This window comes from Trachurus japonicus, chromosome 3, assembly GCF_045865225.1.
Source record: "Trachurus japonicus isolate A0001 chromosome 3, Traja_1.0".
Classification (NCBI taxonomy): Eukaryota; Metazoa; Chordata; class Actinopteri; order Carangiformes; family Carangidae; genus Trachurus; species Trachurus japonicus.
Window position 1 is genome coordinate 16,013,111 of NC_140909.1, and position 72,089 is coordinate 16,085,199.

The 72,089-nt window shown below is 41.5% G+C and overlaps 1 protein-coding gene across 1 annotated transcript; it reads left to right on the forward strand.

The window, feature by feature from the left end:
* Nucleotides 1-7,344: 7,344 nt before the first annotated feature.
* On the forward strand, nucleotides 7,345-43,580 carry spata17 (spermatogenesis associated 17). The gene is made up of 10 exons (XM_085773110.1): nucleotides 7,345-7,452; nucleotides 7,900-7,989; nucleotides 9,875-9,956; nucleotides 11,432-11,482; nucleotides 14,134-14,237; nucleotides 20,685-20,808; nucleotides 24,843-25,082; nucleotides 28,523-28,644; nucleotides 29,221-29,319; nucleotides 43,450-43,580. Exons 1-9 carry the CDS (start codon nucleotides 7,385-7,387, stop codon nucleotides 29,282-29,284), a joined length of 945 nt encoding a protein of 314 aa, XP_085629236.1. The 5' UTR covers nucleotides 7,345-7,384; the 3' UTR covers nucleotides 29,285-29,319; nucleotides 43,450-43,580.
* The last annotated feature ends 28,509 nt before the right edge of the window (nucleotides 43,581-72,089 follow it).

Below are 72,089 nucleotides of genomic sequence, written 5' to 3' on the forward strand. Positions count from 1 at the left end.
TTCATTTGCACTACAGCCACACATTATACAACTGAAAGTGAACGTGTAACTGAATGAGCATGCACAGATACATCCAAACATCACAGACTTAAGGTCAATGTAATGTGCAGTATACTCTCACATACACAATCACATCCCCACTTACACAAGAAACCATAAATGTAATCAGGGGCTTCTGTAGCCCATGAATCATGCACAGAGGCCCGTAGGGGGCAAAGGTCAAGGTCTTTATGAGCAGCTGAAAGCCCCCTGCTCTGAGAGTTGTAATGTACTTTTTGCCCCCTCTTTTTCTTTCTCACTCAAGTCAGACAAGAGCCAAGCAATTACATGATAATTCAGGAAGAAAGAAGCTCTATCTATCCATAGCAATGGTGGTTATTGTGGCAGTGGGGTGTGGTTTTGGTATCAGTCTGGTTTGGGAGGCAAAAGTGGTTGGCATGTAGCTCCACTCACAGCTGCTGTTAGTTGGTAATTAGTGCTCATGTCTATTTATCTGTCTAGCGGAGAGACTGGAAGTCTGTTTTCCTTGGACCACACTCATTGCCAATTCACCTTCTGCACTCAAAAACAAGCAACTTGGAAGTGAACTCAAAGTAGTGGCCAGTGTTAATGCTGTGTGTTAAATGATCTAATTGCGGTGCATGTGCAACTCCCTGTACTTCTATCTGACATAACACAGCCAATCCTGCTTTACTACACCGGACTGGCAGCCATAGGATCAGACCTCAATGGGGCAAGCAAGAGTGCCTCACTTTGCTATTGTACAGAAAAGCCTCATTCTGAAGAGTGAATAAGCTGCATGGTCCTTTCTGTGGCACATGAAGGCAGTTTGAGTAAGGTCCAAAAGGTGTTTTCTGCAGCCGTGGATGATGTCATCATTGTGCATGACAACTGGGAGTAGGATCTGCAGATGGTGGCTGTAGTCCTGGGGTCCCCAAGGCAAGACTCGTGGCCAACCCCTAAAAAGTGTGTAATTGGGCAGGGGGAGATTCAGAGTCTGGGGAACCTGCTGGCCCAAAGGCAGGTGCGCCCCAAGCTAAGATAAGTCCATCGCCATTACCGCCTGCCTGAGGCCCAGACTTAAAAATGATGTGAGGTGGCTCACATGGCTGGGTGGGTTCTGGCTGTTGGTCCTTTATTCTGAACTTTCCGGTGCTGACCAGTCCCCTGACTGATCTTGCTTGGAAGGGAGATCCAGTCTAGTAAACAGAGCAGAGCCAGGAGGCATTTTAGAAGGTTAAAGTGTCCCACTGGTGAACCATTGTTAACTCTTGTCTCTTGTTTGTCTCTGGACATATAACAGACAGACAGATGGGAACCTTTCTGTCCCACTTACCACTAGGGAACAACAACAAAGGCGCCACCATTTGCAGGGTTAATAGTTTTAATGGCAGTAATGTTGGTATTCTTCTGGCACCATAGGCAGAAGTTGGGGATACCATGGACTGGTGAATATACAGTAGCTCTTGTCTTGCCAATTTAGGCTGTGACTCTCTCTCCAATGACCACTAAATATCCTCCTCAAACTTAGTTCAAAACAAATGATCAATACAAAGGGTTTCAAAAGGATGCTGAAGTTCACAGAACTAGTCATTTCCCATTCATCTTTATTTCTGTGGAAATCCTTAATCAATCATGCATTAAATCTATTACATTAAAAATATATGATAAAAGCAGACATGAAGACAATTTGACCTGCTTTTAAACTTCGACAAAAGTTCCCCAACACAGCATCTGTCCAGCATTAACGTGTTAAAGCTGGACATGGTAGAAATCCTCTGCTTCTCCCCATCCTGCATAATATGCATTAATTCTACAGGAGAAAAAAAAAAACATCTCCACAGGGGCTGAGCACAAGTTAAGAAGCATGAAAAAAGGAACTTTGACAATACCGACATATGTAGCTACAGATGTTCCCACAAGAAGATGTTCAATTAATCATTAAGTAACTCCACATGTCACTGCCTCAACTAAACAAGGTCCAGCGTATCTGAGCCATACAGTATACGTTCCTGTCTGTGTGCATGTATATGAGTGTGTGTGTGTGCCTGTTTGTGTGTCAGGGCTGATTGCTCTTGACTTCATTAATCTCTGCAGTGTGGTTATGATTAGCTCTCTGAGGTATGCCAGAGGACATCTGACACGCATGCGCGCACTCACACACTCACTGTCAGTTCTGGCCACCTCTCCAGCCTATCTCTCTCACAGGCCAATTAGCTGGGAGCAAAGAGGAATAGACTAGCTATTGCGGTGATAGGACATTCAAAATACACATGCAGGCATACTAAAGGTTTATTATACTTCATGGAGAAGCCAGACTGTGTGTGAAGGTATGAATGTAGTCAGACACACATATTCACACTGATATGCTCAGTTCGCAATTGCAGCCAATGGATGTTTTGGAGATGCACAGTCATGCTCCAGGAATGGCAGAATAAAAAGTTGCAGAGGGTTGATTTCAGTATTTTGTATTTTTCAATAGAGAGCTGAGTGACCCTAAAGTTTCTAACTGTAAATTCTCAGGTGTGTAGAGATTAAACTGGAGACCAACAGAAGTGATCTGTGTGAAGCCCTTGTGTTCCACTGCAACTTTAATATGCACTTTTTTAGTCTTTATACTTCCTCCTTTGCTCCGGTCATAATTACTGCAGGCGCTAGAGGTTGCTTAAAAATAAAACAAAGCTATGGGTCATAATAAGCTGCTTGCACAGACAACCTATGGGGTCATTTTCCACAGGAGGATAGTCCCGAGAGAAAGAAAAGAGACAGAGGTTGATGTCAAAGAAAACGAGACACTACAAAATGTTAAAAAGCCTGGCTGCACAAAGATAAAGCTAGTAAGCAATGCAAACCAGACAGAGCACACAAAAGTCAGGCAGGAATCAGAGCAAGAGATGAGAATATTAGTGGATGGGTTTGAGTAGATGAAAAGAACAAGTGAAGTGTAAGTCGTGAAGTGCTACAGAGATGGAGAAGACGGAGAAGCCTCAGATGCATGCCTACTCCCCGCCATGATCAGAGTATGCACTGGATGATTTATTTTCCCTCTACAATATTGAGTCCATGGAGAAAAAAATCTACATTCCATTAAACTACTGAGGGTTTTATTTTGAAAGGAGAATGTGATTGTGGGTGTGGATGTGTGGCGGTATGGAGGAATGGCCATCTTGTAGCAATCATGCAACTTAAAAATGTCTCTGCTTATCATTTATTCTCTTCCTCTCTTCCTTGTTCTCTGCTCTGATGCCTTTCTTCCTTTCTATAAAAAAAGTGCAATTATATAATCAAAGAGAACATTGCTTCAAAATAAGAGAGAACAAACTTTTTTCAGCCACATTCATAAAGGCTTACTACTGTGTCTGGACTGTGCCAGCCCAGAAGTGCAGGTTCTCCGCCATCTGAAATTCACTCTGTATTATTTAGGCCTGATTTTGCATATTGAGGGGACACTGTGCAAAAACCAGGAAAATATATAATAAGTGTGAATACCTGCAGTGGATAAGGGTCACACATTTTTTTTTCTTTTTTTTTTCAAATCCAATTTAGCGTTTGTGATTCTTGCCTTGACTCTACACAGAAAACATACCGCCACATGAATGTGTGTACAAAATGACAAATTGTTTAAAAGAAGAATGAGAGGAGTAGTGATGGAACAATGATGCCACATGTGTACTGTAGCTCGTCTGTGTGTGTGTCTGTATGTGTGCGTGTGTGTGTGAGAGAGAGAGAATGTGTGTATGTGTGTGAGTGTGGTGATGAATCTCTCATTGTGACAGTGGGGCCGGCAGCAGTGAATGTCCTTCTGGGTGGGACATACACACACACACACACTGAGACACGCATACACAGATGGAAACGACCACACTAATGGATCACCCCTGTCTGCGCGCAATCCGCCACAAATAATGATGAACCACCCCTGCATTAAACTATTTTACACAATGCTCAATTCATTACTTCTCTCTCTCTCTCTCTCCCTCTCTCTCTCTCTCTCTCTCTCTCTCTCTCTCTCTCTCTGTGGGTATAGGTGAGCTAATAAAGGTATGATATTTCTCCTCTACCGGCACAATCATAGTTTTTATCCATTAGTAGGATATTAGGATGGGGAATGAGGAAAGGAGGGAGGGGATGGGATGGAGAGGGGAAAAAGAGATGGCTTCAAATTGGTTTAAAAGCATTGCCACTGTAAAAAGTAACAGCAGCCCCAGGTGGAAAATTATGAAGGGGCAATTTGCATAGTTTTGGTTTAGAACACCAGGGCTTCCCTCAGGCCTTTCTGAGCTCTAGGTGAGCTTCTGGATTTGGTTCTCTCCACTAACATTTCAGTGTGGTGGAGTTAGCACTATGTATGTGGTGTTAATTATCTTAAAAGGCCAAAAAAAGGAGAAAAAATGGAAACAAGGCTTAAGGTCAAGACATTTGTCAAGTTTGATCTTATAAAAATGATTCAAAAGACTCAGCAGAGGCAAAAAAATATCAATTATTACTTAATGGGATGGAAGAATAAACAGCTATAATATTGTCACATTGACACTGAGAGAGACAGTGAATAGAAAAAGACTGTAAAAGAAGTGCACACAGCCCATAAAGTGTTTGGATATTAATTGATTTGAGACAAATTCTTTAGAAACCATTGACTGAACTTGTGTAACAAAAAAAAAGATAAATAAATTAAAATAAACTAGATGTAAAATAAATGTAAAGGAAATGGGGCCAAACTAAAAACATTATCTAAAATGAACATAATTGACAGCAGAAGATTAATGATGAAATTTTCTCTGTGAATCAATTAATCACAATTGTTTTCATTTGAACACAATTTCCCTATTTAATTTGAAACTGTATTGTTGCTAATTAATCAATAGCTAATCAAAACAAAATAACTCATGTATTTGGCTTATTAGAAATATGTCTATCATTTTCTTTGTTTATCACAAAATCAAAATGTGTTGTGTTCAAAATGTTTCAGGCTAAAAAAGTATGACAGTTGGTGAGACTCGTTTTTCTTTTTTTGTCTGACTCATTTTCCAGCGTCACTTTGCTCAGTGTGGGAGAGAGGAGAAGAAAGAGTCATTATGGATTTCAATTAAGTGATCCCTGGGCAAAGAGGGATGCATCAGAGTGGGGGAATTAATGTGCTGCGGACAGATGTTTAATAATAATGGCCGAACTGGCCCTGCCGAGAAACACACATCCCATCCACCGCACCCTACTGTGGCAGTAGGAACACACAAGCACCAACAGACACACACAGATAGGCCCACATACACAGACACTAACATATAATCACTCATACACTGACACACACAATAATGATTCATACACACACACACACCGTGCGGAGCAGTGTAGCTATGACAGTCTCACACACGCACTCACACATTTACTTATAGACCCTGGTATCACCAGTGGCGTGTGCATGTGTCTTTATGACCAGTGCTGGCCACAGCGCATATGGCCCTCATTTACGAACAATGGGCATGGAGAATGACTCGCTGGATGAGCTTCCTGACTGTGAGAGGTGACTGGAGGCATGTTAAACGACATGCCCCGTATGGAGAGATGGAGTGAGAGATAGAGACAGAGAAAAAGAGAGAGAGGGAGTGGGTTTACATCAGTAATGCTGGATAAGGAATTGCTGCCTCATTGAGCAACAAAAATGTTTTGATTGAGAGGAGATAGAGGATGGAGAGAAGAAAAAAACAGAAGCAGAAAAGTGAAAAGAGAGAAAAGGAAAAAGTAGGAAGAGAGAGAGATGAAAAGGGGAAGAAATCTGAACAGATGAGAAGGGAGGAACTGACTTGATGGAGGAGTGTATTACAAGTGTAGAGGGACGTGGAGATGGTCTAGCTGGGTCTAGAAGTGGGTCATTAGACAGAGTGTAAACAGCATGTCTTTTTATGAAGTGCTCTCACTCTCCTTTCTGTGTTGTTCTCTCTCAGACACACACCTGGTGACACCTAATCAGTGTTGTAGCAGGACGAATGGCTTCCAGCCGTCCTTACAGTCTTGTCAAAAACAACACTTCCTTAAAAATCTCTCCGTCTCTCTCTCTCTCACACGCTCACATACAGTCTTGTCACAACAACATTTCTCCGGTAATTACCAGGATGGCCTCTCTCCTGCCGCCCCTCGATGGATGGGTTGAGCCACCATGGGTTCACCCCTCCAGCCATAACTCTACCTAGGACGTCTGCCTACCGCTCCTCACCACCGTGGTGGCCCTCAGACAGCAAATTGGCCTCAGAGAAAGACAGAGGGACAGAATAAGATTCTCAACAAGCATATTGGCGTACAGAGAAGCAGGCATGCCTGCACATAGACATGAAAGAGCATAGAGACAGATACACACACGGGAAACATTCATTCACTTTCGCTATTTGTCGTTTTCCTGTCTCTAAGGAATAATCTATAATACAGACAGTCTTTCCCTCTGACCATTGGCTAGACAGATATCTTTCCTTGAACAGATATAAAAGTGCACACACAAACACACACTCACCCCTGCTGAGGTGATCATTTTGACAGGTGAATATACTGTAGCTGAAGAGGAGTGGAGGACTGAAGATGATGGGAAATATAGGGAAGGGAGAAATAAACTGATAACTGTAAGATGAAAGGTGATAACGTCAGGAAAAGGGGGGAATAGCTTATATGGAAGGATGAAGGAAGGAAGGAAGAAGGGAGGCAGCTGGCAGATCAATACACAGATCCTGAATCTGCAACATGTAAAGAGTCTGTTTTTTTTCTTTCTTTCCTCCAATCCTTACACTAGGCCTATATTATTCACATGGTATTTAGCCTACTATGCATGAAATAGACAAAATTTCAAAATTGAAGCAAGACCATCCAAACTTATCAGGGCACCTTCCTTTTGTCAAAAAAAGAAAAGAAAAAGTGGTATTGAATCCCACATTGCCCATGATGGCTGTTTCAGTGTATCAGTCCTGTGTACTGGTGTGTGATCTATGAATGTGTGAGTGAATGGATGATGGCAAACAATTTTAAAGCACTTTGAGTGCTTTGAGATTGGAAAAATGCTATAAGTGCAAAAATAACAATAGTACTCAGCAAAAAAAAATTTAGAACCTGCGCTGCACAACTTTTATGCTTGACACAATCACTGGGATTGCCAATTTGTTATTTTTTTAACGGATTCTTGCTCTTTTTAATCACTTTAGAAATAGGACACAGAAAATGAAGTCCGAGGTGAAAAATAGGTAGCCTACCTTCTTTGGCCCCTTGATTTTGTCGTCACGTGTCAACACAGGTTAGACACTTTTGAGCTGCCCTAGAGAAAGTTCATTTTTACTAGATGACTGTGAACGCATCTCTAGGAAGACCGCGTCGCCAAGACAACAAGTAAACGCACGCCAGAGTAGACATGGCGGAGCTGCTTAAAATAAAAAGTGACGCTGAAAACTTGCAAAGGGAGTACTTCCTCAGAAACAGGTGCGTATTTTTTGATAACATCAGTTATAAATGACAACTGTGGATGTTGTTCAGCAGTTTCACAGGCCATTACTTACCTGAAATTTCAGCTATGCCTGTAACCACCTGCTAACTAGCATGTCATGTTTGTTGTCAGGGTAAGCTAGCTGCTATTACTTTTATCTAACTGTTGTACTTTTAAGTGTACTGTACATTACAAACACGGTTGTATGCATCGGCAGCGGTGCCACGAGGAAGGTAAATCATATGGTCGTGAGAGGTAATGAAACTCTAAAGCACCTGTAGAGCAAATATACACATGGGACCCACATCAAAGTCAGTCGGTGAGCTTTGCAAGTACCGACTTTAGCACGTAATATAACGTTACACACACACACACACACACACACACACACACGATGCCCTACAATAATGTACATTGTTATTTTTGTGTCTTGTGTGCTTTAGCCAAGCTGAGGAGAACAGACCTAAGGAAAACCAAGCTGCCATCCGGGTCCAGAGCTGGTTCAGAGCCTGCAAGGTGCGGGCTTACCTCAGGTATAACATGTATGGGCGCTGGGCGTGTCTTGGTCTAATGAGACGTTTGGTACATACTCCTTTGCGTGCCACAGGCAAAATACAATACAAGCCTTAATATTTTATATACTAATTTGAGGCTTGCTTTTTCCTGTGGGGGTTGAAAAACATCCAGACAGGACTCAAAGAGTTAAAGGGATAGTTCACCCTAGAATGATATTTCGCTCATTATCTACTCACCCTCATGTTGACTAAGGGCTGGAAGAAGTTTCAGAGTCCACCGTCCCTTCTCTGAGTTACAGGGGGTCTTGGCGTAACAGTGCATGTCCATATAACGGTTGCAAAGGGACACCAGAGCTCTTCGTAAAAAAACACACACAAAAAAACATCCAAATACCTCCATGCTGCTCGTATGTAATGTCCGTCTTGTGCTGAAGCCCCAAATTGCGTAATTGTCCCGAAAAAAATTAAATAAGTCTATATTTTAAGCTTGTTTGTAGCGGAAGCTTCTCGAAGCTCCTCTTCCTGGTCCGTCCAAATCTCGCGTGATTTGCGCCGGCGTCAGTGCGGTTACTGCGAATCACGCGAGATTTGGACGGACCAGGAAGAGGAGCTTCGAGAAGCTTCCGCTACAAACAAGCTTAAAATATAGACTTATTTAATTTTTTTCGGGACAATTACGCAATTTGGGGCTTCAGCACAAGACGGACATTACATACGAGCATCATGGAGGTATTTGGATGTTTTTTTGTGTGTGTTTTTTTACGAAGAGCTCTGGTGTCCCTTTGCAACCGTTATATGGACATGCACTGCTACGACAAGACCCCCTGTAACTCAGAGAAGGGACGGTGGACTCTGAGAATTCTTCCAGCCCTTAGTCAACATGAGGGTGAGTAGATAATGAGCGAAATATCATTCTAGGGTGAACTATCCCTTTAATTTCAAGGGAAACCCTGGTACTAGCTCACTTCCATAATTATCCCACTTCTAGAGCTTTGCAAATGGCCTGGAGGAATAAATGTCGCTTGCACTCTGTGCTCCTTTCACACGCGCAGAAATGAATGTCTCTATCTCTGTGCCTGATCCTATGCTGTGACCCCAGCACCATTCTGCAGGGTCAGCAGACAAACTTCCAGACAGTAGGTTAATTCAGATTACTTTAGTTAATTGATCAATGCGTTAAGTGGATAATTAGCAACAATTTTAGCTGCCTAAGTGAAACTCCGGGGTTGTGCTATACCCACTATAAGCATTGATTTTCTGGGCATATAAATGGCCTTTTGGAAATTGATGGCCTCATTGGAGGCAGAGAATCGCAGTGGACTTGCATTTAGAGTATGTTTGAAGATGAATACAAATGTGTGCAGCTGACTTAAAGGAGGTGAAAGGCTCATTGGACATGATCGAATGCCTGGAGGAGCAGAAATGTTCCGTGTGTGTGTGTGTGGGTGTGTGTGTCTTTGTGAAAGCATGTGTTTGTAAGCATAATGTTTCCCTGACCTTTTTAATTGAAGTCCTTTACAACCTTTCATTTGTATTCAGAAAATGGCTCTTTATTGTTTTTCAACAAGAGTTTGCAGTTTATTACAGCTGTAGCAATCTTATGGTTATATGGTGATTTAATTAATTACAGTGCATTATATACAGGAATGCAATTCAACCATCTCTTTTTTTTTCTATGCAGGTGCCTTGTATTTCTATAATGAATTAATTATGTTTTCTTTTTTTTAATAAGTATCCTTTTTTTTATAGTTCATGCCTAAGTAAACAAGTGATCAAATAAAGAAATACAGAATTTAATTTACATTTTAAATAAATACATATTCTCTATTTTTTTTTTTTTTTACCTCATTTTAACTACGGGAAAATATGCATTTATCCTCTCCCCAATATGACTTTATTACAGCCATCTGCACAAGAAGGCAATCATTATACAGAAGATATGGCGGGGCTTCACAGCAAGGGCACGTTTCAGAAAAATGGTGAAGGTAAGCAAGCGCCTGGAAAGGCTATAGATATATTGATTATGTTATGATAGCATGCATTAGAATTCAATTGCTATATCCCTAAGTCCCTGCGTCTGACCTTAAGAAATATAATTCACTCATTACACATTGGGAAATTAGCACTTAGGAAATATGATGCAATGTGATAAGGAATTCCATCTATATCGCGAACTCCTGGGATGCATATAGAAAGACTGTGGCGAAGAAAGAAAGAGAAGGAAGGAGTAGAAGTGTGTATGGTGAGTGTGTGTGTATGTGTGTGCTTCAGTAAAACAAGGCCCCATTTTCAGCATATTGCCTCCAACTGCTTCTTAATTGAACAGATTGTTGATACCGGATCCAATACCCAGCGCTCTCACATATAATTTTCCCCTGGATTGAGTTTTGTAAACGTATCACAACAAGCTATTTATCATGCCTGTAAATTGACTGTTTGTTAAAGCATAACTGCCAGCCGCCGTTTGGGAGGCGTTCAAGAAATGGAAAGAGGGGGGTGTATGGGTTGGGGGGGGGGTGAGGGGTGGTGAAATAAACGATGAAGGATGTGTCACAACACACATATGGGCTAAAAAGAGGCTGTTTGGTCTCATTTGGAAACAGACGAGCACTAATTTGAATCACTCAAAATTGCCACAGCGCACTATTTTGAATTAGCCCTGAAAGATTCTGTTCTTCCTCTCTCTCTCTCTCTCTCTCTCTCTCTTTCTCTCTCTCTCTCTGTCTGTCTTTTCCTCTCTCACTCTTGTGGACCTTATCATGTGTAATGTGACGTGCACAAAGCCTCATCTCAAAACATCAAGCTGAATTTACAGCCTCCTTTCAAGTCTTTGTCTTCCTTCCCTTCCACTCTTCCCTCTCTTCCCTGTCGTTATTAATAAAGACATGTTGAGATATGAATCCCTTTTATGGTCGACTCTCCAGTTTGCTCCTGAAATGTGCCCCCAGTGGTCGGCCGACACGTTTGGTGTGCGACGGCCTGTCGAGAGCGCTGCTGAATATTCTCTGGCCTTTTGTTAGTCTCTTTTGGCAGCGCTGTCATTGATTATGAAATCCAGAGGAGAGCGTTTGGCCGTCATACATCTCCATTAGCTCACTGCTTGACTACCATAGATTTTCTTGGCCCTTGTCTGCGTTGGTGTATTAAGAGAGTACTGTTCTCCCCTTGATACAAAGTCCCGTTAACCACTCTCTCTCTCCCTCTCTCTATCTCCCTCCCTCCCTCCCTCTCCTTTCTCTCCCTCTCTTTCTCTCCATACCCCTGACTTTTTCTTGTTTCTCTTGTCTGTCTTGCTTTCCCTCCCTCCTGCCCCTTCCCCTCCCCTCTACAGTGGACCTATCTGTGCTGCCTCTGTGCAATGTATTATGTATAAAGAGCTCTTTATCTTTGACGCCTGCTGTGGACAGATCAGAGGGCCGGGAGACAAGGTGTAACGCCATCTTTTCCTTTGTGTTCACAGGCGGCATATTTTATCATGAAGATGAATTTCTACGAGGAGATGGCGGTCAGGGTAAATATCGCCACAGTGTCTTATTTTAGTAAATGGGGAGTCGTGGTGGGGGGACACTGTTTCTGTGTGTGCTGTGAACCCCCACATGGTACACAATAGTAGCCTGTAAGCACTTCATCACACCATTTTACCATAATAACTTCTTTAATCCTATCTTCCTCCTCTTTAATGCTGTGTTTTTGTTTTAATTTGTAACATTATTTAATCCAATTAGAAATCAGATATTATGCACAAATATCTGATTAAATTATACTCGGATATACTTATTTAAATGACTCACTGTAGTTGGTCTATTTATATTGTCAGTATTAACCACTCTAAAAGGGGCCTGCCAGTGAATGCTGTCTTTTTTTTAAATCAAATTGGCTTGTACCTCAGTCTTAGCAGCATTTATTTTATTTTTCTATTCTCTTCAATGCCCTCAATAGTTACTCCTGTTCAACTCATAAATCACAGCACTGTGGCTGTGACTGATGCTTTGGCATTTTTACACAAGGATATTGCGCCGAAACCTTATATTTTTACTATTCCTTATAGTCCACTCTTTTGGCTAACAGTTTCATTCTGCCTCAACTATTAAAAGGTTTTATAGGCCAACAAAAAAATCCACTAGTGTTTATTGAAGAGTGTCTGTCACTGTCCACGTGGTTATAATATTTTCATATTGGTGGAAAAGCCTGGAAATTGAGGGCTTCAAGTTTTACACTTAATAGAAACCCAAACAAATAAAGCTGACCACCCTGTAGTTTCAATAAAGGTCACATTACAAGAGAGACATGGATTCAGGAGGAGTGTTTGACCCTAGCTGTATTAGGTGACAGGGTGAAAGTTTAGAGGTCATATCACCATGTTGAGCAAAGTGGAAGCTTCTGAAGTAAGAAAGCTTTATTACCAATATAAAATAACCACTGTTTCCTATAGGAAGCAATAGGAATTTTAATTGAAAATGAAATGTGTGTGGATAGAGAAGCAAAGTGGCTTAGTGGTTTGCAGTTAAAGAGGATACAGGGTTTGAAATGTGCATTTTACTCTTGTCTGGGTTCTCTTTGGGTGCTCCAGTTTTCTCCCACCTCAAAAGCCATATGTGGGTATTACGAACATTACTGCCACTGCCCTTGACCAAGGCTTTGGCCTCAGAAGTGGTGTTGGTCCCTTGGCGCTGCACTGTGCACTGCCCACAGCTCCTAAAGAGATACCATGGGACAAATACAGAGAAAAACGTCCCCAGGCTGATCAATTAAGTGTAACTTAAAACTTAGAGTTTACAGTTACAGTTAGAAAAAACAATAAAAGGTTATAGTGAAAATATATCTAATAACTGAATGTGGACCAGTATTTTTTTATGATGACACCTGTGGAAAGACTTAATGATTGAATGTGTTTTTTTAGATTGCTCCTTCCCTGCTCAATTTTGGCAGGACTTTGAGCAATCATTTGCAGTCTCAGACTCTAAAAATCTCTCCTGGATAATTGGCCTTTTGGACAGACTGAAGCTTTGTTCATGTGTATGAAAATGAACTAGAGAGAGAGAGAAGGAGAGAGAGGGAAGGAGCAAGATTCTGTGCAAACATGAAGGACATCTGCACTCACAGTCCTTTTTTCTTCTTCTTCTTTTTTTTTTTTTTTTTTTTACCAAAGAAATAGTCAGTGTGTAAATAGAGAGAAAGAGAGACACAAAGGGAGAAACAATCATCTCAGAATCCCCTTGTGACATTTCCTTTGAATCAATTTAGATTCTATTCTTTTTTCTCTTCTCTCCTGTTGTCTTTATCACGCCGTGGTAGCTAACAGAGGATAATGTATTAGGGCCGTAATAGAAACCAGTGTTTACATGCCGCACCCTGGATTTGTATTAGATTCAACAGCATTGATTTCACTAGTCAACAAAGGTCAGCAAGAACTTGGGAGGTGGCAATTACTTTATTTAAAATTATCTATTGACTGGCAGATCAATGCTAATTCTCATTTTGCTCTTTGTTGTTTTTCCCCATCCTCCACTTCTTCTACTCTCTCCTTTTCCCTCTTCTCATTGTGTGATTATTCTTTTACCTGCCATTGTTTTAATCTCCTAATTAGTCTGAAGGACATCCGCCCCCTCGCTTTAAAATGGTCCACTGGTGGATGTGGGTGTGTGTGCTAGCTGCTAGCAGCCTTCACAATCAATGTGGACTTATACAGTTAAATGTATGAAGCTGTGACAGCTGTCTGTTCCACCTTGGACTGTCCCCCCATCACTCCAGGGGGAAAAACTGCATGCATGTTTATGTGTGTTTTAAAAGTTTTTTCCCATAGACATATGTTAATATGTATTGTTTTTCTTGGGTCCTTCAAACTTTAAACTAATGAGAAGAAGCGTTGGTAAGATGGTACTTAGTATGGCAGAAAATGAAAAGAAATACAGCATAACAACGTATTTGTTCCTATGACTTTGTAATATGCTGGTTTTTGTATTAAATACTGTACGTTGGAAGAAAAGACAAACAATAAACTGAAAAAACAAGAATTAAAGACCATAACACCACCATGACTGATTAAATTGGTTTTCAATTCGAATGACTAGTATTTAGTATTATAATTCTTTCATATTTGTTAGTTGTATACACACCACCACCTTTTGAAGCAAACCTCTGTCATGCTTGTATCCTTCACAGATCCAGCGGAGATGGAGAGGATTCTTTGTGAGAAAGTATATCCATAACTTCTACGTACGCAAGAGCTATCTGAAAGGGATTTCCAGAAAGAATGAACTTGTCAGGTAAAATAGCAAAAGAAATGGTTATGAATATGAGAGATAAGACAGTTTGATGTTATTGCAGCTGGATTAAAGCCTGCTTCTCGTGTGCTCTCAGTTTAGTACAGGGGGTTAAGAAAAAAGGAAATTGTTGTACACAGTACTTCACTGTGTCTTCAGTTTTTTTCCACTGCTGTGTGTCTGTGTGTGGGTGCGCATGTGTGCAGACACATGCGTGAAAGGTGTTGGTAAGATCTGTACTTGCGTAGTTGATAGTGTATGAAGAGAACGGAGATAGGAGAAGAGGAAAGGAAGAGTGAAGGAATGAAAGAGACTCAGATATAAAGAGGTGGAGAGGAAAGAAGAGAGAGAGAGAGGGAGAGAGAGAGAGAAGCCCTCTAAAATGCTCGAGGCTAAGAGTGAGAGAAGTGAACGATGTGAAGAAATTAAAAATTAGCCTCTGATTTGAACCGCAGCTCATGCATTAATAAAACATCCTGTGCTCCAGGGCTTACTGCTAGAGATATGCCATCTTTTATTTTTGACAAAAAAAGAAAAAAAAACATCACGTTTAGCTAATAGTCACATTTTTAATGTTGCTAATATATTTTACCAGAAAATATCTTTAGGCCTCAGCTAAAATTAAATGTAAATTTGTTAAAGTGCTCCTTGGATCACTGACTTCCCCCCTCACTTCCCCACCAGCGTTCCATACTCCTTGCCCCTTTTGGAGGTAGGGGGACTAGGCTGTTGAAGTCCATGAAAGAAGTGTTGTCACCTCAGTTTAATAATGCATGAAGACAAACATGCGCAACTTTGTTATACAGACATGAGCACTACTCCAGTGATAAAAGACATAACACCAGGCATTATTGTGCTAATTATTTCTTAAGTAAACTTGACCAAGTGTGGAAACTGAGCATTTCCAGAGGTCATAGTGGAATTGGTAGTCTATGCGTAATTAGGCCAAAAGTAACAGCTCATGAAAACCATTACAAATAAAAATTTTTACAAAATACATACAGTACACGTTAAATGTTGTAGGTCTCGACATCAGCTTACACTTTGCAGTCCATAACAATAACAGTTTGTTTGTTTTTAACAGCTATTGAATATGGCCTTACTATATCTCTCTTTTTCCACTCCTACATAACGTATTTTGAGAACAGGTTTATATAAAGTTAAACTAGATGGACAAAGTGTGATGTGACTGATTTGTGTGTACTGATTTGGTTGTATTGTTTCAACTACGTGACATCCGTCTCTTGAGGCAACCCCTTTCCTCACACACACACACACACACACACACACACACACACAGCCCCTCCTCCACAGTGGTTTCGGGTGTTGAGGTCACTTCACTTCTCCAGTTAATCACATGTTTATTTAGTGCTGCTGGGGTCACGATCAATTAACGCCGTGCCGGCATTTATTTAAAATATCCTTTCTGTGTTAGCCACGGAGCCCTTGGATCACACGCTGCCTGATCACTCACCTTGCAAAGGTCTACTTTTTAATCCACCGGCATGCTCCCTCCCTCTGTAAGTCCGTGTGTCTGTCTGTCCAACCCTCTGTATAAATTATTCAAAGTTGGACTAATGGTCCCCATTTAGCACAGGCTGATCGGCTGCGCATGGTAATGATATAGGAGTAATACATAGACTGCTGAACCTCTCTCCCGCTCCCTCTCTCTTTCTCTGACTCTCTGTCGAAGTCTCTCTTTCTGTCTCGTGACAGATCTCCCCCACACAAAACCATCTGTGTCATTTCATTAGGTACAGCATCAGGCTAATACATGCTACCTATTCTACCCTCTTCACTCTACCCCTCTCCTCCAATCTCTGCCTCTTTTCTATGTCTTTCTTTTTCTCTTTCTCCATCTACTTTGCTCTATATCGTTCTCTCCCTCTCTCTACCATTGGTTAACTGTGCCTCAGTGTCCATCCTCATCCATCCTTCCTCTCCTTCTGCATAGTCTAATGAAGTCAGGACCCCGGCGCAGTCCCCACTCTGCCACAGTTTTCCTTGATACCCCAACAATTTATCACTTTGTCAGGGAGACACTTAAAGTTCCTGGGCTTTAATAAGGGCATGCAGTGGGAAGATGGGGGCAATTAGGAAAGCAGAGCAAGCCCGCTTTGCATATTTACTAAATGTGCTGGTGTCATTGCTGCCGCCACCAACATGGCCTGTTGACTACATGAATTATTCCTCTATCTGCAATAAACAGCTGGGTAATTATTACTGCCATAATCAGATAAATAATTCTCCCTGTGATGTTGCAACAACATTGCAAAATCTTTTAACTTATCCTAAAGAGAACAGAAAAAAAGAAGCTCAGGGAGAATTTACAGTCTTGGTGTTGCGAGGCTGAGCAACACAGTTTTTTTTTTTTTTAATTCTTCTCATGCTATGGTGTCTCTTTTTCACTTTCTACTTTTTTCCTGTCTCCCTTTACTCCAGCTCTCTTCATTTCTCCCTCTCTTGTGTCCCTCTCAAGGACATTCATGAAAGGAGAGCTGCTATGGTGGAGAGAGTACAGGCCTGCCTGAACGCCTGCCCTGCGATCACTCTCTGTTTCTATGCGTCAGTCTTTCTTTAACTGCTCTTTCTTTCTGATCCAGTTTGGGTGGAGACAAGTTCACTCCTTCAGTCTGATTGGATTTGTATATTCCGTGTGTGTACGTGTACGAGTGTGTGTGTGTGTGTGTGTGTGTGTGTGTGTGTGTGTGTGTGTGTGTGTGAAGTATAATCTGGGTGCCGTGCTCTCCATGCCTCTTTAGGAAATTACTTTTGAGAGAGAAACAGTGGAGAAAAGTATAGAACATGTTTGAAATTGAAAGTCCTTTTCACTCAGAGTTTTGAGAATATTGATTGAGGATAATTTCAACAGTGGAATTATTGTTTGTTGCATCCATATCAGTTTAACTACTTTAGTGAACTTGTTAATCAATCAGTCAGTCACTTAAATGGGAATGGTGTGTTATGAGGGTGTTGAAGGCTCAATACATTGAGCTGGTCAATGTCTAAATTGACTAGCTGACTACACCCTCCTTGCCAGCTATTGAATCATTTAATTGGAGCAATTAAGCAGCCAATCAGGTCAAGTCTCCATTAAATATTTAAAACTTGGCCAATTAGCTGCTCTAGTACTGGCCTGGACGACCGCAGGTGTGGCCTACTGTCCTACGATACCTCACTCTCTGATATCCCCTCAGCCCTTGATGCCCCATTGTGAACCAGGGAGTAAATAATTGAGGAAGAAGTGAGAAATGTAGCTGTGCTATATTAGCCATTTAAATAAGTTAACAGTCGTAGGTTAAAATGTCGGTTAAGATTTCAGTTATTTGAAAGTAGTTCAAGTCTAATTAGCTTGTCCAACAGTTCAGCAGCCATCACAAGTAATCTGCAGTCAGAGTTCTTGTACTGCATTATGGCATGCGTACTGTAATAATTAATCCCAAGGAAGTTTATGCAATAATGGAATAAGGCCTGATAATCTTTGTAAAGTGATATGTAAAGTGCATGATGGATGATGATGGAAAACTAAACTAAAGCTAAGTAAACTAATTCCTTACTTGCTGAAAAAGTCCTGTCTTCTATGAAACGTACAGTTCTTATGGCAACCCAAACCTGTGTTTGTGTGTGTGTGTGTGTGTGTGTGCATGTACACTGTATATCATGTCTCGGAGGCCTAAGGATCTTGTTCAGCTAAAACTTTAAAAGGCAAAATTTATGCTATGTTTAAGTTTCAAGGTGTTACTACACCTTGAAAAAAATGTATGCTATGTTTAAGTTTCAAGGTGTTACTACTGTCAGTTATTCCCATTTCAAGTGTTGTCAATGTCCACCAGGATGTGGAGTTCCTCAACAAAAAACATAAAAATAGAAAAACAACTTGAATGTTTAAATGGTTATATATTATGTATAAATTTAGCACCGATCATTGCTGAGAGTCAATAATGAGCTGAAACAGCAGAGAAGTTTAGTATTATCAAGTGTTGCAGTAGCAGGAACAAACATAGCACATTTATATTTTGTCAGGCTGCCCCCAAATACTCGACCAAGCATTAGTCACAAAGTCATTAGTCGACCAAAATTTCATTGGTGAATTGGTCGCAGGATAAAAAAACAAAAACATTTGGAGCTGTGTCTCTATTGGGATTTTATTTGAAGGGCCAGATACAGGAAGTTGTGACACTCACTCGCTGTCAGGTTTTTTTTTTTTTTGTCAAAAGCGACTTTTCCCAACGTTTCTGGTTTGGAGACTCTGACGTTAGCGGGTGCTGCCGTGAGCCCTGGCCCCGTGCCAAAGCACCGGCGGACAGTCTCACAGTAGTGTCAAGGAACAGTCCCATAGTCCTATTAGTCCCCCCATCCTATTATTCGACTAATCGCCCTAAATGACGACTATTGGTCGACCAAGAAAATCTTTGGTCGGGGGCAGCCCTAAAATTTTGTGCTCCAACCTTCCACCAACCTGCAGCCACAACTTAGTCAGATTGCAAAGCAGTATAGTCAGACAGAGTAATGTCTATGTTTTTAGTATATAAATTAGGGTAAATAAAACTTTATAGCCTCATACAGTTAGTGCAGCAAATAAATTGTTTCTTTCTTTCTTTCTTTCTTTCTTTCTTTCTTTCTTTCTTTCTTTCTTTCTTTCTTTCTTTCTTTCTTTCTTTCTTTCTTTCTTTCTTTCTTTCTTTCTTTCTTTCTTTCACTCAAACATGCACACACACACACGCACACGACACAAACACAGAGGGCACGTGCCGTGTACCGAACAGGGCTAATGAGGGTTGTATGTTGTGGCGGCTGGTTGGGTCGACACAGATCGAGGTGCCTTCAGCCGTTACAAATCTGTTTGGCTTTTGTCCACTACACAGCAATTAATAACGCTGGGGATGGGGGCAGGGAAGCAAAGGTCACCCATTCAGCCTGACACACACACACACACACACACACACATGGATACAGACATGTCGACACACATACAAGCAAGTGTGAACACAAAGCACCAGCACTGATACACATACATGCACACTGATATAATCACACCTAAACGCTTGCAGCTCAGACACACAAATGTATGTACACTGGTCCTGACCCCTGAAAGCATTACCCGTCCTTTTGAAGACAGTATTAATGCATGAACCCACACACAAACACAAAATACACACATATTGTAAACACACATATCACCAATTGGTGACTGTCCCATAATAAACTAAAAGTTCATATTTTACATTAATAAGTTGGCAAGGTGGACAAATGGAGGCCACAGAACCTCTATATTCACTCACACACACACACACACACACACACACACACACACACACACACACACACACACACACACACACACACACACACATGCACACGCACACATACAAAGTGCTCTGCATATTTCATTTATTTTGTAATTTAATCTGGTGCTGAGGAAGGAATGAGAATGCAAAGGCAACGAGAGCCGTGTTGTGATTTCTTTTTAAATGTCAGTAGTAGCCACAGAATGTGTTAACCTCACATTACAGACACACTATGAATATTCTGATTTCTCTGTGGAGGTCTGTAATTGAAAACAGAAGTTAGGTAGAGAAAGAAATGGTAAAGAGGAAAGAAAGAAAAAAAAGGAGGGATAGGAAAAGACAAAGGGACTGTTGATGTGCCAGGACTAAAATCGTATTGGTAATGCTCTTGTGGTATTAGATTGGTTTTACTCTTCTCCTTGTGTGTGTGTGTGTGTGTGTGTGTGTGTATTACCATGGCATGTGTGTTTTAGTAATTGTTTCCAATTCCCTTTTTAAGTTATTACCCCCTTGTAACAATAAGGCTGTGTGATTGCGGAATGAAATTGCTGTGTATGGGCTTTTAATGCATCCCATTTAGCCAGCTTCACTTAACAGATGTCACAGACAGACCTGTCCTGGCTGCGGTGATGAAATATATCCATCATCCTCCCACTTATTGCCTCTCGCACTCTCACTTTGCTTTTTTCTCTCCAATGCAGAGCTCCCCTGTCTTTAAGTCTGTCCCAGTGTCTCTCTTATCGTTCAGCAGTTATTTATCCATCTGAAGGACACTTAAGGGATTTGTAAAATTTGTGCCTAAAGACTGTGCTCTTACAGTAATACACGCTAACACATGCGCACACACTTGCAAGTTTAAATTAGTTATGAGGTCAGCTGAATTTCTAGCTAATATGCAGTATGACAGGTTTGTTTGCTCTGACAAAGGTATCATTGAAATATTAGTCTTGTGCATGGTTGTTGAATTAAATCGAAGTATGATTCGTATCCAATCAATAGTACTCATTCAGCAAATCTACATAAATTACATAATGATCAATTGCTCAAACAAATCTGTCTGTTATTTTGAAAAAAGTGTAAAGTTGTAGTTGTAGTTGTCTTAAACACAAACCATGTGCATTAATTTGGAGTTGGAATTTAAAAAAATTTGTTTTCCTTGCAGGAGGGAGTTGGATGAACTTGAGGAACTCCAGAAGAGAGAGAGAGACTGTCTGGAGATGATAAAAGAGCAGACAGCCAAGGTTTACCAAGCTCACCGCTTACACCACCTCCTCAGTACAAAACAGGTTGGTTTGGATCTCAAACATACACACTCACTTATTCATCTCACTTATTTGATGAAGAAATTGCTATAATTAGACCAATATTTGACCAGAGGTGAGTGTGAAATGATGGTTCCTTCTTTCAAAATGGATCAGTCAGAATTTCGCTGCATTATAAATAATTTTACGTAATTGCTCAATTCAAACTAACTTTTAAATTAAAGGAGGTTTAGATCAGCCACTGATCTAACTGATGCAAATGATGATACCATGCTTCTGCCTGAACTGTGACCACACAAGCATAAACATAACAAGCATAAGCATAACACAAGTTAACACACTTTACAATTATCTGGAGTCTCTGTGTCAGTGTAAAATGCATGTTATATATACATAACAGTATACAGGCAGATTCACACCCATACACATGTGCACATGTATGCGCATGCACAGCTAAACATGCAGGGACTCACAGAGGAAAGCAAAAAAAAAAAAATACAGCTAGGGAGTTTCTCCAGAAAGTGACTACAGAGAGAGAAACATCTTCTGTCATTCCTTTTGTTAACATAGGTGGGCTGTGTGCTGGTAAGTTGTGTGTGCACACATGAGTAAGTATGTGTCCTCATGGCTCTTCTGATGTGCTGAGTGGATTATTTTAGTGCTTCCCCTGGCACAGGTGTGTGCACGCGTGTGTGAGTGTGTGTGTGTGTGTGTGTGTGTGGCATTCACGCATCTCTGTGACTCCCCACTGGGATCATAATGAAGACAAAGCACACTGGTCACTGTTGATTCAGCACCACCACTTCTCCTGCTCTCTCTATCCCTCTCTTCCTCTCTCCTTCATGCCTGTGCAACCAGCATCGTCATCATCTGTCTCACAACCTTTCCTCCTGCTGGTATCCCATGTTCACCTAAGATGCTAACATACAGTACACAACTCCCAAACATTTTATTTTGAAAATGATGTAAGCTGGGGTCCGGTGAAGTTTGTATATTGTCACCCTCCAGTTGCATTGAGGTGGTTGTGTAAAGAAAAGTCCATTGTTTTGTTTTTTTTAAATAATTTTATATAGAGTTATCTTGGGTATTTTATGAATAATCAAGAAGGAAAGCAAGCAAGTAGAAAAGTTTTCTGTTCTTCGCTGCCCTCTGTCCATCTCTTTCTCTCTATGTATCTCTCTCTCTTTCTCTGCATATGGCAGGGGACTCTTTCCCTTCGTAGCTCTGACCTTGTCAGCAGTGAATAGATGGCTCTCCCACACAGTTCATCCTTCCTCACTTCTCGGACCCCAGCCCACACACACACATACCGTACACATACACTCACACACACATGCACACACAGCTTACCAAAAGGCCCCAAGTCCCTCTGACAGAGACAGAGAAGGTGTGTTCCCCGGGTCAACATCATTGCTCTTCCCGTAGCTAGGTTGGTACTTTTGGGCTTGTGTGCGAATGGATGTGTGTGTGTGTGTGTGCGCATGTGTGTCTTCAGGAGTGGCAAGATTTACGTGTGTGTAGGCATTTGGGTGGTGTGTATGTCCCCACCGGGTACCCATCCTTCTGTCCCTTCCCTGTTTGAGGTAGATATGTACACTCATACCTATTGCATTTTATAGACTGATAGTGGGCACTAAAGAAATGTCATTGAATACAGAGAAATGGCTGATGCATTGCAATGCATTACTTTAGATGCTGCAGTGTTTTTTATGCTATTGTGGTTATTCTGTCATGTAATTACTTAATTACAGCCAAGTACATACCGTAGGCTACAGTATGTGTAAAAACCTTGGTCGGGACCTTTTCATTTTCTGTGAAGTCCTTTAACATGACTGTGAATGCAAAAGAACAAGTGCAGTACTCTTTTAGCAGCAATTTACTACAGGAGGAACACATCAGCATGTGGAGTTAGTAATGGAGGGACAAGACACAAATATTCAGATCCTAATATTTTTTCCTCTATCTTGTCTTGATTTAATTATTTCAAGGACACGTATAGTTAATTATGATAATGTATAGCATTGTTAAATATTATTATTTGCTGCAGTGATTCAATCTCATATTGGAATATACTTCTATTACCTACTTTCATAATCTGAAAGAAAGGACATTACAAATTCTGCAAGTTGACGTGTAAGACATTACTAGAGAGGCACATTCATCAATAGAAACATCTAAAACTAAAATTGTATTTTAAAAGCATTTGTCAGTTTGTTAAGATTAAAAGTTATTTTGCTATTGCAAGTGTCCACGTGGGTGCCTCTGCTGACTAGAGTCAGGAAAATTGCTCAAATTGGTGGTCTGCCCATTGACTCAGGAGAAATAAGTCTACTGTCTGCCTCTTGACATAGAGACTCATTAATAAAAATAATCAGCTGTTATCCAGTTGTGTCTATAACCCATGGTTAAATAAATCAGACTCAGTGGAGTTGAAATAATTTCTCTCCACTCATTCTGAAACACTTGACATTTACATCATAAGTACTCATGGCCTCATAATGAAACATTTACTAATTAACCAGTCTGTTAATATGTTATTTTTTAAGTGTGAGGTTTGGGTCGATATAGTTGGAGCAATTTCCCACTTATGCCCTTTCTTTCTCCTCTCTCTCCGCTGTTTCAGTCTTTTAGAGTGGCCTAAATAGCAAGCAGTTTTATTAGCATATAGAGTAGATACAGAGTCCTCCAACTCAAAGCTTTGGTCTGGTAATTAACACACAGGCAAAAGGATCACTGTGATTTGAATAATTATTACTGAGGCTGTCTGTGGCAAATCTGTATCCCACTCTAGAACAGGAGAGGCAAAGTTTTGTATGTGTGTACATGTCTGTATTTGTCCCTTTGAACAACGAGATTCAAGTCATGTATGATGCCACATTTAAGACAGATGCAGTTATCTCTGTAGTATTTTTTTTGCTATCAGTCCATCTTTCTGTGTGAAGTGCCCACAATTAACTTCCATAGTCAAATAATTATCCTAGCAAAAGCTTTTTGTTGGCCAAGAGCCACATTAGAAGTAGTGAAGATCCACAACTGTTGTCAGTATGCACACCAAATGTTTGGATTGATATGAATAATAAGAAGGGCAAAACAGGCAAAAGTCTGCTGAAAAAGTATGAAGAAGTTGTTAACAAAAGTGATGTTTTAAATTACCTTAGAATATCTTCTGTTATGGCTTAAAGGGACAACGAGGAGTTTTGGAAAAGCGAAGCGTTTTCACACTACATTTATGAGCCTCCGCGCGCACCGTGAAATTCTTTGACCGGCGCAAGACGGACTCATGTTTTCATTCATCAAGAATTAAAGTCAGAGGTTCAAAGACGATCACATACCGTCGTAGTTCCGACCATAAACGGTGATTCGGCGGCGTTATTCTCATGACTCGCCACGAAACCGAAAGTAAAGAAACGCTGGTCGGCTCGACCAGCATTTCCGCCACCACTAATAATAACAAAATAACGATAGAGACAAAACGATATATTTATCGAAAATGGGCCCATTAACAAGTGTGGGTAGCGTAGATTCATCCACATTAACGTGAGACTTTTTTATAACCAAATAGAAACTCCTCGTTGTCCCTTTAAATGACTAACAGTTGTTATTTTCATTTTAAGTTGTCCCAGGTGGCCATTCTTTGGTTTGAAGACCCCCCTGATAAATAAAATTACTCTTTGGTTTTCCCAAACTTCAAATGGATTTTAAAACATAGTAGTGACAGGGGAGTAAAACACCAAACATCAATGCCACAGAACTACAGTGCCCTTGGTTTGAATCTGAGTGAAATGCTGTAGTCCTCTGCTCATATCTTTTCCCAGATATTTTCAGTTGCAGTAAATTGTTATGTTAAATAAAATGAGCAGTGAATAATAGTAATGTTCCCACAGCCAGTCAGAAATATGTGTATGGATCTAATCATATCATATTGCTCATGCTTATTCTCCGTGTGTTGATCAGTCTCACTTTCTTAATACAGGCTCAACCCCTCTCTCTCTTTCTCTCTTTGTCTCTCACTCACTCTCTCTCTCTTTCCCCATCTCCCCCTCACTTTCGTTCCTCAGTGCCCAGGGGTCTTCAACTCTCCATTCAGGCCAGCCCCCCATGAGACAGAACTGCTGCTGCGGCAGGTCAAGTACCAGGCCCCCACCAGACTGGCCCCCAGAGGCAGAGCTTGTCTCTGGGGCATGCCTGACTCTACCCAGAGTTACCATGGGAGTCTTGGATCCCCCTGGATCAAAACCACTAGAACCTGCTCCTCCTCCAAGCCCATATTGCCCCCCATTGTCGACAAGAAACAGCAGGTGAGATGGTCAAAGCTCTGATCATGTCAGACATAAACAGGTGGAGACAGGTGGAAACGATATATATATACAGTATATATATAAAAAAAACTACAGGAACGCATAATTTAAGGGAGAAGAATAAGATAAGAAAAGACAGTGGAAAAGAGCATGCACAAGAGGTGAAAGAGAATATTAGTACTACAAAGTGTCATAGTAATTATTAGAGCCCCACAACGTCCCCTTATTTCCCCATGGGGGATGGTTCTTGATGAAAGCAGAGATCCTTTAAAACTCCTTTCAAAGAAGAATGACATCATTAAAACATGGCAGACAGCTCTCTCGGGGGATACAGCACAGAGTCGCTTAGTGTCTATATTTCAGCGAGTACAGTTATATGTTGCTATGAAATGCTATCATCAGTGAGTCCCATTGGAGCTGGAAGATGGTACTTTAAATCAATATCACAGTTATTTAAACTTTTACTTCCTTTATTAGTGAACCATTACTCAGCCTCTCTTTTTAAGCCATGCACGTCTTATATTCATCTTTGTATAACTAATATGTTGATTGTGCCAACCTACAGTAGGTCACTATCCATGTTGCATTCACTGTCAATAGACTGGTTTACTAATTAGACCAAATCAGGAAGCCAACATAGGTGTCTGTGTCATCCTGAAGTTTTAGTTTCTGCCCATCCAGACTACAACCCAGTCTGGATTTTAAACTTAAATGGAGCCAGGAGCCTCTCCAAATGTCTCGAAAACTTATTGTGGATGTAGCCTGAGGCCACTGAACTCAACATATTATTTTTTTTAAAAAGGACATCTCATGAACACAGGAGTACTGAGTTGCTGGACACTCTTTTAGAGCACATGTGTCAATTGAGGTATGGGGTTTTGTGCACGGCACGCATGTGTGTGTGTATGTTAATGATTTGATGAGGAGCCATTTCAGCATTTGTGTTATTTACGCTCTGTAGCTCTTTATGGCAAAGTGCTTTCCCTATTATTAGTTTCTAGTAATGTAAAACATAAGTGAGCAGAAATGAGGCGTGGATTTGTCTCATTTTATTAGCTGTACTTCACACACATGCACACAGACAGCTGGCTGTAGTTAGGGTGAGTTCATTAATGGTGTCAGGAAAGTCTCCTTGCTGACGTGGAGAAGAATACATTATTTATCTTTATTTAAACGTGTCTGTTTCTGTGTCTCTGCCTTCCTGTGTTTCTTTGTTTTGTATGTGTGATTAGTGTAGGAAGCCCCCCCCCCCTCTTTCCCTGGTGTGATAACTATCTAGTGGTGATGGATAAGGTTGAGGTGCTGGCTGTGGAAGTGGTCAGGCCAGGCCACCGATCCCATGGCGATAGGAGCAAGGACAGGGTCCCTGTCCTTCCCTCTATCTCTCCCCTCTCATCCTCCCTCCTTTTTTAACACCAAACAACAACTGAAGGTCACCTCAAACAAAGCAACAACATTTAAGTTAATCTGCACAAAGTTTACACGTGATTTTCAGAAAAAGAGAATACACACGTCTACGAGTTACAGAGTGATGCATGTTTAGAAGAGACAGTTTCTCATTCTTCTTCATTAGAAACCCATAAGTTTCAATATTCCTTTGGTATTTGTAACTTGAAAATGTATTTGTGTGCCGGATTATTAGCATTTCACACAACTGCTGGATTGTGAAAACAGCATCCCCGCTTTTGGTCGCAAACAAGGAAGTATTAACATCACTTAGTGTTGAGTTGGAAAATGTTGCCTTTATTTTTTAATAGGTGATAACCATTGAATGTTTTAAAAATCTCCAATGTCTTTTGTGTATTTATTTGACAATTGTGATGATGAAGTCTTAAGGGGACACATGGGGGGAAGTAAGGTTAAACAAGGAATGGTATAAAAACTTATTCCTAAAAGCGACTTTTCTTTGTCTTTGCAACTTTGATGTATCAGTAGACACCAGAAACCTATCACTCCAGGGAAGGAGCCACAATGTCAAGTAGCTGTACAAGGGGAAAAAAATGACAGACAGCTGTTTCAAGCCATTTAACTGCCTTTATTTGAGATTGCCTCCAACAATACTGTATGAGTGGAATTTTCTCATCAGTTCGAAACAGGCTATATATTTGAATCAAAAAAATTCACACACTCAGAGGAATAATTAACAATAATGTTGATTGTCTTTTACCCTTATATTTTTTACTAATGACAAATCATTGGAAAAGACTTAAATCTGCCTTTTCAGTGCTATGATGGTATTGCACAAGACAATACCCACAGAAATGGCACATGGGTAAATAACACACTACTAAACCTCTTGTCTTTGAGGCTCCTGAGATAAGATGATAGATAAGCAGCTGGGAAGTCCCAGTTCACAAACTGCAGGTGAGTTTTCGATGGTTTTCCTAACAAATATGTGATAAGTAGATTAGTAGTCACTGATCAACACATTTACCTATTGTGTGCTGTGTAGCTTAGTCCCACCTCACACCTTGTTCAGTGAACAGTATTATGACAGGCCAGGAAAACAAAATAACATGCCGTTGCTGCTCTCCCATCATCTAGGAGGTGAATCTTAAGATAAAGACGTTTATGCACAAATCTCCCCTTGAAGGCTCAGTGTACCTTTCTAGTATAGGAATCTGAACTTTGTGGTCCGGCCCTCAGAACTGAGATGGCATCACGCACTTATGTTGTGTTGATGACTCTTCTGCTCTCCTTGATCGATCGAGCCTAAATAAACTTCTTCAGTATAAGACGTCCAGGACGCCGGTGCTTCTTCTTCCTGCATCACCTCAGAATTTCTCCCGAACATTTACCAACTTTTGTTTTATTTATTAAGTGTGTGAGACTGATACACTGTACGCCATCTGCAGTGCATGCCAAAAATCATCAGGACAACTGTTGAGTCAGCCAATCTCATGTTTACATTTTTTCTCAGTTTTCTCCATATCTATCTTTGTTCTTGCTCATCTTTCTCTGCATCCCTCCCCTTTATCCTCACATCCCTAGTTCTTTCGGAAATAAATGTTTACTCTATTTTCTCTCTGCCCCCCTCCTTCTCTCATGGTGGCTGTGCCACAGGAGGAGAGATGAAGTGCATTGGCCTCTGGTTTTAGCATTAAGCCAAAACTACCTGTGAGAGGGGCATCGCATACAGTAGCTTACTGGGTAGGTACCCCATATTGAAGCTATAGTCCTTGCTTATAGGCCCTGAGTTTGATTCCACCCACCTGCACTTTGGTGCATGTCATTCGTTCTCTCTCTGTTCACCCATTTGCTGTCTCTACATCTATTCTGTCAATTAAAGGCATAAAAGCCCCCCAAAATACTTTAAAAAACTACCTGTGAGAGAGGGATCAGAAAAAGAAAGATGTGGTCAGTAATAGAAGGATACAGTGATCGTTATCTGATTCTTGTGTCTGTCTGTGTGTGTGTTTCTGTGGTTGTGGTTATTTCAGGGTGTGCGCAGAGAGCCAGGGGAAGTGTGGGAGCAGCGTGTACGTTGTCCTGACCTGACATTGCATCTGCGGACCTCTTACACACACCTGGAGGAGACCCAGAATCAGCTACGACAACACAAGTTTGTAAAACTCAACAATGGACACATACAGTATACACACAAATGTGGATTAAAGAACACCCACACAAAAATTTTGATTATAGAAGCATTCTCATATACACCCACACAGGCATGAACATAAACTGTAAGTGTTTCAAAAAACCATCTCTCTGTTTTTTTTTATAACTTTCTATATAACAAGACGTGCTAATACGTGCCTGTGAACATATACACAAATTTGCACATGTTGTATGAACTCAGTGTGGTCACTAGCAGATTCACGCAACATTAAGTAGCAAATGGTCATGTCCTTATTATGAAAACTAATGGGTGTCACTGTTATTATTCCTCTGTTTGATTGTCTCACAAAATAATTTCACTGATAATAGTGTAAAAGACATTTCAGTCCTTTGTCCCACTAAAATTAAATGACTAAACAGACATTTTTATAAAAGTCTGCCTTTTAACCCAAAGTCATTTTCTGCACTAGAGATTCATGCTCAACCCAATTTGATGTTTTAGTCAGCAACTTGTGCTTGACTTCAAAGTTTGTGACATTCAACTTGTTTTTGACATGTCTTGACATTTACCAACCAGAGGAACAGGGAGTGTCTTCCACCATGAGAGCCACAGCAGCAGTTCCTTTACGCAGCCAGCCTAGGCCCTTCAGATATCCCACACTGGCTCCAAGAGGAGGTAGGTTAAAAACTACAAACATAAACATCATTCTTGCCATAATTCTTATTATTATACATTTATTTGTTATATGTCCTGTACATATACAGTATGTCCCTAAATAAAGTCATCATTAGAGACCACACACCCACTTAGCCAATATACTGTGCAGAGATGCAAAACTGATGAATGCTTCCTTACCTGCCTGGTCTCTGTACACACAATCCATCAAGATGAAAAAACCCTCACTTAAACCATTTTAACGCACTAGTACTATGTGATAATGGGGGTTACACTGATGTAAACCTGCAAATGACCCATTTTATACTTGACTGCTGTTACATGTAGTCAACATTGTTAACCAGAGACAGAGGTGAGGCAAACACATTATGGCTATACACAGTTCTACACAAGACCAAGACTACGCAAGACCATATGTATATGGTTTGTTTTAAGCATAACAGGGCAATTGTGTATCATTTGATATAAAGGGTTTGCGGCCATATTTTTGCTGGAAATTTATTGTGAAAGAAAAAGGGAAGGAACATCTGTTTGGCAGTTTACTGTATAGTTTATTTTACACACTGTTCACATTGTTGATACCCGTTTTCACTGTTTCACTGTTTCAATGTCAGACTTATATTAAACCCAGGTCTGGAGCTTCATCATGAGGTCAGCTCAATCATCACCGTTTAACAAAGGTAGACTGATGGCAGACGTAGGTTTATCCTAGGGTAGCCTGAGTTTCAGTCTGATTCTCCTCTAAAAGAAAAGAGGAAACAGAGAAGCAGTGTAGCCTAACCCTTTCAACTTGAGTTGCACAAATTTGTCAAAAGTGACAGCAATTTAATAAATCGCCGCTCTCCATCACACGCATATGCACACCCACCCACACACATGCACACAATTCCCAGTTATGCCCTCCACTGCCCCCTCTCCATGTATACGTAAATGAGGTATATGCAAGGGTGTGTGTGTGTGTGTGAGTATGTTGGAGAGAGAAATGTGTGTGCGTGGGCCCTGCAGTCTGGTCCAGGCATTAGGTAATTGACTGTGTCTTTGCTCAAGGCCTTTCATGGATCACCGTCCTTTATTAGCTCACTTCCCAGCACACACATACACACATATATGCACACGCACACACACACGAAGTTCCCAGCAGCTCCACCCCAACCTCTTACCCCCCCACCACCAGCACCCAGACCCAATTGCCCGGAAACGAGGAGTGAAACAAGAGAGAGAGAGAGAGGAGCAAGCGAAGGAGGAGAGAGCAGCGACAGGGGAATGAACTAACACGGCCCCAGGAAGTGGAGATAAATAAGTATGGGGAGTGAGTGGGCGGGTGAATGGGGTCTCCTGCAGCTGACAACAGGGGTTGGGGGAGTAGGATCGGTTTTGCTCGATGCATCTATGCTGTATTTGTTAACACAGTTTTTATGGAACGCTTTGTAACGTCTTTGTGTTTGGACATGTTGGGTAAACGACATTTTTCACTGATGGTACAGAAATTGTAGCCAGCAGGGATAATTTGGCTCACCATGAGAAATCACTTTGTAATTTTGCATACTGAGTAAGTGAAATCATTGTCTCATTTTTCAAAATCAACCAAACAAACAGGCAAACCAAATATATACTTCATCGTAATATTTTTCAGATGTTTCTACATTTTTGTTCTCATATGGAGGCTGGAGGCATATTGTTTTTGATTTGTCTATCTGTCCGACCAATTCTAATGGACACATTATTTTATTGATCCCTTGATGGAACCTCCTCAAATTTGGCCCAAACATTCGCTCGGACTCAGGGATGGAATTATTCGATTTTGGGAGGCAAAGGTCACAGTGTGGTGACCTGACAAAACACAGTTTTGATATTATTTATTTCGAGAACACTTCAGTGGACTCCCTTGGACATGCAACTGTGAGGTGCTAATTCTATTTTCAGTAGAAATTACATTTAAATGAACAGGAAACTAAACTGTAAAGAAACGAACCCATTGCCACAAGTTACCTGCCTAAACAACATCTGCACACAAATGAATGTACAGACAACACCATCACCCTCCACCCTCCCATGCTGATGGTGACCTTTCCTCTGTGCTGCATCGAAAGTTGTTGTAAGGATAATATGGATAGTGGTACCTGCTCTCAGCTCAGTCATGTCATGCTGCTGTCACTCAGAGCTCATCAGACTTCAGATCCCTCCCTCTCTTGTCTGTTTGTTGCGCCATCTTTCTGTAGCCCTCCCCACCTCTATTTACTCTCTCTCTTCTCTTGCTGTGGTAATTAGTGCATTAGTCCTATCGTTGGCATCACCTCCAGCTACAGCAGCAGCCAGCAGAGCTTCTTGTCACAGCTCAGAGGGTCAATGGAGTGGACAGCTCAGCCCTGGTACTCATCATCTTCATACCGTGCCCAGCCAGCCTCCCCCCAGCCACATTATCTAGCCATGTTATCCAGCCATGCTCCTAATTATTTTCAAACCCAGTCACAGCCCTCTCACCCAGCCTCTGCCACATTACCTAGCCCAGCTTGTAATCATCACCTTAAGCGTGCTTCAGCCCTCTACACAGCCTGAAGCGTCATCATTAACATAGCCCAGTTTTTTTTTTTTTTTGTAGTTTCAGACTGTAGCTCTCTGGCTCGACCATCACAGCTCTCTTCTGCAGCATCCACAATCCTAACCAAGCCCTATAAATGACCCGTCCGTGACTCCTGGACCTTTATCTACCTTAGATGTCTGTGTTACAGTAAAAAAGGCTATCAATGCAAATGTGGCCCAGCCTGTCAGGACACATTCATATCCACACGACAATCCCCACCTCTCCAGAACCCCAGTTTCCCCAACCTTGGCAATGAGGAGCTGTGTAATTATTGGCCTTTCTCCCATGTGGCGTTGCCTTGGCTTCCCAGGTTCCCCACCAAAGACCAGCTTCATAAACCTTCTCTGCAGCTCTGTCACTTCATCATTTTCACCCTTCAGCTTGAAAATCAAACCTTTTCTCAACAATTTTATCTCACAGCTTCACTGTTTTTGACATGCAAACACAGTGAAGCTGGTTAAACACACACATTTGGTCAAACTAAATGGGTCAACATGAGTCACCAGACTTGTATTTACAATCTTCCTCTGGACCAGGGTGGAATATGAGTCTCCCTTTACACAGCACTTGTTAGCATCAAAAATCATTGTGTTAACTGACATGTATTTGACAAACGGAGAAACGTATCTTGGTGTTAATTTAGAACAATTGCCTGTAAATCTATAATTATAACAGCAAAAATACTTTTTGAAATGTTTGATATGAAGAAAGGCTATGAAAAGGGAAGTTTTTATGGGAAAGCAGTGCCTGAACCTCTCAAAGTTGAAAAGTTTAATACAGCAAAATCTGTAATATTCATTTTAAGAGACAATACTCAGAGGTTTTTTGCTTCAGCACCAGCTAAATGCACCAGTAATGACTAATTTCAAATGCAGATATGGGAAAGCCCTCTCTGTCCATGCTAATTTTGTGGTTGTTATTAGCCATGTCACCAGCGGTACTGCCTGTAACCAAAGAGGATAGCTAATTAGGAGGCTACGTGCTAATCAAGTACACTACAGTGAGTGGTCACGTCTGTGTCTGTCTGTGCTCCAAGCCTTTCCTTCCCCTCACATTAGACTGACACCCGTCACAACTTTCAAAAGCTAGCATCTGAGCAGACCCAACACACGTGGATACACATCAGAACACACGTTTGCACAGGCATCTCTGCTCTCCTGAACACATGCACATATACAATCATATGCACATATGAATTCATGCACATACCCAAACCACTGCTGATCCACCCCCCACATATACTCTTTAATGTAGCCCTAGTAGTGTCCTTGTTCCCTGTTCTTGCCACAACACACACTCAAAGACACACCCCTTCTCACACCACCGTCTCCTCCTAGTGTGGCTTTATGATGGTCATTATTGTGTTGTTGGTACGAAGCTTCAGGCAATGGGGACAGGAAAAGTGTGTCTACACACATACAGTCACTGGCTCACTCTTAATGGCTTCAGCCATAATGTATCACCATGATGCATACAACTGATGTATGAGGGATCTTTTTAATGGGAACAATATTCATTAGCAATTAATACCTAAACTGAAATAGGCCACAAGTAGAGACAATGGAATTAGGTGGGGCAGGGCCAGCAAATGCATGACCCCATATGTGTCCACCTTTTATGTGTGTGTCTGTGTATGTATTTCATATGTTATCATGTCCATCCATCTATCCAGCTCTGCTGCATTAGTGTCCAGGTTACTGCAGTGAGAGAGAAAGAACGCTAATTCTCCATAACCATTTTACGGCGTGTGTAAAACTCTGCAGCCCCTTCATTTGCACAGCCGTAAAACATTCCCACTGCCACACTCCTTCCTACTCAGGACCTCAGATTTATCAATTAACCCAACACTTTGCTTCCATTACGGTGGCATTTTGCACTGTGAGGCCTGCATACAGAGTAACGATGAGGGCCGAGTGCACACAGCGTGATATTAAATGGACAGTTGCAATTAAATGTTTCGCAGTCATATTTTGGCATGACTTGAGAGAATGACTGACATTAGACTTTATTATTTATGTTCAAAGCTGTTGGACCTGACTTGATCAGTATAACTTGGGTCACGTCAGACCAATTTTTTTAAGCTTAATTGTATGAATTTGTGTCAAGCGCTTGTTTAAAACTAATAAATTAAAAAAAAATGGTGATGGCAAATTATCATAAAAAAATATTTATAACTTTTGCCCTGACTCAATGGTCTCAATTTGTGATTTTAAGGCTGAATGCACCTTTAGGCAGAAGACTTGGCCTCTCCACTTCCAAGTCTGACAATTTGGTGTTTTCTGAATTATGATGTGATTTTTTTTATTGTTAATTCTACTTGGTGTTAGTGTCTCTTTTAACATTGATAGACCACAAGCATTAAAGTCAAACAAGTGAATTATTCTCTCCAGATAGACGTAATAATTTTTCTTTAATTAATACAGCAGACTCGGGTACTAAATTCAGCTGTGAATTTTACATTTTAGATGTATTGTAATAAAAAGCGATAAATAATGTGCACGACGATTATAATGCTGAAATTGGTTTTGTTATACTGTGATTTTCTTCACGCAAGTTATTACCAAAATAACATAACCACAGTAAAATGTAGTATTAAAATGAAGTTAAAGTGTCTTGCGTTGAGATCCAGTGGCAGTATCAAGGGATCTCGTCTAATACATGAGTTTGCTAAAATGTCAAATAGAAATTAATTTTTATCATCAACTTATATGTACGGCCAGTAGAATTAATGTATTATATGACACACAACAATAAAACAGGGCAAGACTTGAGATGATGCTGTATAAAATGCTTTGTCATCATCGTTGTTCTCAGGTGAAGTAAAGATTTAGAAATGTAGTTTCCTCTCCGTGTGCACATGGATGTTAGAGAAAGCAGGCAGACAAGCAGGATAAGGATGTCTGTGCTTTAATGGACCGCCTGTCCCTGTGCCGATATGCTCCACTGAACCATACTGTATGTAGTGTGGTATAATCACTGCCTATCTCTATTTCTATCTATCTCCGGCCATCACTCTTTCTTTCCCTCACTGTCTTGTTTATTTGCGCACTTGTTCTCCTTTTTCCTGCCTTCATCTGCTGTACTAGGCTGCAACTTTTTTCAGCCCCACCACCCCCACCCTGTTTCTCTCAAACTATGTGTTGCGTGTGTGTGTATGTGTGCTATCAAATAGCTGAGTGCACAATACTCACACAGACACATGCAGACTTACTTGAGGAACATGACAGCCCTCTCATAAAGCAGTGTGTTGGTGATAGAAGTCAACGCTGGCTGTGAAATGCAAATGGATGTGATGAAGCTTCGGTGCAGACGGACACAGAGAGGATACAGTAGACAGGATACATAGACTTACATGTGTGTTTTGCTATCAGAAGAGCTAAGGAATACATTTTCCAATCGTAGGTCGATGTGTTTTGATTCTCTTACGTCACGTGTATTCTTCTATTTATCCTAAAGTATTATTGTCTGTCTTGTTTTGCTCTGACCTCATTTTATAATTATTGATAATGAGATTCCCACTCATCCTGTTATTTATCTATGTATTTTGACACTGTACCCTTTTATACAGCTTGTTCAAGGAGAGAATGTTGCACCTTTATTCCACCTTGCTCTGTAGTAAGGCTAAAGGCACCGAATGGGGGGTGGCATCGTTAGACAGACACAGTTGTGTTACATCTTAGTCCTCTGATTCTTGAATGCCTGCACACCATCTAAAATATCACCCTGGAAAGACATAATGAGGGGTCTTCTTAACAACAATATAGTGGGATTTCAGTTGTAAAAGGGCGTGTGTGTATATGTTTGTGTTTTTATTTTTGTGCGCTTGGTAAGCAGCCTGATTTTTATGTGAGAGCTTCTCCTTTACCAGTGCCATTAAATGGCTGATATATGGGCATGTGTGTTTGTCTGTGCGTATGTGTGTCTCTGTGTCTTATTGCAGGCTCATATGGTCACTATCCAGCACAGGGAGTGTGTGTGTGTGTGGGTGGTTGGGGTGGCAATGGGATCTGGAAAGGGAAGCAATCACAAACACTTAAACCTGCAAATGGCCTTGATGTCCTGTGCTAAGCAGCCTGTGTTGACTGATGAGCCTGTTAACCCTGGCTGAAACAACCCCAGCACAGGGGATTAGACAGCAACGCTGGTCCCGTCTGTTCCTGGCCCATTTTGCATGGGAATTGTGCATATTTAATCTAAGGTGTGCTGAGGTGCAAAGACAAGCCCCCCTCTTCTCCCTTTCTCATTATAGATGTGTAATAGCACCCTGAGGCAGGGGGGGCCTTAATTCACCAGCCCGAGCCCCAGTCTTAATCTTACCCTCAGTCTCAGCCCCCACCTTCCCCCAGAGTCTACTGTCAACCCAAATCAAAGTCCTAGTCCCAGCCCTCTTCCCAAGCTTTGTCTCTCCTGGTCCTTTCGTACTGTATGCCTTAAGGTGCCAGTATGCTTCAACCAAAGCGCTTGTCAGGTGGTCAAGCAGTGTCAGTAACCCCCTCTCCATGTCTGACGTCAGACCCGATAGATGGGTCTGTCAAATTTATGTGAGTTTGCAAAACTGATAGCCCATCAAGCACAACCACTTCACACATAAACTGGCCACATGATGCTGTCGCTTTTCATACAAACTTATACAACACTATGAAAGCCCTCAAGGAGGTATTGTGCCAAATGATGGCCATTTGGAGCTGTTGTCATTACTGTTGCCACCAAATGTGTTTTTTTTATAATATACCCCTGCCTTTAGCCTAGCCCAAGAAATACAAGCCAGGGAGTCTAATCTGAGTATCTCACTTATTATTTGAAAGCTCAGACACCAAAGGCGTGCACAACAGATTGAGACAAACAGTAAATACGGCATTTACATTACAACTCGATGACACATGAAGTTACAGCATCAATTAAACCCATTTGACCTTTTTGACGGATGATGTGCCGTTTTCTTTTTCTTTTTTTTAATCGACTGCCTCCTATCTGAATGAAAGGATTGTGTTTCTTTCATGTAGGTTAAAGTCAGACTCAGTCTGAGCTTTAGTCATATGCTTACAGTAAAACTACTGTCTCCCCAACTCATACATACACTACATACTGGTACACTGGCAGAGAACAGAGAAATGCTTGAATGAGGTTTTCATCAGCACTAACTGAAAAACCCTCTAGTACGTCAAGCTTAATTCAGGCCTGAAAATGTATCCCCAAGTGTATCCCAAACAAAAACAGACTAGACTCGCTTGTGACATCATAAAAAGAAGACAAAATGAAAATCCAATCTTTTGCAAACACTCACAATCATTCACTCACCCTCTGCCTTTGCATCCCAGCTCTGTTTTCTCAACCAAATCCTCCCTGTGTTGCACCTGCAGCGCCATCACTGCTGGGGCTTTGCAATATATCCTACTTCTCCAGAAAGTGGTATTTGTTGAAAGACAGTGGATAAAATGCATGAAGCAGCTATGTGGTTTGGTATGTAAAAAACAAAAAACAAAAAACAGACTAGTTTGAGGAGCCACTTCATTTATGGTGCTGTGGAAAGGTGAAGTCAATACAGATGTTAAGTTATGTTAATGGATTCACATGGTGGCTGTGTTTTTGGAATGGTGATGGATGACTGTTTTGCTGGCACTGTAGCCAGACACTTGCCAACTGTAGCCACTCTTTCCTTTGGTATTTGTGTCCTTGTCTGGAGTTGCTGCTGCTGCTTTTTGTTTAAATGGTTTCTGTCTTTCTTTCTTCATGTTGTATTAGTTGTGAATTCTGCATCCGTTCCCTGATTAATGCGATCGAGTGTCAATGACAAGAGCTCTCTGAAGCATCTATCTGTCTAATTCCATCTATCACTCCATCTCACTCTCTCTTCCCTCTCATCCCCTTCTAATCCAGCCAACACTTCTCTCTGCAGGACAGAACAATTAATGTGCCCTCTCATTTACTCGCTCTCTTACCCTTATGTTTTCATTTTTTCCTTTATATTCCTCTTCAAACAGCATTGCTTTTCTTGCATCGCTCGTGCGTCAAAATTTACTACCTTATGTGAGAAAACTATGTGTAGTGTGTGTGTGTGTGTGTGTGTGCGTGCGTGCATGTAAGAGGGACCCCATGCTGTGTGTGTAATTTCTTGTTTGTACATGGTTCCAAACATCTTTGACCACTGCAGATCAGGGGAGAGATATATAGAAAGACAGAGCGGTTGAACAAGACAGGAAAAGATTGAGAGAAAAGGAAAGAGAGGGGGGAGATAGGAAAAACAGGATGATAACAAAAGCAGCTCGGATTTCACAGACGCATATTTCATCAATCATGTGAATAAGTCGTGGTGATTATGCATGGCGGTGGCAGGCCGAGGGGGGGCTGATTACCATACACCATAAAGGCTGCTTTCTTATCTCACACACACTGATTAGTTTCTGTCTGCAGATAGCCTCTCACTCCTCGCTCTTTCTTTCTCACACACACACACAGGCAGTCATGGGGTGTGTCCGTCTCTGGCATACACACACATGCAAACACAAGCACGCACACACACGCGCACACTCATATATGCATAGACATAATACTGTTAAAATCATAGGTAAATTGGTGGCAGCAGGCAAACCCCAAGAGCCAGATGAGAAAAGTTCACTGTGCCTCCCACTGCGAGCTGGTTTTTACTTATCAGGAGTCAGAACAATCTGGGAGAACGGAACGCTCCTTAAAAAAGGCTACATGAGAGGTTTGAATAGAACAAATGACTATGTATGAGTATGTTTTGCAAGCAATTTAACTGAAAACTGCTAGAAGTACTAATGCTGCCACAGCTTTTTTAAATGAACATTTAAACAAACATTACAAGACAGTTACACAGACAGTTGGACATGTACAAAACCATATGGGACAACAGAACAAACAAACTGGGACAGAACAGAGATTGGAGGGTGGAATTGCCAGAGGGGGTGTTGAGCTGACATACTGGGTATGTTGGAAATAAAAACATAGAATAAGGAGGTTGATAAAGTAAAGAAAGAGGGGTGGGGGGTGAATGATGTAAGGTAGTGTTTCGAGAGATCAGCCCTGGACAAATTGTATGAATGGTGACCAGGTGTTATTGTAGTGGGTGATATTATCTTTCATGGTGAATGTAAGTTTTTCCAAATTTGAATGTTCCGTTAGCAGATTGTACCAATCAATCAATCAATCAATCAATCAATCAATCAATCAATCAATCAATCAATCAATCAATCAATCAATCAATCAATCAATCTTTATTTATAGAGCACCTTTCATACATGGAAATGCAACACAAAGTGCTTTACACACATAGAAAAACAATGTTGTAGTGAAAGTTTTGTTCTGTCTTTCCAATTGAGTAGGATTGTTTTTTAGGCCATGGTTGTGGAGATGAGGTTGAATGTTTGATGATGTTTTGGAGTTGGTAAAGGAGAGAGCTCACCAAGCAAGGCTATGGTGGGGTGCCACCGCTTTTTAGATTTTGAAATTTGCGGTTAAATTCCTTTTGAATTTCTACTAAATATTTTAATGCCCATTTTTGACACCATAAAATCCACCATAAAAAGACAGTTGTTTTATATTTTAGGTCCTAAGAGAAGCATGGTCTTTAATAAATCTTTTACACCTTTGTAACTGTCTATGGATATGCTCATTCATCCAGGTCATCGTTCTTTTCTGGGCAAATTGAATCGTAGGCAACTGGACTTGTATTTGTCTGGGAAGACGTTTCGCCTCTTATCCAAGGGGCTTCATCAGTTCGTATGCAACAAGTCTCACTAGTCTGCACTAGTTGGACCTTTGTAACTGTTATTCATATCAACAATTACTGAATGATGTCTACTTTACTTATTTTTGTTGTTGTTGTACTGAGCAGTCACCATAAACCTATGTACAAATTGTCTTATTACTTCACTCTTGACCTGATTCATTGTAGACCAGGTGCTGCAGGTCTTTTCCCCAGAACTGTGGCCTTTACATGATGCAGAACAAGAGAGAGAGTATGAGACAGGAGGAGCATAAGGAGGTGAGGCTGGAGCAAAATTAGCTACGTATGAAAGGCCTCGCTTTGTGTCTCAACCAGGGAATTAGAAATTACTCATTTCTCTTCTGCTCCCCTCTCTCTCTCCCTCACTCTGATATATAATGTAAACTAATTTGGTAACCAGGCTGGAGCTGCGTTGCGCTGTCTGAGTGCCTGCATGTGAGAAGTGCGCCTGGGACGCATTAGGCCCTCCTGACAGGGGCCTGGGTGAAATAAGTGAAATTAATGGAGCTCCTTTCATGTCGGACAAGGCCGCGGCACCCCTTTCACGCCGCGTACAGTCACAGAAAAGTCAATACTTTTTTATTACTCCTCGCTTGCCCTACATTCCCCGCTACAAGTGCTCTGCTCACTAATTGGTTTCAGTTTGCAGAGAAAGAGAGAGAGAGGGAGAGGACTCCATCCCAAAGAACACTAAAGCAAATAAATCAATCTCATATTTTTTCTCCCCGCTGTCTTTTTTCATTGAGTAACATCATGGCAGAGAGAGGGAGACATGAGAGAGAGAAATAGAGGGGAGAGGGAGAGGGTAAATGGTTGGTTAGAGCACGCTTGGTCCCCAGGGAGCATAATGATATCTAGGAGCCTGTTAATGGAGACGAGTGGTTAAAGTGGTCTGGGGCCCTGGCCAGGTCACCCCTGGGGGTTTCTAACCAGCAACTCCACTTCAGTTGGCTGCTTGCGCTCTGGGCTCAGAGGCACAATGGAGCATCCCACCAAAATACAATTTCAGACAAACGCTTTGACAGATTTGTAGAAAATGACATTTAACATAACTGTGTGTGTGCACATGTGTGTGTGACTGTGTGACGATGTTGGACTAAGTGAATGGAGCAATTGTTTGCATGATTTTCTGTGTTATCTTTTATTATAACAGGTGTTAGTGATTTAGATGCAAATAATTAACACATCTTTTTCAATTAAAGTGAATAACCATGTTTTGTGGCAACATACACACAAACCATGTGAATGGTTTTGAATTTGACCATGATAGACACCGTTGCTGTTTAATTGCACTTCTGGGTGTGTCTGCAGGTATGTGTGCGTGCATGTACTCCTGTGTATGTGTGTGTGTGTGTGTGTGTGTGTGTGTGTGTGTGTGTGTGTGTGTGTGTATACACTGTATGTATGTGCCCTGTCTGTCACTGTGCCGTTCACTGTTGGGCTAAGCTTAAGTGGCAGTGGGGTTAGCCTCTTTCAGAAACAGCACAACCACAAAATGATGTGACACTTTGAACCCCCACCCCCCTCCTACCCCACCAGAACCACGACCTCTCAAAAACACACACACACTAATCAGCCTCCAGTTAAAGGGAGGTTCCACCAGTCTCATTTTCTCTCTGCGTCCCAGCTTTCACAGCTCTAGAGTGCGGGTTAGGGCAGGTTTGGGGGGCTACAGCATGTGTGTATGTGTGTGCATGCGAGTTTTTGCATATGTGTGTGAAGAAGCTGTCACACAGCGCTGGCATCACCATCCAGTTTGCCATCTCTTCCTCAGCTTGACAAGTCCCTGCTCCCTACCCTGTGGCTAACACACACACACACACACACACACACACACACACACACACACACACACACACACACACACACACACACACACACACACACACATTATGTCTCTGTCACTGTCTTGCTTCTTTTTCACACACACATATGATATGTGAACGCACCAATCACAAGCTCACATGTATTGTTTAAATGCATAAAATGAATAAATTCATAAGCACACACGCTTCAGATGCACAGACAGCTATGTGTTGCTTATTACACTGTGTGTTTGTGTGTATGTGTGTGTGTGTGTGTGTGCGTGCGTGCGTGTGTGTGTGTGTGTGGCAAAACAAGCAGTGTGCTCTGGACAGTGACAGTAACACATTAAATCACGTCACTGTTATTGAAAAATGGAGCTTTCATTTTAAATTTAAAACATGATTTGCTCCATTTGTCTTTTGTTTTGTTTGCAGGAGCTACCATTGTGTTCTTGTGTGTGTCTGTGTGTGTGTGTGTGTGTGAGAGAGAGAGAGATCTTCTCGGCAGTTGCTGGCGTCAGATCGCGGAGGGGTTCTGTTTGTTACAAGGACAGGCTTGTCCCCGCCCCCAGGCATCGGCATTACGATGATTGTCATGGCGATGGAGTGTGAGTGACAGGCGGGATCACAAGTGGTAGCCGGGGAGCAGGAAGCCCGAACCGCCCCAGTCCCTGACATTAGTTTGTCCTTCATCAAAACTTTACACTCGTTTATAACTACTCACTCTCGGTGCTGCAGAATGTCTCTCGTTTACTTTGTGTTTTTTTTTTACCATCTGTCTCTCTCATGTACTGATCTCTCTTTCCCTCTTTTAGTTCTGTTTCTCCTGCTCTTTCTCTCATTTACATTTCATTTAATATTGTTGTATTTCCATTTATCGCTCCCTCCTCATCTCAATTTCGCTCTCTCTCTCTTGCACTTTCTCCCTCTCTCTCTCTCTCAACTGCTCTCATTTGCTTCTCAATCTTTCTCTCGCTGTTTTCTTCCAGTGCCAAGCTTAAGATATACGTATGTCTGGGCTTTTTTCTCTGGACATCACACAACTTTGCACTTAATCTCAGTGATCAGTAAGGAGCTAGTACAGGTCGTATCATTTCATACCTACAGTACATGCAGACACACACTCGTGCACAGTGCATTCCTCAAGCATGCAGTGTTTTTGTTTATTGTTTTTTTTTTTTTCGTAAAGATGTGTGTTGCTGCAAGCCAGTATGTGTGTGTGTGTGTGTGTACATGATCGCATGCGTTTTTGCTTTTTTGTGCATCACAGCAGAAAAGGAGGTCAGGGTTTACACGGAGACTCAGGCATTCATCATTAGCCTGCTGCCGCTGCCGGTAATGTTGCCTGTTACAGCCGTGATTAAGAGCCCCGCTTAGTTCCAGCAGCCGGTGCAGATGCACAAACACACACGCATATGTGTGGTACCAACTTCAAGCTTTGGTACTTCTACAAAAAAATCTCTTTTACACCATCACCCAGGTCAGCATGTGTTCATGTGAGTGTGGGTTTGTTCGTTGTTTGGGGGCTGAACTGTACATGGGCTCTAACTGCAAGCTTCAGGGCCTGATGAGAAACCTGTCACAGTCACTCATGAAAAGAGCAATTCACATAACACAGTTGCACACAGTCTTGGTCACTGTATTTGGGTACCATAATGGCTGGATGTACATCTTAACCCCGATTACCAAAAGAAACTCATACCACAGCACATCACATCACCACAGCTCTCCTCTCAGAGTTACGCAAAAGATGTATTCTGCTCCCCCTAATGCACAGGTCATCTCTTACGGTCTTTGACTTATGGCTGGTTTGCACATTTGAAGTGGGTGACAACTGGCGATTGGTTTTATTTGTCTTTTTGCCTGATTAATGAAGTTACAACATAATTTTTTTAGTTTAATTGATGCAGGAAAAGATTTACTGTCCCTTCATTTATCCCATTTTTTTTCTCTCCATCCCTCCTCTTCTCATCTTCTGTGCCTCTCCTCCCCTCCAGGCGTTCAAGACAGCATTCACCACCTACATTCTTTACTCATTGGTACTCCAAGGCAGTCAGCACTGAGTGATACACCTCCTCCTGGCCTGAGATAATGAAGGGAAGTACAAATAAAGTTAGACTATCCTTAATGTGTATTGTATTTATTACAGTGTATAATGTGTATATTTTGTTACAGAAAACACACTTCACAGTCATCTGCTATCTAATATGTTAATTGTATTGTGTGTGAATGGGTCACACATGGGAATAACCAACTTAAGCAGGTCTTTTTGAGAGGTACAGTATCATGTGTGCCTGCAAGTCGTGACAGTTCCCGCTGAGGAAAAGTTCTCCCATGCTATTTACCAACAGGCCTGCATGTTTTCAAAGTTATTACTGGATCCACTACAGTACGCTGCATATTAACATGCACATATCACAGCAATTCACAGTCCACAGCATAGAAACAGTAATCAAACTTCTGACTGCTTGTTGTGTTAGGTCCGTTGTAATGACCCATATCAAGTATAATTTTATTAGTATCAGCAGAAGTCCAGTTTGCTTTTCAACAATTAAAGGCCAACACAAAGTAGTTCTGGTACTTAGAGGACACATTGACAATTTCACAACTGTTTATTGATTATCAATGCAATCAACAAAAGTGTTTATGAACACTTTTTTAAATTACTATAATGATAGGATGTACTATTTTCATATAAAATTGGATGCTAGTGCTTATTGATGCTACTTGAATCAAGGAGCACACCCTAGCTGAAAACTATGATACAGATTTTATGATAAATGTATTATTTGTAATTTGCTATCGGGCTTCATAGTAAATTATAAGGATGGCTCTGAGGATCATTGCTGACCAGTAAACTTTAAAAAATGGGATTTTGCTTCTGCTGAACACTCATTGATTACATTGACTGTAATGTAATAAATACAATAGCGTCAAATATGTGTGTGAATTGTAAATTAAATTCCTTTTTGTTACCTTTAAAAAGAAAATTCAAATGAATATATTAAGTGTTTTTATCATTTTGTTATTTGGAGTCTTGAAGCAAACAGTAACACTTTTTGCTGAAAAGAATAATAATTTTCATTATTGATTAATTTATCTGTTATTCTCACAATTAATTGATTCATCTATGAAATGGTTCCAAACTCTAAAAAATGCCTGTCACAAGTTCCCGGAGAACCTTGGTGACTTTATTGTCAAGTTATTTAATCATCAACTGTTTCAGATCTAATGACTGTATTTCACAACTGTTCATCTTTCCTCAAGATTCATTTAAAACTAGAGATTAAATTGAGATTATAATGACAATTGTCCGGAAGTGACAACTACACACGACAACTCCTGCTCCGGGGCCCTGAGGCAGAACTTCTTAATGAAGTTCAGTTTTGATGTATAAAGTAATTTCGAAGTCTGTACTCTGTCCCAGGCAAAATCTTCTTTTTAATTCTCAAAAGAAAACTCTGTCCTTTCTTTGCTGTTTTTCCGTTGCTTCCTCTGTCTGTCGCTACGCTCTTCTCCTCTCCTTCTCCTCCATGTTGCTGGCATTCCCCTGGGCCTGTGCTATAAGGCGTGGAAGAGGAGCAGAGACAGAGCATTTAGTAATGGCTTCTTAATGGGCTTGTCGACAGCCACATTAGAGCGCACAGACAGCGGGCGAGGCCGGGCAACGATATGCCAAGCCAGATGCCATGCCAGCTGTGGCACTCCGCTCTCTCACTCACACTCTCATTTGTAATCACATCTCTCATACGGATGGACGCCATGTGCGTAACGGAGAGAAAGCAGACAGACAGGCATGTCCCCTCCCAGTTCCTGTCAGTATATTCTTTTCATCTGCTCAGGCCTGGGTTTTTTCCCTCCTCTCTCCGTCAGGTTCTTTTGTGCTTCAGATATTACAGTTATTCCACCCACATCATATTTTAGCAGCTGATTACCTGGTTCAGCTGACCTACTGAACTTGCTCAGCCAATTCTGGGTTTATTTTTTCAGACCAATATCATGTCAGCATTTGAGAGTTTGAACAAAATCAAAACTGTAGCATAAACATGATTTTTGATGATAGATAAAGTTCACTCCAAGATATGTACAAAGGGAAATATTTTATCTTTAGAGCCAACATCATATATTTACTTCAGGATTAAATTTCAAGGCGTTTTAAGTTATCAAGCTTAAAGCAGAAGTAAGCGATCCGGTCGTTTTGGCTAACTTCTTGTCAGCCGATGGAGTTAGCAGCCCCCGCCCTCATCATGGATCTATTGGTCCTCGTCCCTACGTTACCACATTCACGTGCATCCCTTGGCTGCACACACAGCCCTTCATGCCGTTCTCTCTCCTCATTGGATAAAGGTTGTAGGATACAAGGAAGTATACAAGAAGATTTCTCCTCGGCTTACAGCAGAGCAGAGTGACTGACAGACCCGTGTTTCGGACCAAACACTCTATGTAAGTGATTGCTGTCGGAAGATATAACTATTTAAGACTTATATTAACACAAACATTCCGCTTACTTCTGCTTTAACAGCTGTTCTGTTTACAACATGTCTGATCATCTAGTTGCTGAGGCTTTCTCTTTTTTCTGACCTCGTTGTAGAATTATTAAAGAGCTTTAAAATATCAGCAAGTAGCCTTTGCCATGTTATCATCACAGCAAAACATTCCCAAATGATGAAACTAAGTCATTCATCATCTAGATTTATTGTTCTGGAGATTAATTTGAATAAGAATTTCAGTTATTGTAGTTTTATGCGTATATCCAGAGATGATATGTCTAGAAAAAGACTTATTGGACATTTTCAGCTGTTAAAAGTCTATTAGAAAGGATGCTTTAATCTTGCAATCTTAAAACAGATGCAGGAAGGAAAGAAGGAAGAGTATGATAAAGTAAAGGAAAAGTGAGGATGGAGAGAGGGAGGAGTGATTAAATGAATAGATGGATGATTGAATCAATTAATGAATGTTAATGTGCTACAGCGAACCAGGGACTGGAATGTCATTGCCAAAGGTCTTATAGGTCTCCAGTAGGGGGAGCCATGTGTCAGTGACTCCAGTCTGTGTCAAAGACCTTCATCAGTACAATACTGTGTGTATCTGTGTGTGTCTGTCTCTATGTGTGTGTGTGTCTGTGTCTGTGTGTGTCCTGCCAAAGACTGAATAGTCAGAAGGTGGTTCTTTGTTTCCCCATCTGATCTGATCTCGTTGCTACCAAATTTTCCTGCATCAGCGATGATCAAGTGTGATGAGGATGCAAAGAGAAAAACGTGTGTGTGTGTGTGTGTGTGTGTGTGTGTGTGTGTGTGTGTGTGTGTAAGCCAAACTGTGTATGTGCAATGTGCATGTGTTTGTGTGTGTGTTTATGTATTGGCAGCTGATAGTATTTTAGGAGTTGAAGCCTACATACAGACTGGTGGCCCACAACACCATATCGACAGCTGCCAATTGTCACTCCAGTGACTGACAGTTCTGTATTGATGGACGGGACCTGCTGACAGAGAGATGGAGGACAAAACAAGAGGAAACAGAGCACCAGCAGTGGAGAGATGGTGGAGGGGACAGTGAAAAGAGGAAGAAAAAAAGGCTCGAGAACACTGGGACCTATAGGAAACTTTCCCAAGGTCACGGTAAGGAGAGAACAGAGGAGGAGTGGGAAGGGAAATATCTCAACCTGGGTCAGTTTACTGTCAGTTCTATCAAAAAGGCCAATACTACCAAGGATTCACTTGCCCAGCATGGGTAGTAATGGTGAAGGTGAAGAGACCAGTTCTGCCTTATAATTCAAACCCATATAAATAAATGCTATAATACCGAAATTAACCTGGGTAGCAAAGTAGTGCAGTGGTTAGCATCATCACCTCACCAAAAAAGTTATGGTTCAATTCCTGGGCCTGGAGCGTTTCTGCGTAGAGTTGTTCTTGTTCTTGCATGAATTCTCTGCAGGTAGCCTACTCCAGCTTCATCCAACTGCAGAAGATAGAAAGTGACTTCTACTGTGAAAAGAGTCCCAATAATCAAAATGAGTGACACAAGGTGCAATAACATTTTGTCTTTGTGAAAACAGAACCATCTATTCACTGATAGAGGGACGATTGGCTTGTGTTTTGTTTTTAACCTGAAAGACATCATAGCTCCACTGAGACAGACAACACTGATAGGCTTTTGTTTTTGTTGTTTCTCATTGTTCTGGCAGAGTAGTTTTGGACTGAGCTGACATCTTTGTGTCTATTTATTGACCTTCGCAGCCCATTCTCAACACACACACACAAACACACACCTCACCACCACTATTTTGTATACACACACTTAGTAGGCTGCTACACACACTGGTGTCTATAGGTGAGTGTGTGTTTGAGTGTTGCCTCACCTCAGGAAACTTGTGGCTAATTCCATTAGTGGGAGGAGAGAATATGTAAATGAGGGGAGACAGCTGGTGGTGAGGGGAGGTTGATGGAGTGAGCCTGGGGGGGCACAGACACACACCCACACACAAACAGGGGGAAATATGGGGATGGGTATGATGGGTTTTTATTTTTTATTTTTTACTGTATATGCACATAGACTGTAAAAAGAATGGACGTAGCGTCCGTGACGTCACCCATTGGTTTTGGGGAGTCGTTTTTGTGACTCAAATATGGCGGCCTGAACAGCGCCATGTTGGATTGGCCAGCCGAGTTCCCGCCCACTGGCCTCGAAGCAGCTGTCCACGGAGCTGCTCAGACCTGTCACTCAACGTTTCCGCGCCCTAATTGGTCAGAGTTTTAACCTTATAACAGTAAAACGGCAGAGTTAAAAAAAAATTCACCCCCCTCAGAGTGTGTGCGGGGGTAGAAACTATCGATTGAGACGAAAAAACGTTCTGACACCAGGCTTTTAACATGTTTACTGAGGATGTAAAGTCGGCGATTTTAACATGGGGGTCTATGGGGAATGCTCCCTTCTGACACCAGCCCCCAGAGGAATTCGAGGGGATTGCAGTTTTTTGAACGCGGAAGTGAGCTTCACTTCTCAGACCGACAACTGCCCCCTTGTATATGCACTATTGTACAGATCCAAAGGCAGAGGAGCAGGTTCTGACTATGGGATATGGTCGTGGGGTGACCAGAGGGCGTCCCCAGAGGGAGCTCGGCAAAGCCCATCCCCCAGGATCCAAGGGCAGACACACACTTAGCTACTTTTTCACAGGTTACGTCACTGGTGAGGTGACATAAGCCTAGTTGTACAAAATGTAGGCCTACTTGAGATGGAACCAAGAAACTGTGAACTTTGAGCAGCAAAGACAGACTTTGAAATCTAGTTAGCCTACTAATTGGAAAAAATAATGATATGCCTAGTAATTGTTGCTTTTGTATCTACACAAACGAAAATAAAGTAAACCAAATGAAATGTCAATTATTTCTCTCTTTCTTTATTTTGTTCTGCAAAGATATAGCAGTCAGTCATATTTAGCATCACGAAAATTAGTTTAGCAAGCGCGTTCGATAGGTTCGATATCGAACGTTAGTTGACGTTACCGAGGAGATCTGAGCCAGATCTCGCGAGAGTTTGTTGTTGAGACAGAGACGAGTCTTGAACAAAGTTCATTTTCTCGTGATTTGTTTGTCTGAAAATTGGCATTTTAATGTCAAATGGTCAGATGATATGTGGCTTGTGAAAAATATTTACTTCGGTGACTGTAGGGCGAAAGAATCAACCATAATCTGTGCCTAACCTGCCGTTCGTTTCGGTAAGGGGCGGGGCAGCGGCAGTGCCGCTGTGTGGCGGCAGTCTATGGGCGAAACTCGGAAACTGAGTGGTCGTGGGCATGGATCGTTAATATAATACATCCATGGCATGGATCTACATCTAATCATAGACTGTAAAAAGCATCTAACCTGCATCTAACCCGTATTTGAGTAAACAAACAACTACGGGCGGACTGCTTGGAGAAAGTACAGGTGCAACAGGTGTGGGAGGAAAAAAATGCACCATGACTGATGTATGGAGATATTATGCATTTGACGTGGTTCATCGGAGACGAGCGGCAAACGGAGCCACAGGAGGAAACATCTGAAACTCATCAAAGTAGTGCAAAGACTGTATCTGCACCTGTACACAGAATTCAAGGTGGGTCTTGAAACTGTTCTTGTCCTAAAATGTCGCAGCTTTTTTTCTTTCTTTTTGTCATAGCATCGCTCCATAAACAACTTTTCACAGTAGCTAACGTTAGCTTGTTTATGCTAAAGTAGCTAACAGCTTGTAACATGAACTCGGCGCTCACAACAGAAGCAGGTTACAGTCATGTCTGTGGAGATATTAAACTGACCTTTAATATTTCCATGTTTTTCTACTATGTTAGTCAGTGAAAATAGCTGCTTTTCTCCCGCGCGCGTACGTAAAGGAAGCCCGTATGTGGAAAGACATGGCCTCTAATGTATAACGTGTGTTGAGAGAAACACTCACTTCAGGACCTCTGACTTGTATCATCAGAACAGACAAACGTAATCACAGAAGGCTGAAAATCACAGGACGTGTCTGTTGTGATTATACAAGTCAGCAGTGTAAAGGAGAGCTGTTAAGATGTATGCAGTACATTAATTGTTGCATACACTGTACCTATCACTCCTATTTCCCATGTACAGGTGCATTAGAATATCATGGGACAGTTTATTAAGGCCTATGTCAGTAATTCCATTCAAAAAGTGAAACTAATACATTATATACACACATACACACAGAATGAAACATTCCATGTCTTTATTCAATTTATTTTAATTGCAATAATTATGGCTAACATTAAATTCAGTATCCCAAAAATCTAAATATTACAAAGTACCAATTTAAAAAATATATATTTTTAACACAGAAATGTTGGCCTTGAACTACTGGAAATTGACTTTTCATGATTTTATAATATATTGAGATGCACCTGTATATTATTTGTTAATGGTGAGTATCGCATGCCCTCAGTATGGCTTAATTTTCTGATAACTGTATGTACCTGTCATTAAGGCTACATCCTTCTTTATTTACATCTGTAGCACAGTGGACTCTGTTGTTTTCCTTTTTTTTTAATGTGCTATTGAATTTGGTATCAAGACTTTAAAATAAGAATTTAAAAACAATACAAAAACAATAACGATGGAGTGAATCAAATGATGTGGCATGAACACATTGAGCAGTTAAATAAACAGATTGAGCAGAAAATGATAGAAAAAACTGAAGAGTGACTATAGTTTTAAGCCGGTAGAGTGCGAGGTAATTGATTATGGTGAGGACAATGGCTGACGGCCCTCAGCAGAAGTTAAGGAGAATGGTTGTTGGTTTGATGCTAGGCTGCAATCTTACAGGTGTGAGGGTACTGAGAGCCCAGATGATGGTAGAAATTGATGGAGTAATATATCAAAACAAAGAATCAGGAAACAATAGCAGATGTACCGGTAGTCAGTGTTTATCATTCAGGAACCTCCCCTGATGGTCACTGCTCTGTTTACACATACACACACACAGGCACACGCAGGTGTTGGTCATAATCCTATTGTGCTGCAGTGACCACAGAACAGGACTGGCTCATCACCTGTCACCTCACGCATGCACGCACACGTACACACACTATAATCCTGTCAGTAACTGTGATGGAATTTAGAGAGGATTTAATTTTTTATAAATCTAACGGCACACTGTGAATCATGGGAGCAAAAAGTAAGGCCCTGTACAGCTGTATATTATACGCCTGCACTTCTCCTTTCTGTTCTTTCTGCAATGTGTTTTTATGTCACTTTGATCCCTCTTGTGTCTGTTGTTGTGCTATTGCACCATTTCCATTTACAGTCTGTTCAAAAGTCCTGATAACAGGGGATGATTTAGATATTCACTACCTCCATTAGTTTGTACAAAAATATTTATGATTCTTTTCTTTTACTCCCTCGTGGCAATTTAGTGTAGGACCAAATTAAAGTGAAAGCTGCCTGTATGAGACTGGAAATGGCTGCAGGGAAACGGCTGGTGATGGGAGCTGTGAGGGTAAAGGCTACTAAATCGAGTTGAATGTTCACGGACACACATTAAACTGTCCTGAAGCACAGGAGCAGTATGTTAAAACTGTTATTGGATGGTTTTGCTCTTTAAAGTGAGGTATTGTTGGCTGAATGTGATGTACTGTGCTTGATTGACAGGAAATGAGAGAGGAGGCCGGGCAGTCTGTCATATCGCTAATGTGATAGGTAATGCCCTGAGGACACACACACACACACACACACACACACACACACACACACACACACACACACACACACACACACACACACACACACACACACACACACAGAGTGACTCTTTCTATCTGTCTCTATGTACACTCCCACACACACCTCAGTTTTCTCCATTTCTCTCTGTCTCAGTTTTCTTCCCATATACACATGAACACTTTGTCATTTTTTTCTCCCCACACAAACACACACACACACACACATACATACACACATACACACACTATGCCGCGCTCTCTAAATCACTCTCACACACCCATGTACGTATACTCTCAGTGTTTGGCTACGTGGCGTTTTACTGCAGGTTAATAATGAGAGGAGAGGTGTGTGACCCTGTCAGAAGTGTGAGAAACTGACCCAAAGAAATCAGACAGGGGCCGAGACCCCCCCAACCCTGAGGGCATAGAGTGTGAGTGTGTGTAAGAGAGAGAGAGGAGAAAAAGGTGTGTGTGTGTCCATCCGCAGCTTCTCATGGATGACATACGTGGGGTCATTTACATACTATTACTTTTGTGCTGGGTATGAGACACCGCACACACAAACACAGACACGCGCACATGCACGCACAAAGATTGGTGGATTGGCCTGGTGTGATGCCCCTGTCAGATGTCAGGATGCAGATGGGATGGGATGGAGGGGGGTAGGTCACGTCCACCCCCCCCACTCTCTCTCTCTCTCACACACACACACACACACACACACACAGACACACACACACTCTTACACATGCACCTGTCTTGCCCCCCTAAGGTGCCGAGTTACTAAGAGAGTTGTCAGCACGTCTGTGTGAGGCTTCAACTGTTTGACATCTGCCAGCAACCCCCAAAACACACACACACACACACACACACACACACACACACACACATACCTCCCCTACCACCTCTGTTCAGAACAACAGAGCATCTCCCAGTGATCAACATTTAGACACAGTCATCACTTACTGGTCCCAGCTGCCAACACACACTCATCAGGAGAGAGAAGGGGGGGATTGGAATCAGGGACAAGTTGGGAGAGAGAAGGAAGAGAAAGAAAATGTGGTTGTTGTCTGTCCTGGTGTGTGTGTCTCTGTCTGTGTGTGTGTTAAGGTGTTTGTCTTTTCAGTTCTCTATACTTAAACTCACAGTGATAGAGAGACAAGCCTCCATTTGTCCCACTTTCATACAAGATAATGAAGCTGTCATTCTCAGACAACTTCATTGGATTGGTACAGGAGCACAGACTGCTGCTCAGGGACACACACACTGACACACACACACCGACACACACACATACTTAAACCTACATGAGCACACAACGCTGCGAGCTATCCCCCTGGCCCCCGTTAAGCATATGTCAAATATAACCATGTATAGAAATTGAGATTGTGTGACATATGTACAGCTGGCTGAATGGCAGAGACACAAAGCACAGAGCAACACACACACATACACACACACACACACACACACACACACACACACACACACACACACACACACACACACACGTGCACACCCTGCTCATATCTTTAACATGCAAACAGACAGACAGCCCTGATAGCGAATAAAATGAAATCAACCTTGAATAGCAAAACCCTCTGTGAGTACTTGTCTCCTCTTTACAAGTCAATTTCATATCCTGTAGCTCAAGACAAATCTAAAGAGATTTGGGAGCGATGTAGAAACAGACGGAAGAGGGAAAGGAATAAAAATGGTTACAGGCAGAAAAGTGTAGAAAATGAAAGGGAGTGTGATGGGCGAAGAGAGAAAGGAGACCTCGGTGGGATCGTGTGTTAAATTGAGGTTGAAAAGTCATAACAGTACCATCGATTCATAACTACAACTACACTGAGTTGTATCACAAGATTAGATAAGATTGCTATTCTTTCTGACAGCTCAGTGGGCTAAAACACATAGCATTACTTAATGATGTTGTGAGTTTGAGGTCTCAGTCTTTTTGTCTGGCTGCCAAAATTAATAAGAGTTTGCCTTTAAACGACCTGTAGTTTTTAAAAACAGACAATGCTAACTTCTTATTTTGAGCTTCAGCAATTAGAAAAATTCATGTTGTAACAAAGTAATAAAACATAATAATAGCAAATAAGTGGACTTATTTTCAATTTTGTTTAGATTTTTTTTCGATATCTTTTGTCTTGAAACAGGGTTGGACAGCTATAGCCTAAAAGTGCTCAAGATGTCATTGCCTTTGATTTGATCCAGGTTAGTTTTTCCCCTTGCTTTCAGTCTTTCTTCTCAGCTAAAATCACTGTCTGCTTGCTTCAGGTTTTCAGCTTGTCTTAATCTCAGGAACAAAGCAAATGAGCGAATTCTGAAAATATGTTAAATTTTCATTTCAAAAACAGATTTTTAAAAGAGAGGCCAAAATTCAAGCACCAGATGAGATTTTCTGTGGGTCAAGCTCCAATTCCTATTATTAAACTCAATAACATAATTACTCAGACCCACAACTACAGCCATTGTTTCTTAACAGTTTTCTTTGGAAATGTTTGATTCTCACATCCCATGCAAACATAACCCTGACGACATCGCTGGAGTTGTTTTGTTAGATTTTATTAAGAGCCACAGAACAACAGTTTAAGGCATCATCAGGAATAAATAAATCTTATGTACAAAATCAATGGAGAGCCCCTTAGATGGGTTTAAATGAAGCAGGAGAATCTTCTGCACTCTTCATCTTCTCATTTTAATAGACTTGACAATGGAAATTTCAGACTAGACAGAACCAGAGGCAGAACAGCAATAAGTGTCTGTGTTGTGAACGTGAGCAAACGAGGAAGAAAGAAGGGAAAAACCAGGGAGGCAGTTAACTTTTCTTTTTTTTTTATCCGATCATCCTCAGACCCACTCATCTCTGTCTATTCAAAGAAAGACATAATTACAGCTTTGAGTATTTAGCCTCATAATTTACTCGTTCTGTCACATTATTTACAACTCTCTGTCTCTCATTCTCTCTCTCTCTCGTTCTCAGCAGGGGTTAATTCACCCCTATAATCTAGTCTGTTAGGTCCAATCCACATTCCAAGTTATTATCACTCTCATTTGCTTATTAAGTGAGCCCTTGTTTTCTTCAAATAAAGTTATAATTAGAGATTTAGTGTCGGCAGCTTGAAATACTATCTCCTCTTTATGGAATCTTGGGTGGGATGAGAGAGAATCATGTTTTATCATACTCGAGGAGTTAATGAGGATGTGCACAGCTTGATATTGTGTTTGTATGTGTGTGAGAGTGTGTGCGTGTTTTCTAATTATGTCTCTGTGACAGCTTTCTGGCCTCCAAAATACCCATATACTGCATACCCTCTGTTGTTTTGTCTTCCCACTGATTTATGTTAATGAAGTACACCACATAAGAGGAAATATATAAGCTTGGGCTTTATATATTGCTTAAGATTAATAAATAAATAAATAAATATAGAAAACTGCAGACGTGTTGACTTCATTTCGGCATTGTTGTAAATTTTATTTTATAAACTTAAAAATAATATTAGAATAGAGTGTTTTGCACCATAATCTCCTCTTTAGTTGCCTATTTAAACTAAATTGCATTTGCAGGAGCTGGGAAGACTCATAACTCGGACAGTGTTTGCAGCTTTGAATACCAATCACCAATTTTTTCCCGAGGATGATCCACTGATCCATTCTTACCTTCTCGTGACCCACCCTGTGGGCCCAACCCTGTCTTTGAGAAACAGCAGAGTAGAGTACATTAAGACACGCCCCAGCAACACACTGATTACATATGCTAGCTACGGTAATGAGCTGAGCTGGACAGTGGAAGACTGCTGCTGTTTATGGCAACTCATTATCTGGCCCATTGACCAGAACTGTTCTACACATCATAGAGTCCCGTGTCCTCTACATCTACTCGACCATCACTCTCTCTACTTGTCTCAATGGGGGCTGTGATGTGTGTATGTGTGTGTGTCAGGTGGTGGTTGGTTGAACGGACTGGTTCGTGTGTGTGTGAGAGGTATCTGGTTGTTGGAAGGATGGATGCACGGATAGAAGTGGAGACCAGTTTCAGTGTGTGTGTGTGTGTGCGTGCGTTTTAGCTCACACGCATGTTTACATAATGAAAAGTTAGATGATTCCTAAGCTAATGATCTCACACCCGCACAAGCAGCATTACACACTCATCTGACTAATACTTTGTGCCGTTAGTTTCATTTAAGTGTGTTTGTGCATCTCTGTATTCGATTATATGCCGAAGTGTCTTTCTCAAGAGTGTGTGTCTGTGTGCATCTGTGCGTGCACGTGCGTGTTACTATGATCGCCTGCCAAAGTAAAGTGTTTGCAGCCGAGAGAGACAGGGGCGCTAAGCTCAAGGGCACATTTGTTTCAAGCTAATGATAGAATGTAAATGGAGCAAATTTCCTCTGCAAGAACAGAAGCGCTCTCGTTCAACACACACGTACACACACATGCGCCAGCACACACACTTTCATACTTTCACACATACACTCAGATAAAGACACACGCTCTTTCTCATGCACACAGACACACACACAGCAGCATCATGTTGATGGAGTGCAGAATCTCATTACACATCTAATAGAATAAGTGTAGTGTGCGTATGGGGAGAGGAGAGGAGCAGCCAACCTGATTAGCCTTATCACTTTATTATGCCGCTCTGCACGCAGCACACAGGACAATTGCATTAGAGAGGAGCAGATGAGCTGAAGGCAAGGAGAACTCAGCAAACACAGCCTTAATTGATTCCTCACCAAATTAGCAGGGACAGGTGGGGGGCTCACTGGCTGGGTGGCTGCTTGACTGACTGGATGCTTAGTCGGGTGCTTCACTGAGTGGCTGACTTGTTGACTTGTTTAGCGGTCGGTTGGCTGAGTTGACCGTTTACTGACCGGCTTGTTGCGTGAGAGGCCTTGAGTGGGGTTAAAGACGAGAGCTTAGTTATATCGTACTGTAACTGCTCTAATAGATTCCTTAACGCATTAACAGGGACGGGTGAGGTGGCCAACGTTGGGTGGGTGACGAGTTGACAAACATAATGGCTAATGTAGCCAATGTCATATCTGGCCCTCTGCGTTGTGTTTCTCACGGCCTGCCCTAGGTGGGGTTTGATCCCACGACCTCCCGCACCGGAGGCGACGATGCTAACCTCTTCGCCAAGAGGTTGACAACCACTTGGTGGGTTGGTTAGCACGTCTTTTATGGGTGGAGTGAGTGCACATCCGTTACACTCACCCTCGCTGAACTCACTCCACCCAGGGCATCCGGGTCACGGCACCACTATAGCCGATATCATATCTGGCCCTCTGCGTTGTGTTTCTCACGGCCTGCCCTAGGTGGGGTTCGATCCCACGACCTCCCGCACCGGAGGCGACGATGCTAACCTCTTCGCCAAGAGGTTGACAACCGCTTGGCAGGTTGGTTAGCACGTCTTTTATGGGTGGAGTGAGTGCACATCCGTTACACTAATATGTTGTCAAAGAGTAGTAGTTAAGGCTGTCAGCTCTTCTGGAAACACACGACCAGGTCAAAACCAAGCATATGGCAGGATCACATACTACGTCAGTTGAAGACATAGTTGGGGACTGTTGTGCAACCACTGTGAACAACTGACATCAATGCATCTAGAACTACTTGATTTCCCCAAAAAATGTTATTTAAAGGTACTTATTTGAACTGCACACATCCACACAGCCCTTTATCTGAGGCAGGCAGGTCCTTACCTAATTTCTGATTAACTGGAATTTAGTACAAAGCCTTGTTTTCAGTCACTTTGCATTGTTAAAGTTACTGCAAGTTACCACTGTTACATGTTAATACAACATTTCAAATTGAGAGCCCTCCAGTATTTCAGTGGACAGAAATCCTTTATTTCTTAACTGGGCTTTTATTGCTGTGCTAACATGTAGAATTAAGTGGTTTGTTTCATTTCCAGTTGTTACGTGCAGTTCAGATCTGCTAGTTTCTTTAGCTTAGCAGTTACTGATGATTTCGTTTTTTTTTCCTTCCAGTCTCTGTTCTCTCTCTTCATTTGGTTTGCCCTTGGCCTCCCCTTTGTAGTGATGATATAATGCAACCGTGAAATGAAATGAAAACCTCAAACTCACGGGGCATTCAGCTGGCCAATGGTAGAAATATGATCACTCAGTCGGTAACTCACTCATAAACATTTGTAATTGTAGGCCGGACCCCACTGTTGTGGTCCAGCCAAAACTGGATAGTAGCCATTGATTGAAAACTTCAGTTCCACCTTCTATAAATGTAGTTTTGACTCATCCTTCCAAAACTTGTTTTCAGGAAAACACACTTGAATTTATTTTGTTCTTTCTAGCAATTATTGATTTATGTGAATTTAAATGCATCAATTTATCACTTTCACTTCACATATGTGAAATGTATTATGATAGGGGTTAGGTAGTACCGTAAGTTCTTTCAGTGTGTTTTGTTAACTATATTCAGGGAATTTATTCCTTCACAGAAACCTTGTTGTTTGGTGGTGTGTGAGGGAGGGCAGGAGGACAGGGTGGGTTGTTATGGGGGGAGGACATGGACAGTGGTGGTGGGGAGAATACAGGACACAAGGGGGAGCGAGTTTGTCTTTGTCTCTGTAGGTCCCCCGGGGGGATTGTGGGGTAGTGGAGGTTAATGAATCTGATTGGTTGGTGGGAGTTTTTCTGCTGGTGCTGCGGTTTGCACACTCACAGAGCCTCACTTTTTTTATTTTGCCAAGTTTGGCTTCGACACACTGCTGCATGAAGGACAGAATAGCAGAGAAAAAAAGTGTGCTAAATTTTACCAAGTGTGAAATAGACTGGAACTTTCATTCAACACTGTCCAGGCGCTGAATAACAGATGTTAGAAGATACATTATATGCACTATAACCCAAATTCACCTGCAATGATACAAGGCACACCTTTGACAGAACAGAAGAGTGGTATTTTAGATCGTTGTGTCCTCTTTTCTCATTGGACTTCATCTGTCTGTGATGGTGGTTGGTATTGCAGGTTGTGAGGGTGGATTTAAAAGGCAATATACTACATCTTAAATGTGCATGTGGTTTCAATAATCACTGAGTGTGTTAACTGTCGGGCTGCAACTCTCAAAATGCACATATACTGTATTGTATATACACAAACACTGGCCTATGTGAGAATTTTTTGTTTGTGATTTAGTTATTCATGTTTTTCCTGGTTATTTAGATGAAACCAGTGAGGATTATATAGATATTATCTTGCCTATAGGCATCAAGTTCTTCAGGTGGAGTGTATGCTAACATCTGCTCTTATGTTTCAGATTTTGTCAACTTTAAAAGTTGGCTGCCCTTCAACTGATTACACCTTGACAAGCAATGATGCAGAAAACTGTAAGTATATTTTGGTCTGGTCATCTCAGAACTCTGTTATTTTGGAGGTTAATGTTTTAGTCTTTTCGTGTATTCTGTCCAGCACCATTATGCCCTCTAGGTAAACAGCATTTCTGAGAACAATTAACAGCTTCTCGAGCTGAGTCATTGTGCTTCTAAACATTATCTGTGATTTTGTATAGAATAATGACCAAGTTCTACTGTATAAAGTAGCCTCCACATTTTTGCATTTTTTAGTCAGCATTGATGTTGTTATAATTTCACCAAACAGCAGTAAATCCATGCCTACTGCTGTGCATGCTGGGACAAACAGCACATTGTTCATCAGTGAATCTCTGATACCTGGCAGGAAACAAATAAGACAAGTCCTGAACTAAAGAAAGATCAAAGTTTGAGTCTCAACATACGTCTGGTTACGTCGCAGTATGTGAAGCTATGTGTCTCCGCACACATGTGCACATGTTACCGTCCATGTCTATGTGTATCTGTGTGTCACTCTTTGTGTGTGCGTGAAGCTGTATGTGTGTGTGTGCTAATGAGAGTAGGGGGGAGCGGGCCGTCGCAGCAGTGCGTCCTCTGCTCTCCCGGCAGGTCACTAGCGACAGATGTTCTCAGCATATGTGGCGAATTAATTAGCCGCTAGTAAACAGAGGGGGCTGCCGCCATGAGCTGCCGGTCTGTGCTGCCGCCGAGTCGCAACGGGCCGCCTTTTGTCCAAATTCCTCTTTTCTCTCCATCCTCCTCTGGTAGATAGTTACAGGCAGCATCATTCATTTTGATCAGTGCACCCATAATGAGTAGGGGTCACGTGCATGTTTGAGTTGTGTGTGTTTGTGGGTGTGTGTGTGTGCAGGGGACTGGTGTGCGTATGCAAATGTATGGTGTGTAGTCTGTGGATCAGTGTCTCTTGAGTTTGGAGCCAGGGAAGGATGGCAGTTGTGTGTGTGTGTGTGTGTGTGTGTGTGTGTGTGTGTATGTGTGTGTACGTCAGCACCCCATCATTTGGACATGGCAGTGAGCCTGTTTTTGTGATGAGAGATCCCCTTGATGACCTAATTGGTTGATTGAGGTGCATCTCTGCATGTGTGTGTGTGTGTGTGTGTGTGTGTGCCAGGGCCTCAGCATTCCCAGTGCTGGGAATGTTTTCACAGCCTCAGAAAAACTTGGCAGAGAGTGGAAACACTTTGAGAGCTGTTTGGATAAACCCCCACACACACACAGACACGCACACACAAAGAGGCTTCATGCTGATACACCTGAGCTGCATTTGAAGCCCCTTAAAGAAAATGAAATTGCTCTAATCTAATTGTGTTATCACCTACGTATTTGTATACGTCCATATCACCAGTGGACATCAGGCCCGGCCGTCTCTGGCTGACAGTCCCTGATGACGACTGCTGCTGCTGCTGCTGCTGCTGCTGGGGAATAGATCTAGTAAATCAAATGCGTAAATGAAAAGGGTTTGTGAGGTATTCTCAAAATAAAAATGAAATTGGATGAGTCACATTGTGAAACTTTCTGACTCAATGATATTTGGAATTTGTAGTGTGTGAGTTAGGGTATGGTTTTGTGTGTGTGTGTGTGTGTGTGTGTGTGTGGCTACAGTAATGAAGTTGTTAGTTAAAGTGGCCCCCACCCCTTGGGACTGGCTTAAGCTGTGTGTGATTGCTTAGGGATCGGGCAGATACACACACACTTATCATTATCCACACACACACACACACACATACACTCAGAGTCATTACTCCATTACGCACATGGGCTATTGATTTCCTGCCATCTTTCCATCAGGTGAGAGCTTGCCAGGGAATATGGGAATGAACGCCTGGCTAGGAAAATCAAACTGTCACTCCTCCTTTCCTCTCTTCCTCCCTTCTCTCCTTCATTATAGACAGATGACAGGTCAAAGCTGCTCCTGTTCACTCTGTTGTTTTTCCTCCATCCGTCATCACTCAATCACTTCTCACTCACCTAGTACATCTTCATCCAACAGATCTCTTCTTCTGTCGACGCCTGTATCTCCATTGTCCGCGCTCTCTACTTCTGTATTTTTGCTTCTGTATCTCTGGTTGGTTTTCTCTCTTTCTCCTTACTTATCTCCTCTCCCTCTATCTTTTTTCTGTCTTTGCATGCCCCTCTCTTCCTCCCGTGAAGTGATGGATACAGTCCTCTGGTTTATTTTCCCTTTCCCCCTCTCATCATCCCTCTTTCCTCAAGTCTCCAATACTCTGAACAATCAATCAGCTGGCCCCTCCTCCCTCCATCCATCCTTAAACCCCTTAGTCCCCTCTGTAGTCCCTCTTTCCCCAGATTTCCTCCCTTCTTTTCTCTTCTAATCTGTCGCTTCTCTTCACTTCTTGTGTATCACTCAACTGCATCTAATCACTTATTTTCCACCCTTTTCTCTTATTTTACCATTGTTTCTCGCCAGCTGTCTTGATCTTCCTTTCCTCCGTGCTTTCTTTGGTCAAGTTTAGTATTTTTGAGTCACTTTTAACTAGACATGTCTGTCCTCTCTTCCTCCCTTTCCTTTCCTTTCAACTCTTCTCGATTCCTTTCCTACTTCTCCTCTCAATTCTCCATCCTCACCTTCTGTCCTCTCCTCCTCTCTTCCCATGTTCGAATATCCCTCACCCCTTCCTGCCTCTCTCTCTCTCTTCTTTTCACCTCCAGTCCTCCTCCTCCTCTCCCTTGCTCACTTTATCTCTCCCTTCCTTCACCTCCCATGTCTCCTCTCTCCTCACCTCTCCTCCCTGAGAGGAGGATATGGGATCAGAGGATGTAATTCACTGACAAGGGTATCTATATTTAATATTAATGGGCGCATAGGACCCTTCACTCTCACACTCACACACACATATGGACACACACATGCTCAGTGCCAAATAAAGAGTGATCAGAGGCTGTGTAAGGTGCTGTGTTGTAGCCCCCAGGATAGACGCCTTGTGGACACACACACACACACACACACACACACACACACATACACCTACCCGCATAGCGCTCGGCGCTCCAGGATGGATGTGGCATCATTAGGCAGAGGAGTGTGGCCGTTCTCAGCAGAAACGGCCACGCCGGCGGTACACATCAATCTAGCACCGCACGCTCCCTCAGATACTGTCTCTTTCACGCACACACACACACACAAACACACACAGAGGAAGGAATAGGGGAGAGCAGTGAAGGTTTCTGTACAAGTACAAACATATATACACACACACACACACCCACCATGGGCCTCGTAACGTAGCCGGCGCTATCTCTCTCGCTTTGTGTTTTTCTCACACTCACTCACACACACACACACACACACACACACACACACACACACACACACACACACACACACACACTTTGTCTAATTTATTTACTGTTGAAAAGTGCCACCAAGGAGAAAGGGACAGAGAAGGAGAAAAATAATGTTCATCCTCTTTATCGCCCCTGTTCTTGTCTTTTCTTTCATTCTCTTTTTTCCTCTTCTCTCCTCCTCTTGTCATGCCTTACTGTCTCTGAAAGAACTTCTACTGCCACTGATTGATACATTTGTGTACAAGTTCTTGTACAGTAAATCAAGTGATTCAGGAAGTATTTATGCGGAAGCCATACATTGTACAAACAGTGATTGATAATATATATTAATAATGTAATTCAAACTAGTATAAAAAAATCACATAATGCTTTAAATCTTGTATTAACAGCAACTTGATTTTGTTACTTTAGTAAAGAGCATTATTGGTTATTAAAAAGAAATCAAAACTGAACTCTTACTGGTTCCAAATGCTCTGAGAAGCAGAAGATAGAGAGGTACACTGACATATTTCCCAGACGCTAGAGACATTTCACTAAAATATCACTGGAGAGCCACTTGATCTACAAGTTTGTGGATACAGCAATATTTTTACTGCTGAAGTGAACACCGGTGATATGTGTCTCAAAGGGAACATAAAGAAGGCTGCTCCATTTCATCCATTTCCTCTTTCGACATTCTACATTTTGAATGACATTTTCTAAGTACCACATGTCTGTGTCCCCATCAATTTTAAAATCTTCATGACATCTTAATAATCTCCATATCTGTTGTTTTTAGCCGAGGCATGTGTGTTCAGTGATTTAACAGTGATATATTAACAGCTAAAAAAAATCCCACACACGTCTGCTTTAATATGGTGATTTCCAAGTTTAAAGTTTTATCTCGTGCATTCGCTTCAGGTGTTTCAACGTATTTTAGTGTTTTCCTTGTGCTAATGATCTCCATATCAGAGTTGTTGAGAATAACAAGCGTCTACTGTAGATACCATCTGCCTGCAGGCAACACACAGCCTGGTGTCTCTCTGCACTGTGTGTGTGTGTGTGTGTGTGTGTGTGTGTGTGTGTGTGTGTGTGTGTGTGTGTGTGTGTGTGTGTGTGTGTGTGTGTGTGTGTGTGTGTGTGTGTGTGTGTGGTATCTCCTTGGCGTCCATTGATCTGTGGGTATCATACTGTATCAAGTAATAGAATGCATTGGGACAGAGGCAATATTTAAATGAAAGGGGATGTGTGCACATGCATGCACAGACACAAATATCTACCTGTGTGTGTGTGTATGTATGTATGTGTGCCCCAGTGTATGTATGTGTACGTGCGTTGAAATAAAAAGAGATCGGTCGTGGGACAAGTGCAGCGCAGAGTTTCCCTCCATTCCCCCAGCCGACAGACGAATAGACGGCCCTATTGGGAATCAATGGTAAAACTCGAGCCATTGAACAACTGTCCGCCTTTTCAATTGTGTCCCGTTTGAGAAACAATTTGACAATAACGTCAGCTTGAGAAAAAAGACACACAGTCGATATACAGGGAGAGCCGTGTGAAGGACAATTTAGAGAGCGTCATCATCTATATGTGAGCGTGTGTGTGTGTGTGCGTGTGTGTGTTCTTTGTCCCAGTGTTTTTTTTCTGGTCAGTACTGACAACAGAGCATTGTATACCCTTCACTGATAAACAGCTTCCAGAGTCATTAAAACAGAGTTAGTGTGTGCATACACAGGCCTGCATGCACACACACAGACACAGAGAGGTGAAACTGCACGAGACCAAAGACAAATGTTTCAAATGGAAATTTAATCGCAGCTTAATGTTCAGTGGAAATTCAATTTTCTATAACAAGTTAAAATAAGGAGTTGATTTATTTCAGATAGTGAAATGATGAAGGAATTAAATGAATGTAAGTCAACACTTAAGATGAAAATGACAAACACTGCACTCGTTTGGATCTTTATCCTGTGACAAATATGCTCATGAAAAGTAGTTTAATCATAAATGTTATTGGGACATTTTGCTTAATCAAACTATCTGTTTAAACCTTAAATCCTTCAGAAAGTAATCACTGTGTGTTGTCATTAAATTAATGACAATAACACATTTTGATTCTTAATATTAATCTCTGGACTAAACATAACATATGATAGATTTTCTGGACAATTGGCCATCTTTTGTCTCGTTCCATCGGTACATCTCGTCAAGGTTAGTTTTGGATTTTTCATTATAGTGTAGTTTTATTTAGTTTTGACTTTTTTTTCTCTAATTCAGTTAGTTTTAATTAGTATTTAGAGCGGGTTTGCTAGTTTTTGTTAGTTTTCATTTTTTTCTAAATGCTTAATTTTAGTTTAGTTTTTATTAGTTTTAGTATTAGTTTCAGTTTTTTCATACTTTGGGTTATTTGCTAGGTGCAGTTTTAAAAAGATCAGAGTAAGTAAGCTATTGTGTATTGTTTATTGTTTTGTTGACCTATCAGTGCTGTAGATTAACAATACAGTATGTTTCCTTTATGCTGGCATCATTGCAAGTTTTAATATTTCAGCAGCTCGTTCATGTGTGTGTGTGTGCCTTGAGAAATATTCCACATTCCACATTCCACAAGGCACTTGCTTTCAGCTTTCTCGCTGTCGTATTCAAAGAAATCCCAGGACTCTGCCGCTTTCTCCCAACTTTTGTCGCCATTTTGCCAGGTAGAGTGCCGGTGACGAGAAGCCGACTCTAAACGAGAAGTGACGGACCGTGAGGCGCCGTATGTTGCCGCCAGCTCACGTAAAATTGCTCAAGCGAAATAAATCGATTTCATATCAATCCGAAATTGACAAAGACGAAAACGAAGGGAATTTTATCTATAATATCAATACGTATTAGTTAGTTTTGTAAACACACAATACAGTTTCAGTTAGTTATCGTTTTTTCTTTTAATTATACTTTTTATTTATTTCAGTTCGTCCCCGTTCGTCCCCCCCGGATGTGTGCATGTGTGCAGAGAACTCGATATATCTCTATTTCTGTGTGAGTGTGCACCGTACTGTATGTTACCGGCTGGGTGTTTCTGTGCTTTTTAAAAATACACACAAGCCTTAATGGTCATCACTCAAACTTTTTGATTTTTAACAAACTCAGGTAGACGCACGTAGAGCTGTCTTGTCTTAAGTTGTTAGTGCTCAAATTGTTCAAGTGTGTGTGTGTGTGTGTGTGGTTGATTAAGGCAGGGGTCCCAAGGGCTCTGCCCCCCTCCCATCCATCAGTTTGATAAGTCCCTGAACAGGCAACATATTGCCTGAGACACAAAGACACAGCCAGGGATATCAATTTTCAACTGTCTATGTGTGCTGACACACACACACACACACACACACACACACACACACACACACACAACTACGTACTGTCGACATGGTAGGTAACCACACAGGGTGTAACATACTGTAAACCAACTGATTACAACAGACACACACACACACACACACACCAGCAACACTGAGGCGATAGTGGGGGTGAACAGGGAAGGGGAGAATAAAGGTGTGTGTGTGTATGTGTGTGTGCGGCCTTAAGTCAAGTTAATATTCTTTTTTTTCTTTTGTTTTTATTTACACCGTGTTCATTTCTTTGGTGACTCTTCATGATGCCAAGTAGAACACATGTTACACATCAGCTGAAATATGTAATTCATCTAAATTTACTTTGTCCAATCATTTTTATACGGTATTCAAATATGTTTTCAGCCATCACTCTCTCTGGTCTCGTGGTGTGAGGACCTCTCCTCCCCCCTCTCTCTTGTATACATGCATCTTGTTCTTTATAAAACCTTTCAAGCTGTGACTGAAAATGTAATAAATACGACCTTGCACTTCCGTCAGGTATTATAAGTTTATTTATTGGTCCCCACACTGTAACCCATCCAGACCCAGACTGGCCCTGCTTGTCTCATTAGCCGTGGACAGAGTGGCCAGGCCTCCTCTCGTGTGTGAGTGCAAGTGCACGTGGATCAATAACCATCCTAGAGGTGTGGATAGTGCGGGGCAAGGTGAGGGTCAGGGTTAGCCGCCAAGTGTTAGGGAAATAAGTGGATAAGCAGATGAGAAAGAGAGCGAGAGATTGAAGTAAATGAATTACAAAACACAGTGATATTGACATAATACAGTGTCATTAGACTTATTGCATTATTAAGAGTAAAACACAGTTTATTTTTATTTTATTTATCAGTTTACTGTTACAGTTTTAGGGTAATTAGATAGTTTGTATCAGTGTACACCGAAATCCTTGTCAACATCCTAAAAAAAAAAATAATAACTTTGAAAATATAGTGGTATATATGATCACATTCACATTTTGGAACATTTGGTGTCACTTTTTTTCTAAGCAGGTTAAAAATGCAGAGAAAAGAAAAAAAAATACACTGATGTATAAAAAGTAAAAGTATGTAATACAACTTATTATCAATATTATCAGTTTTTCAAAATTAAGTAAGTTTATATATAACAACCCAAAAGATTATCAAAAGTCTTAACATTGTTAATATTTTATCTTTTTTTTTTTTTTTGTACTGTGTAGGGTTACCCACAGCTAACAAACCTTTTTTTTTTCCAGTGATAGCTTTATCTGTCAACCACACACTCACACACACACACACAGCTCACACTTAAGCATATACGGCAACTACCAGATTTTGCTCTCTACGTAATTGAATCAAATTCTCCACCTGAAAAAAAAAAAAAAAAAAAAAAAGTCGGCGTCAGCAGCTTTTGTTCCCGTTTTTGCATGGCCACTGATTGTCCTTCCTCCTCCACTCTGTAAACTATAATGCTACAAATGACTCTACAGGCCAGAGTGAACCTGCAGCATCCACAACAGGACAACAGGAAGTTCTCACATCTCACTCTCTCTTTAAACTGTCCTCCCCCTCTGATCATCACTGTCTTACATACTAAGTTAGATTTTCCATATGGTATAACCATGTCAAATGGAGTCCACAGTCACACACCCACACACACACTCACTCACTCACTCACTCACTCTCTCACACACACATACGTATATACGCGCACACAGTCCTATTGTCATGATAATGGATTTTGTGTTGTTGGCTTCAGGGTCACGGGGTCAACATAAGCTTCTTAATGGACTGTGAAATAACCCTAACTGCATTAACCTCCCAGATCTCACATCTCACACAGGCACATACACACACACTCATGTGCATGCATTCTCATACATATAAGTGTATACATACAGGCACACACACCAGATCACACACATACACATGCTGCTCCCCCACACATGAGCACACACAGAAGCTCAGATGCGATTGGATTGGTCTTTAATTGGCGGGGCGATCACACCTTGAGGATGGAGAGAAGATCCTTCAATCAGATGGAGTGATGGAGCAAGGGATGGAGAGGAGAGGAGGGAGGACAGGAGTAATGGATGGATGGAAAACAAATGAGCAAGCCTAAAAAGAGGACACTGTTGAGTCACGCAGGGCCATGAAGCTTGTCCTGTGCCTGGACTCTGGTAGAGCACATACGCACGCACACGCACGCACACACACACACACAGAGCTTACATTAAGATAATGTGCTGTGCAAATACTGCTTTGCCTTTTAGAGTGTATTAGAAAGTGGATGATGTTCAAGTGCAAGCTCAGTTGGTATATAGGGAGCCAGCGAGAGGCTGCCGCTGGCTAAGTTTGACCTCAGCCCAGTGTCATTCTCCATATGCTCTCCTCTAATACAATTATTCCACTGGGTCTTTACAGTTATCAAGTGCGAAGTGGTGTCTGTCTGTCTGCCTGTCTCTCTGTCTGTCGTTTCAGGACACATGAAACGACAGACAGGAAGTTTCTGGGGGGGGGTTTCTTGGCTTATTTACTCAAAAATAGGTTTCCATGCTTTGAATTTAATAAAGACAGATTTTTGGCAGAGTTTAACATGTACTATTGACAACATATTTTCAAGACTAAATCAATTTCCTCCTCTCCTCTCCTCTCCTCTCCTCTCCTCTCCTCTCCTCTCCTCTCCTCTCCTCTCCTCTCCTCTCCTCTCCTCTCCTCTCCTCTCGTGCCAAATGGGTGTCTCCCTGAGTGGGGATCACAGAGGATTTTGGGGGAGATTTAGCTCTGTGTCTTAAATCAGTCTTAATTTTTGCTCTCTGCCATTAAAGAGCCGCCATTAAGCTTTTCTCTTCTCGCCTCATTTCCCTCTTCCTCTTGTTTCACTTTTTCAATTTGTGTGAGAGGGGGAGTTCACTCCTCATAAAATTTCACTTTGGCCAGCCTATCATTTGCATCTGGGCCAATAAATAGCAATTAGCATTAACAATTAAACCAGCCAGTGGAACCGCAGGCAGCTCCCTGAGATGGCCTGATGGATGGGAAGGTGGATAGGAAGGAAGGGAGGGAGGAAAGGTTTAGCGTGTGTGTGTGCGTGCGCGTGTGTGTGCGCGTGTGCATGCGTGGCTACTTACATGAACTCTCACAGGGCAATCCAGTATATCTTGCACTTTCATTTCCTTCCCAAAGCTAATTTATCTACTGTCTCTGTGGCCTAATCTCAACTCACACATATGTAGTGTGGGCAGAAACGCCAAGCTGGCATGCCATTTGGTACTCGGATACTGGACAACTTTTACTTGTTAATTACACTCATTAAATAACAACTGTTTTCGCCACTCTATATTATTTTATAGTTCTTTTTTCAGCACCAACGACGAGACTCATTGATAAAGACCTGATGTAATGAGGTCACCCCCTGGCCAATAATGTCTGTTAATATATAGTTGTGTCAAACTGTGTTGCTATTAACACATCTTTAGCCTGAGACTGACATTACCTTTAAGTCGAGCAGTATAAGGGCTGTATGTTCCTCCTATTGATCCCCACAGGATACATTTCCCCACTTCAGCTAGAAAAGATTTTCTACTTCCATGAAATTATAAAGGGGACCTCACACAACTTAACTGACTGAAAGTCAAAATCACACAAAATCTCACAAATATGTCTGTGTATAAATCTATTGTCTATTTCTGTTTAATTTTGACTCCAGTATTTTGTAATTCAGACTAAGAAAATATAAAATGAAATGACAACATAAAAAAGAAAAGTAGGGAAGCAACAAATTACTCATATCAGTGATGAATGATTTTTTTTTTAATTATTATTAATGGATTGGATTGTTTTTTGGAAATGAACTGTTAGAAAGTTGCAAAAACCATCCAACATAATTGCCCATAGGTCATTTTTTACATTCAACAGTCTAAAACCCAAAGATTTTCATATACACAGAATTGATAAAAGCCTCTAATAGCTTTAAGAAGTTTAAGAAGAAGAAGATTTTGCTTCTATTTCATTTTTTCAGCACCACAAAATGACTCAAATGCTCAGTCAGTAAATAAGATAATTAATGGTTAATTTTCTGTAATTAATGAATAAATGAATAAACTTCAGTTAATTGATTAATATAATTGATAATTTTAGTCATAATCACAAGATCTTTGCCTTGTCATCATTAGATGTGATTTGCTGACATTTCTGTCATAATACAATGCAATTTAATAAAAAAATGTAAGAATCCATGAAGACTGTACAGATACCTATAAGTCATATTAGGGGGAAATGTTTACGCTCTTTGGTGGATGCAGTGTATTTTCATGTTTACTAAAAGTGAGTCCATTATATGTCCAAAGCAGTGAGTGTTTAAGATTCAGCTGACAACCATGTGCAGGCAGGCAGGCACCCTGTCTCCATGTCCCCTACCCGCTGTGTGCACCTCCACTGCGCCGGTGGTGAGGATATTGTTGGTGGCTGGTGACGATCAGTCCATCTCCATACATTAATCACCACCAATAGAAAGCCCTGACACAGCAACTACAGCAGTGCCACTGCCCTGCCTAACAAAGCATAGAGCAAGGACACACAGCGCCAACAGCAGAAAGGCAGAGAAGAAGAAGAGAAGGAAAGTGTGTGTGTGTGTGTGCGCGCGTGTGTGTGTAGTGTGTTGAATGGAGGGTAGAGAAAGAAAGAGCGTGGAAACTAGATGGCGAAATATGGAAATGTAGAAAGAAAACAATCATGCTTGATGTTTCCCTCTCTGTCCTAACCTCTCTCTTTTCCCCTCTCTTTCTCCGTCTCTCTTTTTCTCTTGTTCTCTTGGTTTTTATTGTTATTACCACGGCAGCGCCATTAGAGAGCTCTACGTTCTTCTCCACTGGAGCAATAAATGAAGAGGGCCTCACTCCTTTTTTCTCCTCGTACCCTCCTTTCTCATCCCCTCTTCAGGTCCCCGCTCATCTCCTTCCTCACCTCCCTTTGCCTTCTCTTCCGCTCTTTTCCTCACTCCTCTCTTCCTTTTCTGATCTCCAGCTTTCTGTTTGTTTGTTCACCTCTTTTTGTTTTGTTCAACTCGCCTCACTTTTCCTCTTTCTCTTTTCTTTTTCTCTGACAGTGGGTTTTGTCATCACTTTTTGTTTTCCTTTCTTTCTTTCTTCTTTTCTTTTACAATGTCCTCTTAACTCTCATCCCCTCTTATTGCCATCATGGTCTACCGTTAACACAAACCCTATGACCCAATCCCACTTTGTAAATGACACACACACACACACGGAGGATGTAGAGTGCAGTAATACTTGTAAGGGACAGATGTTGCATCCGCGACAAATCACCTGTGATTACATGCTGGTTTGTTCTGAGTGCAATGGGAACACGTTTGGCCATTAATTAGTGTTCCAACGCTCAAACACCAACTGAAGAGACATTACCCTACACTTTTTAGATGCTGTCATTGCTGAAGTACGACACAGCTCCCTGACGGGCTGACCGTGTTTTAAAGAAAGTTTTGATCTGCATTAACAGGCATATGAAGGCCATCGATGTTATGTAAAAAACAGTCGCTCATATAGTGCTAAACCCACTGAGAATAAACACCACACTGAAATTCAATGGATATTTTTGTTCATTGGTTTACTGGCACGTAGACTGTGGTGTTTACAGTAATATCATTGCTCTCAGTTTACTCCACCAAGTAAACTTGTAATCAGTTGTTTCCAACAAAAAGATCCAGGTAAATCCAGCAGAAAACCACAGAAAGCTAAAGTAAAAAAAGTGGAGTTTTGAGGTAGTAATGGATTGATGATCTTCACATTATCTTGTAATTTTCTTTTGAGGTTTATATGGCATTATCGTATGTTTTTTAAATTACTCTGGAGGATTGCAAATAGTTGCTTTTGAAATAAACACACTGACTGGGAAGAATACATTAATTTAACTAACTCTTTGAAGAGTGAGTCGATATTAAAAGATCATGAAAATGATTAGGATTTTAGCTGCATGTGTTGAGTGAGTATTTTATATTCCATTGATTTTGTTTGCTTTATTTGTAATGGTCTATATTGCTCCCTAAAAAAAACAAATAAAAACAAATGAAACAGCTTTACAGTTATGTTGTGATGTAAATCCACACAAGCGACAGTGCTGAAAGAGATGGATGTAGGAGAAAGTTAACAGAGAGGAGAGGGTTACAGACAGTGAAGGTTTCCATGCTGAGAGGAGGTAGAGCTAAAAGACGAGAGGGGGGTCCCAAAACCAAAAGTACCCACAATCAAACTCCTGCCAACAACACACAGAGATTCATATGAGGACTTTGGAGTGAGCTGCCCTATCGAGTACACCACATGGCATGAGACAAGACACAGACACAGCATGCAGACAGAGATTAAAACAAGGAGAAGGACAGAGACGTAAAGTGAGTAAAAGAAAATGGAGTTGCAACGGATG

Bases quoted from the DNA above. Each gene is read 5' to 3' on its own strand.
- spata17 (XM_085773110.1), top strand. From the start codon at position 7,385: ATGGCGGAGCTGCTTAAAATAAAAAGTGACGCTGAAAACTTGCAAAGG. The intron at 14,238-20,684 runs GTAAAATAGCAA...TTTTCCTTGCAG, and splicing joins AGAAAGAATGAACTTGTCAG to GAGGGAGTTGGATGAACTTG. The intron at 20,809-24,842 runs GTTGGTTTGGAT...TTCGTTCCTCAG, and splicing joins ACCTCCTCAGTACAAAACAG to TGCCCAGGGGTCTTCAACTC.